The sequence below is a fragment of the Enhydra lutris genome, unplaced genomic scaffold, assembly GCF_002288905.1.
Source record: "Enhydra lutris kenyoni isolate GAN:26980312 unplaced genomic scaffold, ASM228890v2 scaffoldscaffold29, whole genome shotgun sequence".
Classification (NCBI taxonomy): Eukaryota; Metazoa; Chordata; class Mammalia; order Carnivora; family Mustelidae; genus Enhydra; species Enhydra lutris.
Window position 1 is genome coordinate 18,593,840 of NW_019154113.1, and position 52,341 is coordinate 18,646,180.

The following is a 52,341-nucleotide window of genomic DNA, read 5'->3' on the forward strand; positions in this document are numbered from 1 at the left end:
GTGTGGAGGCTTCTCCCCACAAAGCACAGGGTCATAGCCCCTTGGTGCAGCGTTCCCACAGACCCCGCTGCCCCTGGTGGAAGGGGCTCGAGCAGACACGCATTGCCTGGGTGACCGCCCCTCCTCCGAGGCACAGAGAAAGGCAGACCCTCCTGCTTCTGGTCACTTCTCCCCTCACGGTCCTCACTGCTGCTCACAATGGGCTGTCTGAGTTGGGGGAGTAGGGAGGGCTGGGCACGGCTTGGACACCAGACGACCTGGCTGTGTGGTTAACGCTTCATGCCTAGGGACGCATTGTGTCTCTGCTGGCCCGTGAGAGGGTTTGGCATGGTGGTTTGCTTCCTGCGCCTGGGAAGGAGGGGACCCGATGTGGTTAGCAGTGTCGGTGAGTCCGCGCTGGACTCCCATGAGCCCGCAAATGCCCTTGAATTTGGGGAGGCAGACCATCACCGTGGAACTCAAAGTCCTGGCTTTTGCAGGGGTGGGTCTGTTTATGGTTTGGCAGTCCCGCTGGCTGGTCTCAGCCATGTATCCACGCGAGCATGTGGCGTCCAGAGAGGGTCCAAGAACAGACTTTCTTTCCTGACACCCCAATGAATGAGAGCCTACCCTTGGATCTGGACCCCGGGCATTGGCTGGCTTATTCGTTGTTTATTATGACATATGCTCATACATTCGGGGGCATTTCTTCTGAGCCTAAACATTTGGAGAGGCCCCTGAACTGTGTCTCCTTGAGGGTTGACTGGCTTTCCCTCTTTGGCATGGATGGAAGCCCTGCTGTGCTGGGGTCTTCATCTCCGAGGCTGGGCCTGTCCGAATGTGTGCCACCCCCATGCACGAGCTTTCCTGGAGATAAACGGTAGAGGGTAAAGCAAGGCCCTCTGACAAGGATGGGAAGGGGACACCAGGGCTGGTGGTTCAGCATGCTTAGGAGCCTGGCCCATGGTCAGAAGCCTGCCTATTGGAATGGGTCTGGATCAGGATTCCATCCAGCCCCTCGGTTCCATCCCTGCCACCCGCCTGGCCAGGACATCTGGCTCCCTTGAAGAAAGACTTGCTCAGGTACTGGAGCCATGGCCACGGGATGATGGATGGATATGGTAAGATAGAAGTTGCTTTGGACAACACCAGTCTGAACTGGGCGATACCAGATATCTTGGCGGGGTGTGGGGGGAAGACCACTCTGAAAAGTTCTTTGCCTCTCCTAGGAGCACCTTCTGCTCCATCATTGCTCAGCTAACAGAGGAGACCCAGCCGCTATTCGAGACCACGCTCAAGTCCCGGGCTGTGTCCCAGGACAGTGACGCCAAGTTCACCTGCATCGTCACAGGTAATGAAGCCCTCTGTATGGTCCACACCAGGGTCACTGCACACAGAAGGGTCCCGGGGGGCTGTGGGTCCAGGCACAGAAGGGGTTGGCTCTTTGCACAAAACTGGACAAGTTCATATTCATTTCCTTAGCTTTCTCTCCAGCTGAATCTCCCTGGGTGGGCTGGGGTCCCTTTCTCCTCCCATTCTGGAGCCACATACACGCCCCGCTCTTCTTCAAAACCTATCTTCAGTAAAGGTTCTTAACCCTCGGGCAAACATAGACAACTAATGAATCTTAGTTGCAAGGGAAGAAGCTCTCCAGCTGAAAAAGGTTTTTGAGGTCATTTTCCCAAATATCCCCATTTTAGAGTTGAGGGTGTTGAGGCTTGGGAGGGTCAAGCCTGGGAGACAGTGAGGTCTCGTGCTTCCGGCTGCAGACCACCCGGCTGGAAGGCGGATCCGCCCCCTTCCCAGTTATGTGATACAGAAGAGGTTGCAGAACCTTGCACGACCTTGCAGTGCCTCGTCTGTAAAGTGGGGATGATAATAGTAGGAACCTTATATGATTATCGTGAGACCGATTGCTTCAAACCTGCAAAGCATTTGGAATAGTGCCTGGTGTACATTGAGTAATGGTAAGTGCTAGAGATGAAGACTACTACTACTCGCTTTTCCCTGAGCTCCACGGCCGGATTTGGCAGTACCGGAGGCAGAGTGATGGTCCTTGGGAAGGGAGGAGGGTGGGGTGGGTGTACCGGAAAGCTGGCCTTGAGAATGGCCTCCCCTCCAGACCTCCCGTCACACCAGCCTGACCTCTCTGTGGGCCTGCAGGTCTGCCCCCCCCAGCCGTGCGGCCATCAGACCAAGGGGCCCAGGTTAAGCTTCCCTCTGAGAGCCCCCCCCTTCCCCAGTAAATCAAAGGCATTGGTGGTTTCCACGTGTGACATGCCCTGATTCTGGGGGACCTGTCTGCCCCAGCCATCTAAACAGCTTCTCTGGGACTGGGTGCCCCCAGGCAGTTCTCACCCTGACCCAGAAGCCTCTGAGCTCCAAGCTGAGAACCCTGTCTGTTCCAGGGGACTCAGACTTCTGCCAACATCCCTTACATTTGCGCGGCATGACCCATTTTGCAACATTCATCTGTTTCCATTGTCACTGGATTCTTACAAAACCTGGTGAAGTAAGTGCTATTATTAGTCCAGTTTTACGGAGAACCCAAAATAGGTTAGGTGACTTGCCAAAGTCCGCGAAGTTGGTGAGGAGGAAATGCTAGTTCTGCTCTCTGTAGCATTTGAGGCTGCTTGCTTATGCCCGCTTTGTGACTGTGGCGCTAACGGTTTTCTGGACAAACCTGGCTCTTTCACAAATTTATGCTTTTACATCTGCTATTTTCCCTATATCGAAGGTCCTTAATCCTTCTTTTTAAAGGAAATTAATTTTTATGTAATCAAATGCATACATGCACATAATGTGCATCTTCAAATTATACTAGCAGGCGTGTATCAAAGTACAGCGTTCACTCCTCCCACCGGTTTGTCTTCCCGGAAGCAACCGTCTTCCCCTTTTAGCTACTAGTGTATACATTTAGTTCTAAGTGTATACATTTCCACAATGCTGAGTAATAATGTGACTGTTGCTAACTTTCGAGACTTCGGGTTTTCATGCTAGCCGATCTTCCTGTTACAGTGGATAGGGAATTAGCTCTGTCTTCATTTTCTCTGTTTCTCTTCACTTATCTCCTCAATATAGTTATGTCATAATTTTTGCTTAAATCAGTATTTCCTGTTTACCTTATTTCTAGGCACTATTATTCATAACTGAAGATTGTACTATACTACGATTACATTTCTTTCTTCTGTCTTTACTTGTTAGTATTTCTTTAACTTTTCATTTAATTGCTTTGTTTTGTTGCTATCTATTGCTAGATTTTTTTTAATTTTTTTTAATTTTTTTTTTAAAGATTTTATTTTTATTTATTTGTCAGAGAGAGAGAGGGAGAGAGAGCAAGCACAGGCAGACAGAGTGGCAGGCAGAGGCAGAGGGAGAAGCAGGCTCCCCGACGAGCAAGGAGTCCGATGTGGGACTCGATCCCAGGACGCTGGGATCATGACCTGAGCCGAAGGCAGCGGCTTAACCAACTGAGCCACCCAGGCATCCCTATTGCTAGATTTTCTTATCCCATTCAGTAGCCTCTTCCTACAGTTTCCTACAAGGTCACGGTCATCAGTCCTCTCGTCAGCTGCTTCCCTTGGAGACCTCTCTCTTGGAGATCTCTGTTCTTCTGTTTCAACTGGTAGCCTTTTAGACCAGACACACAGCTGTTTTTGTTTTTTTGTTGTTTTTACTTATTTTTTTTACTTATTTTTTTTTTACTTATTTATTTGACACACAGACAGAGATCACAAGTAGGCAGAGAAGCAGGCAGAGAGAGAGGAGGAAGCAGGCTCCCCGCTGAGCAGAGAGCCCGATGCGGGGCTCGATCCCAGGACCCCACCTGAGCCAAAGGCAGAGGCTAAACCGACGGAGCCACCCAGGCACACCCAGACACACAGCTGTTATCCTACGTTTTCTCTTTGTCTTTCTCCTGGGTTTGATTGAGTTTCCTGGATCTCATATGGTCCTTTTTCCTGGCTTCTCCTCTGGCTTTACTGAACTACAACCTTCAACAGTGTCATCACATAAGAAGACATCCTACCAGAGATGGTGCGACGACGGGAGGCATGGCGTGACACACTCGCCACCTCTCTCTCCTTCCAGCCTTTCCGCTCCAGTGTGACTCAGTTGCTTTCTGCACTTGATGCACGCCTGGCATCCTGGGATCTCCCTTTACCATCGTCCTATATGTCCCCTTTACCTCTCTCCTGTGACAAATTGCCCAGTTTTTATAGTACACATTTTTCTTTTTCTTGATTTACATTCTTGTTTTGGTCGCTTCTTAGAGTATGTGGGAAGTAAATGTTAGACAACTCCTGACTGAAAAAAAATTTTTTTTAATTTTTTATTTTACTCTTGATGGAGAGTTTGGCTAGGTATGGAATTATAGAATTCTAAGTTGCAAATAATTGTCCTTGAGCATTTTGAAGACGTTGTTGCATTGTCTTCTTTCTCCCAACATTAGTGTTCAGAGCAGGAAGATGGTTTAACTCCTCATTCTCGACAGGAGACTGGTTTTGTTTGTTTGTTTGTTGTTTCCTCTCTGGAAGCTTGTAAGAATGTTCTGATGTTTCATAAGGATGTAACTTGATATGGGTGTCTTTTCAACCTGGGGCGTGCTTGGACTCTTTCAATCTAGTAACCGATGGCCTCTAGGTCTGGGAAATTTGAGATCATTTTGATGTTGGCTTGTCCCACCTGTTTTCTCTGCTCCTTCCTTCTGGAACTCTTGTTACATGGATATCTGCTCCCCTGGACTCATTCTCTCCTTTTCTTTTCCTTTCTTCCCCTTTTATCTATATGTCTTTTTGCTGTCTTTCTGGGAGATTTCCTCAGTGTTCTCTTTCCACTCTTCCGCTGGGCTTTTAATTTCGAAGACCTTAATTTTTTTCCCCCTGTGGCATCCTGTTCTTCATGAATGTACCATCTTCTCTTAGCTCTCTGACGCTAGTAATGGTAGTTTTCTAAAAGTTTCCTTCTCCCTGCATAGCTTGAGTTCCTTCCAATTTGCTTTTTTTTTTTTTTTTTTAAATTTGTTTTCATCCTTAGTCTTCTATGTATAGGCTGTCTTCAGACACCTAGCGATCCTTAGCTGTCAGATAATGGTTAAGAGTGGAGACCAAAAATCTGGTTGTTGGTTCTGAGGAAGCAGGAGGGTCCTGAAAACCTGGGGCTTCCTTGTAGGGAGATCTGGCAGCCACTGTGGGAACTGAGAAAGCAAGTTTCTTTAATCCCTTCATCTTGGGCTAGCTAGCATTCCTAGTGAATACTCTTTCCATGTCTTGCCTGGGGGACGGGTAGAGATTTTCCAGGAGCTATGCAGATTGTAGGGTTGGGTGGGCTCTCATCAGAGAGCATTTATTTTATGCATACAATTACTACATTTTCGTTTCCCACAGAGTAGCCAAGCTCTCAGCTGTGCTGGCTTACCCTCGGGATAAACTTCTACCTTTCCAGATAATCATCCTCACCTTTGGCCATGGGGGCGGGAAGAAGTAGTTACCTAGCGGTATGGAGCGGGTGAGGGGATCCAGAGATCTGATGGTTTTTCATGCACCTTATAACCTCTCCTCCTTTCCCTTTCCCCCAAGTGATTGCTTGCAGTTATGCCTTTCGGGGGCTTTTCCAGTGCTCAAAGGGTAGCTCTCCGTTCCCCCATTGCTATGTTAGGGTTCAGCTGTCCAGGCTCCGTAGAGCCTGTGTCCACTGTCCATCTGCTTTCTGACTTCCAGACTGTTGTTCCTCCTGTTGCTTGGCTCATCTGTTCTCCTCTTCCCTGTGGTTTTATGTCTTTTAATTTAAAAATCTCGTTAGAGTACTCATAGTGGAGAGAGTGAAAACAGGTGATATGCTCATTCTGTCTTTTTACCTCGAAGCCTACTCCTTTGCTGGAAAATTCCTTCTCATCTTTCAAAGCCCAGACCACATGGCTTATCCTCTAGGACATCATCCATCTCTAGCACTGCCACGGAAATCTCTTGCTGTATCTGTTTCTCTGCTCCTCCAGGAAAACTGTGAGATCTGTGAGGATAGAGTGCAAACCAGGCACACGCTGCCTTTCTGGAAAAAGCACAAAGAAGGCGCTCAGTACCTGTTGGCCGAATGCCTGTTCCTCTTGGTCGCAGCTGCTGCTGGGGACTTGGGCCGCCTGAGAGGGGCAGGCATCGGGGACTGGTCTCCCTTCTCTCTCTCTTCCTTTCTACCCTTCGTAGCCATGGACTCTGAGAGGGATGTTGGAGAAGCCAGACAGGAGTCTGATTTCCAGAATCTTGGGGCATTTTATCAATACACCCCATTGTCATTATGAAGCTTGGCCCTGTTTTAAGCCCAACCCAAAGAAGCAAACCTTTATCCCCTCCGTTGAGATAACATCCATGTCTCATGATGACCAACCAAGGCCATGGTCTTCTTTCTGCTCAGGAGCACCTGCCATACCCAGGTCTCTAGCACTCCCATTTGGGGCTGTAAGATTTCCAGAGCTCTAGGTATTGCTAATATCCATACCTTAGTCCCCTGTTGTCCCTAACTTCCTTCTCCCCACTCCTTGCCCCCCACACATAAAAAAAAATCTGAGGTCATTTGAGTTTTATGCAGTAGATTAAGGAGGAGGTCTCCGTGATCGCCATAGTCCACCGTCAATAAGCCTTTTCCAGTTAGCAAGGAAGGAAGGGGGAGGGGGAAGCAGGACCAGAAAAAGCAGAGAACAAAGGAGACAGGAGCTGAGTCTCCTGATCCGGAGGAGTAGATGGTAGATCAGTCTCTGGCTGAGACCGGCCTCCATGGGAGACTCACGTGGTGATCCCAGCTTGTGTCCGTGGAGATAAAATGACCACCTGTGTCCGTCCTCCTCCCACCCTGCTGGTAGCATTCCCTCCTTAAACTAGACTGTGATGAGTCAGGCCCATCAGGGCCCCCTGCCAGCAGCAGGTGATGCTTTCTTGGGGGGGTCAAAACCTAGACCGAATGAGGGAGAGGAGTCTGTGCCCCTTCTCCTGCTGGCTGAGCTCGGGAAGAAGTCCTTGTGGTCTTGGAGAAGGATTATACAACCCAGAGTCTCTCCCCTCTTGGAGGGGGGGATGGTAGACTTTGACCCTGTTTTCTGACTGTCTCCCCCAGGGGCTCCCTTGGTCAGAAAGCTACTTTGATGTTGCTCATCTTTGTCCAGCATGGTGGCCCTTTCTCCCACTCTCCTCAACTCTGTGGATTCTGTGTTGGTGCATGTGCATGTATGTGTGCATAGATGTTGAGGCAGGAGGCAGAAGCAGCCAAAGACTCTGGACAGTGACTGAGCCTTTAGACAGAACCAAGTTCCAGAGAAACACCTTTCTTAGAGAAATGAGTCTAATACAATGAATGCTGGGAATACAAACCTACATATTGGTCCCAGAATCCTCACCAGAAAGAGCATCAGTAAAGGGAAAAGGAAGCCAGGTACCTTGTGACTCTGGCTGTCACTTTACTTCCCAGAGCCCTGTCTCTCTTTTGTGTGAAACACAGATTAAAACCCCTGACTTTCCTGTTTTGTAGAAAAGAGGGATTTGAATTTGGTTCTTCTGCATATCATCAGCTAGATGATTTTGGGCAGAAGTCTTCATTTCATGGGCCTTAAATTCCTCTTCTTTTTTATTTTTAAGATCTTATTTGTTTGACAGAGAGAGAGAGAGAGAGAGAGAGAGAGAGCTCAAGCAGGGGGAGCATCAGAGGAAGGGGGAGAAGCAGGCTGAGCAGGGAGCCCAACACGGAGCTCGATCTCAGGACCCTGGGATCATGGCCTGAGCCAAAGGCAGATGCTTAACTGACTGAGCCACCCAGGTGCCCTGAATTCCTCTTCTTAAATTGGGGATTAATAACAGTATATTCCTTGTAGGATTTTTGTGATGATTACATAATACAAGAAAAACGTTCAGCTTGGTACCTGGCCCGTAGTGAGTCCCTTAGTAAGTGTGAAGAATCCTCACAGGATTGTGAGGAGGGCCAGACCGTTTGAAAGCTCTTTGAGAACTCCAACATGGGTTTCATCATTAATGATCTCTACCACCTGAGCTTCTCAAACTGATTGGTTGGGACAAGGCTGCAAGTCTTCAGGTTGGGTTCGAGACTTAGGCCTGTCGCCTGTGAATCAGAGGTCTCGGGGGGGAAGGGGGAGGGGGAATGGGGAAAGCCCCAGGCTGTGGGACCGTTGTGGGCTCTCCTAGCCAGAGCCGAATGTGTGTGTGTGCCCACTTGTGGACACACATGCATGGGCAGGAGTGTGTATGCAGCTGGGAGGGAAGGAACGTTCCTGGTTTTTTGTGTGTTTTAGAATATAGTTCATATCATCCAGGGCACAAGGAAATGTTTTCTGTCCAAATAGAAGTGTTTCTAAAAACCCACTACTGCCACAGAGCCCTGAGCTGCCAGGTTGGCCACCATTTTGTGAAGAGGCATCAGAGGACATCATGGGGGCTGAGAAGTCAGCCTTGGGCTGGTGGGGTCCGTTCCGTTATCTCCTTCCCTGTCCCAGCTTGATGGACTCAGATGCCCTGGAGGTTAAGGCCCTACTGGGCAGATCATGAGGCTGGAAGGCTCTGAGCCGGGCCCTTGGAGGGATGAGGTCATCACACAGGATGGAGGGGACACCTGTGCTGGCCTTGGCCCCACGCGGTGATGTAACCAGGGGCTTTAGCTCACAGTGGAAACATGGGGCTCGCTTTACAGTCAGGGCTGCCCAGAGTTTGTTCCTGGCCGACTCCAGCACAGCTTCCCCTCCTGTGCTCCCTGCTCCTGGACGCAGTCCCCCGGCATGCCCTTTGCCTCCCACCCCCACACGCTATTGCTACGGTTCCTGCGTCAGGCGTGCCGGCCCCATCTGTCTCCTGCTTGTTTGCTCTCTCACTCCCTTCCTCACTCCTTTACTCCCTCATCCATCAGGGTTTTGTAAGTGACCACTCTGGGCCAGGCCCTGACTTAGGTGCCGGAGACACAACAGCAGGGAAGACAGAATTCCTGCGCAAGTGGGACGTGGGTCTAGAAGAGATAGACAGGGACACAGGTCACCACAGGGGCATGACTCCTGCCGTGAAGGGGAGGGGCAGACACTGAACTTTACATTTTCTGAAATTCCGCCCACCCTTCACGGCCAGTTCCAGTGCCACTCACACCATAAAGCCCTTGCCGATATCCCAGCCACAGGTGTTTGGTCCCCTCTCGGCACCCAGAGCACTTAGTGTATTTGTCTATAAATATTTAATGAGCGTTGGTTCCAGACCAGGCACTATTCTAGGAACCGGGGACACAGCGGTGACTAACACAGATAAGTCACGAACCGATGTTCCCCTGGGGGTTGGCGAGGTGTCCGCCACCTAACAAAGTCCTCTGTGTGTAACGTGTCAAATGGCAGTGGGTTCTACACACTAAACACAGTGAGAGGGGCAGAGGCGTGGGGGGAGAGGCTTCTGTTTTACGCAGGGAGGGAGAGAAGGCCCCTCTGAGAAGGTAATGTGAGGACAGAAAGTGAGGGAATAGGGACCCCTGGGTGGCTCATCTGTTAAGTGGCTGCCTTCAGCTCAGGTCATGATCCCAGGGTCCTGGGATTGAGCCCCACATCGGGCTCCCTGCTCAATGGGGAGTCTGCTTCTCCCTCTGCCTGCTGCTCTGCCTACTTGTACTCTCTGTCAAATAAATAAATAAAATCTTTAAAAAATTTTTAAAAATAAAAAAAAAGTGAGGGAATAGAGGTGGGTGGCTTGCACCATGTGTTAGAGGCGAGTCAGTCGGACCCTGTAGCTGGGGTGGGGGGTGGGTAGCATCGAGCAAGGCCCAGAGTGGAAGAGTGGTGGGAGACGAGGCAGTGGGTGGGGGGCACCGATCAGGAGAACCTGTGCGGATTGGGAGCTCCTGGGTGTTTAGAGCAGAGCAGTGCCACGACCTGACTTGACTTGCAAAGGCTCACTCTGGCTGCTGTGTAGACGGGGGCTGAACAGAAGCAAGAGCGGGAGCAGTGAGGTCAGCGGGGGGTAATTACAGAGACTGACATGTGAGATGGGGCTGGGGACTGCTTGGTGGTGGGGAGTGGCGAGAAGAGACCAGGTTGTGGATATATTCTGAAGGGAGGGCCCGTAGGATTGTCTGATGGCGCGGATGGGAGAAAAAGGAAGGAATAAAGGAATACCTCCAGATTTGGGGCCCAAATCAACTTAGAAGGATAAAGTCACCGGGTACCAAGCTATGCCACAACTGTCCTGGAGGGGCATGGGAGGAGCTGGGCCCGGGGAATGGTAAGTCCCAGACCTATCAGACCTCGCAGGGGTGGTGTCAGACATCAGGAACCTGGTCAGAATCAGGAACCAGGAGTTCAGGGGGGAGGTCTGGGCTGGACGTACAAACGTGGAAGTCACGAGCACACAGATCTTTAAAGCCCACTGGTCAGCCTCAGACCTCAGGTTATACGGAGAGAGAGCAGGAAGCGGTTCTGGGGCCCAAGCCCTGGGGCACCTCCCACTCACAGGCTCTGGTGGTGAGGGGGATGGATGAAGGAAATTAGAAAGAGTGGCCCATGATGCAGGAAGAATGCTCCAAGGAGTGAGAAGGTCCCAGGGAGTGGGCATCGACACCAACAGATTGAACAGATGAGGGATGAGAATTGCCAGGAGACTTGGCGACATGCGAGTCAGGAGTGACCTCCACGGACACGATTCTGGTGCTGTGTGCGCACACAAGCCTGATGGGAGGGGAGGGAGGAAGACAGAGTGCAGAGAACGTTCTTGTAAAATTCATGCAGCAGGCTTGCGTGCCAGTGGTGATGTCACAGAGGGGAACGGTTTGCTGATGCAGGCAAGAGCAGGAAAAATTGTTGGAGAGATGTCCTTGGTGAGGCAAGAGGAGATGGGGTCCAGTGAGGACAGCTCTGGAGAGGCGTGTGCGCCGCGGACCCATCCACGCGGGAAGGCGGAGCGGATGTGCCCTGACTTAGATTTCCCACTGGACCGTGGGTTCCCCAAGAGCAGACCCCCTGCCGGCCAGGCTTCTGTAGGTGTAATAGCCCTTTCATGGCTCAGCACATGCCTAATATGTATGTTGGAGGGAAGGCGAGCTAAGGGTCTTTGAATTCGGATCGACAGTGTAAATCATTTGGGAGTCGGCTTAAGGAATGAAGCAGAGTTCACTGGTAAGGCTGGGGGCTTCTTGTGGGACTGATAGGCAGGAGGTCCTCGGCGCCCAGGCAGGGAATGGAGCCAGTCTATGGAAGGATGTTGGGAGCATCTGTCTGTCTCCTATCTCGTATTCTGCCCTCAATATCCCCTTCATTCTTGCTTTTCACTGTAGGCCAGTCCTCATGGAGGACTCGGCCACACCCCTCTGAAGTTCTAGCTCCAGGCCCAAGGCTAGATTGCCTTCAGGTCCTGATTGCCGAAACCTAGGTCAAATAACTAGACTCTGTGAGCTGATTGGGTGTCCATTCCTGGACACACCAGCCATGTGGGGATGGAGGCAGGACAGGTGACTCTAACAGTTGGAAGTGCTCCTTGTAGCCAGGGCTGGAAGTCCCCAGAGAGAAGGGGCCACAGCAGTGAATGAGTGGGTAGGGAAATGTGGATGGATGATGGATGGATGGATGTTCTAGGTGTGTCAGCAAATGAGGCCAGCATTCCAGCAACCTAGGACAAAAGAAGGAGGGCTCTCGGTGTTGGGGTACTGGGGGAGACCTTTGAGGATACAGCTGTTACCACAGTTGAGAATGTAGGTCAGGACCCTGAAGGAAGGAGGCTTGTTACTACCAGCCGAGGCTCTCTGGAAACGTCTTGCTTCTCTGCTAGGAAATTTCTCCTCCATATTTGCCTTCCAGCTGCTGGAGGGGAACAGTTTTCAGCCTTGACATGGGCTAGCTTCTAAGAATAAGCAGAGCCAAATGATAGCCCTTTTCTTCCTGCGGGTGGGGCAGGTAGTCTCGGGAAGCCATTCTCTCCTGTGGCATCCTGTTCTCTCCTTCCACTGTTTTGGAACTGCAACCCAGTCCCCCGTTTCCTTCTTAGGATACCCAGAGCCAGAGGTGACCTGGTACAAGGATGACATAGAGCTGGACCGCTACTGTGGTTTGCCGAAGTACAAGATCACTCACCAGGGCAACCGCCACACACTTCACATTTACAGGTGGGGGCACGCGACCTGTCCTGCTCTCTCTGCGCTCCTGGGGGCCTGTGGCCCCATTAGAGATGGGCTTGGCTGCACGCTGATGTCCAGGCGGGATCTAGGGGTGCCGGGCAGGTTTCTGCTGCTGAGTTGAACTTGCTGGCGAGCTGCCTGCCTGCCAGGGTCTGGGATCTCCAAAGGCCAGGGTGGGAGGACTTCTGACAGCCCAACCAGAGGAGGTCCCAACCCACAGAAACATTTTCCATGAGGTCAGCTACCAAAAAAAGCTCCCGTGTTGTCCTTACTTCACAAGGGCTGTGTGGGTCACCTGATTCTGAAGGGAGCGCTCCTGGGCCCCATGTCTAATCCCTTCTGGAACAGCATGACCTGGGCCAGCTCCCTCCCTGTGGCCAGCTCCCTCCCTGTGGCCAGCCTCAGTTTCCCCAACTGCAATGGGGAGCGCTGGACGGGGTGGCGTGGGGTGCTCAGGGCAGGACTTTGGGGGGCGGGGCAGCATGCTCAGCTCTGGGAGACACGGGCGGCTGGGGGCGGGGTGGGGCCTCCCACCTGGCAGGAGGGGAGAATGGGCATCTCGCGCCCCTCCCTTTAGGTGTCAAGAGGAAGACGCGGCCATCTACCAGGCCTCTGCCCGGAATACCAAGGGCATCGTGTCCTGCTCGGGGGTCTTGGAGGTCGGCACCATGACGGAGTACAAGATCCACCAGCACTGGTTCGCCAAGCTGAAGATCAAGGCCGCCGCAAAGATGCGGGAGATCGAGCAGAGCTGGAAGCCCCAGAAGGAGGTGGTGGGAGACGCCGACACTCTGCGCAAGCTCAGTCCCGACCGCTTCCAGCGGAAACGGCGGCTGAGCAGGGACGAGGCGTCCCTCCCCTCGGCCCCCGCCGGGGAGGCTGAGGACAGGACCCCAGCAGCTTGGCAGGAGGAAGAGGCTGAGCCCGCTCAGCACCCAGCTTTGGGCCTCCTCAACAGCTTTGCTCCCGGAGAAGTGACCACCAACGGGGAGGCTGCCCCCGAGAATGGGGAGGACGGGGAGCACCCCCTGTTGACGTACATCTGCGAGGCCATGGAGCTGGGGCCTCAGCGAGCCCCCAAAGCAGAGTCTGGGGCCAAGAAGAAGAAGAAAGACGAGGAACCTAAGCAAGGTCTCCAGAAGCCAGAGTCAGAGAAGGCGGCTCGAAGCCCAAGTTCTCCTGAAGGCCGTGCCCCTAGTTCAGACAAGTCCGGGACGCAGGGGCCTGCAGAGGTGGAGCAGGTCCAGACCCGGCGCGGAGGCAGGGCTGCGCGGGGGCCGGGGTCCTCTGGAGCAGAGAGCACCAGGAAGCCCGCTCCGGCTGTGGGCGCTCAAGAGCAGGCCCGGGAGGCCCCCGTCCCAGGCCCCATCCCAGGCCCCGTCCCAGCCCCAGACCAGCAAGTGTATTTCTCCCTAAAGGACATGTATCTGGAAAGTACCCTCGCGGGCAGGCCGAAGGGGGAAGAGGGTTCCCAGACCCCAGGCGGCAGGGCACCTGGAGAGAGGCCCCCCGGGAAGGTACCCAGTGAGGCTGGAGGTGAAAAGGGGGCTATTGCCCCCGCCCAGCCCACCACCTCGGCCCCCCAGACAACTAGGCCTTTCAACAGGAAGAGATTTGCCCCTCCGAAGCCCAAAGGGGAGCCCACTGCCAACAGCAAGCCCGATCATTCCCCCAGCGGAGCTCCAGAACCAGGGGCCCAGAGCTCAGGGAAGGCCCCACCTCAGGCCTCCGCCCCAGTGCCCACACCCCCTGCCCGTCGGAGACACGGCCCCCGGGAGAGCCCCCTGCAGGGGCGAGCCGGCCACAGGTCTTCGGGAGAGGTAAGTGTGGGTGTTGGGTACCTGGAGGGCCACTCTGGGAAGCTGAGCTCATGGAAACTCTTGCTCCCTCAGCTCAGCAGCCAGTGTGCAGTGTGCTATTTATAGAAGGGGTGAGGTGGTGGTGGAGTGCCAGCTGGGAGCAGAGGACCACAGGCCTGGCCTTTGCCCCAGCCGATCTCCAGACGGAGGTGGAGGGAGACGATGTCCTTTGGGGAGAAAAGAGCCAGTGGAGGGTTTTCCTGGGGTTCACTGAGGCAGCAGTGTTTCATGGGGAGACTGAGGAGCAGGGGTGAGCTGTAGGGTGTGGTGGGTCTCGACCTGGATGCTTAGATTTCTACGAATATCAACTGTCCAGGAAATTCTGGTTTAATTTGGGTTTTTATCTAAGATTTCAGAGTCAGGCGTACCTATTTGCAATTCTGACTATGCTTAACATCTGGTGATCGGGGCAAGTTATAAAATCAGAATAAAAATGCTACCTATGTCGTAGGCTGTTGGGAGAGCCTGCCTGCTCAGCCGAGGGCCTGGTGCGCGTTAAGAACTAGTAAATGGCAGGAGGAGTAAGATGATTTCTACGGTGGGTGACAGGTGGGGGACCCAGGCCCCCTTTTTTATCTGGGAACAGGAGGGCCATCATTTCCTGGGGATCAGGTGGCCAACGGAGGGAAGGTAGGGATGGGGGTATCCACTGTTCAAAGAAGAGGTGAGCGACAGCACTGAGAAGTTCAGGGAGCAGAGAGGGAGAACGGGATTGAGAAGAGTGACAGAGGGAAGTTTGTCCCCTTTGGTCAGTGCTGCATGTCTCAGGCAGAGGGCAGATCGTATTTCATTTTTATTTTTATTTTTAAAAATTTATTAGAGAGTGAGCGGGGCAGGAGCAGAGCCAGAGGGAAAAGCAGATTTCCCCCCTCCCCCATACAAAGCGGGGCTGGATCCCACAACCCTGAGATCACGACCTGAGCCAAAATCAGGAGTCAGCCAGGCCCCCCCAAAGGGGAAGGCAGACGGTGTTTCACAGGAGTTTTGGGGAGACAGTTTCACAGTGGGCAGAAAAAAGGCCATATTTCTTCTGAGTGGCAGAAAGGGAACGTGTTTCAAGAGGGAGGACAGACGGCAGAAGGGACGAGCTACCTGCCCCGGGACCTCATGGGGGACGGAGCTTCACAGGCGAAGGGGGGGATGCCCTTCCCGCAGAGAGAACTTTTGGCGTTTCAAGAGTGGTGCTGAGTTAGTCTGTGGGGACAGTAGGTCCAGAGGGCTTGGGAGGGGGCGGACCTCAAGCCAGACTCTTGGAGGTTGGTGACTCAGCGCTCACGCTTGGTCTCCGGGGATGCTGGCAGCTGGTGGGCTGAGTTCCTAGTGGCCCTGATGGCGCTGCTCCGCGTGCCTGACCCAGCCCACAGGCAGGGGCCCCCAGGGAGCGCATTCGGGAAGTGACCAGGCCAGCAGCCAAGTCTGACGAAGGCGGCCTCCCTGCCCACAGTGGAGGGGACACCAGGGCCAGGCCGCCTGCCCACTCCCAGCGGGGCCCTCCTTGCCTTTCAGAGGAGCGGCAGGCGCAGGAGAGGTGGCCCGCCCTGGTTCCATGGTCCCTGCGAGACGCATGTGCGACTTCTATTTTCTGTACTTAGAAAATTGTGACATAGATCACACAGGTGAAAAATGCATTTAACGTCTAGGCATACGCCAAACCTGCTGCTCTTTCGTGGCTGAATCCGATTGGTTTCTCATCTTCTCATCCTAGCAAGTCTTTAAAAAATCTCTTGAAAGACACCCATGCTCGTGGTGACAAATATGGGGGGAACCCTTAAAAATTCAATGGGCTAAATAACAGCTCACCTAGAATTCTACCATCGAGAAGCATCGTGATGTATCTACCAATCTTTCTGTATATGCAGTTTTCTTAGTTTTAAAATTCAGTGTGTGTCTTGCTCTTCTGATTCAGTCATATATCCTGCTTTCTTCCCCTCTCATTCTTTCTTTCTTTTTTTTTTTCTTTAAGATTTTATTTATTTATTTGACAGACAGAGATCACAAGTAGGCAGGGAGGCAGGCAGAGAGAGACGGGGAAGCAGGCTCCCTGCTGAGCAGAGAGCCTGATGTGGGGCTCGATCCCAGAACCCTGAGATCATGACCTGACCGGAAGGCAGAGGCTTTAACCCACTGAGCCACCCAGGTGCCCCTCCTTCTCATTATTTCATGAGCATTTTCTCACAGTCCCTAAAAGTTTTCTGGAAAACGTTAATGGTTGTATGGGCTGCCATTTACCATTGAACCACCTCCTATGGTTTAAGCGTTCCTTCCGTATTCTGAGGTTAGTTGAGTATGAATCTACATTTTAAAAATAATTTTTGTTGTTTGAATTTCTCCACTTGACTTTTAAATTAACTTGATGTTGATCTGAGTATGTAGATTCCTTAGATTCCAGCTCGATCTTCGGTTAATTGAATAGGTAATTCCCCCCAATATCATTTGTGGAATATTTAACTCTAAGATATTAATTTGTGATTCTTTCTGTATATACTAATTTTTATACACACTAAAGCCTATTTTAGTTCCTGTGTATACCTATCACAACCCATTAATCTGGTTATCGATCCTCACAGCAGAATGATCTTGTTTTAATGATTGCGGCTTTAATTTTTGGCGGAACAACCGTCTTAGATGCCTTTTAAAATTTTTCTTAGCTCTTTTTTCTGTTTTATTCCTCTAGGGAAACTTTAGAATCATTGTTTCAAGTTCTTTAAACTTCCAGATGCCACTGCGATTTTTTTTCATTTGTTTGGTTTTGTTGTTGTTGTTTTTAACCTTGTACCTGTATATTTACCACTTTAAAAAAATCACATTAAAAAAAGCGGTAAGCTGTTTTTAATAAGCTCACAAGCTTGTTAAATCTTCTCATGGAAAACTCAAGTCCACTTTGCATTTGGAATGATCTTTTGGTAAAACCTGCCAGTTATGTATTTTAAACAGCTTTATTGAGGTATATATACCATAACATTCACTTATTCCAAATGTGCAACATAATGTACACAGTTTAGAGTTATGAAGACACGACCAAAATCTAGTTTTCAGACATTTCCATCACCCTAAAAAGGTCCCTGTTCCTTTTTTGCAGTTCATCCTTGTCCCCACCCCGCAGACGCAGGCAACCACAAATGTGCTTTCTGTTTCTGTGTCATTGGGGTTCTGATTGGGATTATAGTAAGTATAGGAATTAATTTGGAAAAACCCGTATCTTTAGCTTTCTCGTCTGACAGCATGGTATTTATTTCCATTATTCAAGCCTTTTTTCATATCTCTTTTTAAGTTCTCTTATTTTCTTCATATGGGCCAGCATGTCACTTGTCAGGGTCAGGTACTGGAAGGATCCCTGCTTCTGGGATAAGATGCCACTGCTCCCCTACTCTGTCTCGATTTCCTTTCCCGGATATAGGGGATATCTCCAGCAGTTCAAATTAGGCTTCCATATTGGATATGGATGGGAGCAGATGTTGGGACTGAGACCTCTTGGATTGTGAAGTATGTCCAGACACTTCCCCTCTCCCCGCCTAGAACCCAGTGATGCTGTGCAGAGGGCTCTTTATCCGGGCGGAAGCAATCTTCCCTGAAGGTACTTAGTGAATGGGAACTGGCCTTCAGGGACCTCAAAAGCTGCTTTTTAGTGTCCTAGTCTGAGACCTTCTCTGAGACTGGCTTAGATATCTGGAGCTGAGGTATGGGGACATGGTGGAGTGTGCCATCTGCCCAGATCCTTGGAGGGGACAGTGTACGCATGGCAAAGCTCTGCTGAATGCTTTAAGACCTCAGAGTGTGTCTTCTTGGGAAACCCTGGAAGTCTTTTTTTTTTTTTTTTTAAGATTTTATTTATTTGATAGAGAACACAAGCGAGGAGAGTGGCAGAGTGAGAGAGAGAAGCAGACTCCCTGCTGAGCAGGGAGCCCTATGTGGGGTTCAATCCCAGGACCCCGAGATCATGACCTGAGCCAAAAGGAGATGCTTAACCAAATGAGCCACCCAGGTGCCCCCCCTTTTTTGTTGTTTGGGTTTTTTTTTTTTTTTTTTTTTTTGGTGAGCAGCAAAGCAAAGTTTATTGAGTGATAGTACAGAGCACCCCAAGAGGGAGGGGACCTGAGAGGCTGTCCAGGAAACCCTGAGTCTTGAGGATAATTATCCCAAGATTTGGAAACCCTACTCCCATAATAAAGGATCTTTGGTTTTCAGAGAATACATGAATACAAGTATTTTTGGAGAGCTGTTGAAGGGGGGGGGGGTTGAGGAGAGACATGGTCCTTAAGGAATTACCTAGTGAATCTAGGGGATTAGACTTAAACCAAACCATAAGTACAAAGAGGGTGTGGTGAATGGTTATTGTAGTAGATTTCTAGGGAAGGAGAGTGGGGTGGTCTGCAGTTGCTAGGGAAGGCATTTGGGAAGTGGCCAGACTGGCTGGCAACATGTATAGGACTCATTACTGAGAATACCATAGTAGAAAAACATCAAAGAGAAAATTGTTGTCGTTTTTTAAATATAGAAGGGTGCCCATAATATCCCCAGGTTGAAAGAGCTTAGATAGGTGGAAGAGAGAAAGGAAGGCATTCTGGGAAGGACACGGATCATGAAGCAAAGGTCAGGTGGTGGGCTAGTGAGGAATGCAAACCTGCCTGTCCTAGTCTTGATGCCCAGAAGCTTTTGAAGCTGCTCAGTACTTTTTCTTCTCTTCTGTGTCTTGTGTGCTGCTTTGATTTGTTTAGCCTGAAGTGTAACATCATTCAGGCTTGGGGGTGAGGCAGAAATGGGGGAGAACTAACATTTATTGAATATCAGCTTCTAGTAATGCTAGGTTAGATAGTTCAGACCAACTCCCTATTGAGGACAACTAGTAAAAGGCAAAATGAAGAGTTATCAGCCCAGGATATGGACGGAGATGGAAGTCCAGAGTGGTGAGTCCAGTGTTTGGCCTATCTTTTATCTTGTGGCTGTTTGCTACTCCAGAAGAGCAGAATGAGAGACTCAGCAGTGTTTTAGACAGCCTCCTGGGACTGGGGAGACAAAGATTAGAGCCTGTGGTCTCAAGAGTAGTAGCCCTGGTAAACCCCCCTGGTCTTTGAGTTGGGACCCCAAAGGAGTAGTGAGCCAGAGGTAAATTACCCACACAAGGGATTGAGGCTTATCTCTGAGTTGCCCAAGTGACAAGAAATATCTCAGTCCCTGAAAGTAGGTTAATGTGATTCAACATAGCTGGTGCCCCGAGCACCCGGAAGAAGCAAAAATCATCTGGAGGGTGATAGCATCACTTTAAGCCTTAAATTGTTTTTAAAAAGTGTTTCAAATATAATATTTAGCATCCAAGTGAAGATAAGCAGCACTCCAAGAGAAGAAAACATGAAAAAAAAAAGTAGCAAAAACAGCAGACAGTGTAAATGTGTCCACAGGGTGTTCCAACTTTTGGAATTATTAGACATGAACTATAAAACTAAAACTCTATTTCCTATACTCAAAAAGGTAAAAAAGACAAGATTGAAAATTTCAGAGAACTAGAAGCTATAAAAAGTGAGATAAACTTAAAAATCAACCAACTGGAAATCCAGAACTGAAAAATATAATAATCAGTATGAAGCTAGTTGTTATAACATTTCCAGTTCTGGGTGAGATGGGGCAAACACTCACCCTATATTTCCCATTGAATGCAGCTAAAAAACTTGGGCAAAATGCTTGGTGCAACTATTTAATGACTTTGGTAAACAACAGTAGGCAGATTGGGGAAGACTGGACTTCAAAGTACCCTAGAACTAGCAGTGTTTACCTGTTTGGTTTTTTGCCTTTTAAATCTAGTATTCTCTGTCCTGGTCTTAATTCAATCAGAAACTCAGAAGTAAGGATTAGCTTTACTTTAGGAGAAGCTCTCTACTGTACATCAAGCTTGGGGAATAGGAAAGGAATCTCCTGGTAGTGACAGTAATGGCAGAAGAGGCCACAGGTGTCAAACTTTGAGGGAGGGAATCTTTCTCTCTGTTCAGAGAAGCTGTGGTCTCCAAGACAGTAGGATGAATCCCTGTTGCTTTTTTTCCTCTCTCTCTCTTTTGGGTCTCTTTCTTGGCCTAGGACACAGGTTCATGTGTGAAAGTATATGATGAATAAATGAAGCCCCAGCTATCTGTCCAGAGGCTGAAAAAAGGGAGCCCTATGGACCCAGAAAGTACAGGAGAGATCTTGGAGAAGGAACATTTGAGAAAGTGTTTATAAAGCTGTTTATAAATTCCTGGGCTTGTCCCCAAGCTATTTATGCATGCATGGATCTGGTTCTGCACACTGTATCAAAAACTTTGAGAATGGAACTAAAAAGACCGTCATCCAGGTCCCGGACTGGTCCCCAGTGGCATACACACTGGTTGATCTGAATAGCACTGAGAAGGCATTGAAAAATGGAACTCACACTGAAACTACAATCTCAACAGGCTGATTGAAACTTGCAGCCTGAACACAACCAAGTAGATTGTCTGCTAAGACACAAACATTAACATTATCCATAGAATTTATATAAGAACCAGGGTCTCATGATATTCAAAATGTCTAGGATACAATAAAAGTAACTTGGCATATGGAAAATCAGGAAGTCTCAACTTTCATGGGAAAAGACAAAGAATACCAGTGTCAAGATGGCAGAGATATTGGAATTATCTCAGTTAGTGTCCTCAACTATAAGAACATGACAAAATGTAAGGGTAAACATTCTGGAAATAATTGGAAACATAGAACATCTCTGCAAAGAAATACAAGATATAAAGAACCAAATTTTAATTTTAGAACTGAAAAATACAATAATTGAAATAAAGACGCTTTCTCACTGGGCACAATAGCAGAATGAAGGTGCAGGAAAATGTCAGTGAACTTGAAGATAGGTCGATAGATATTATTCAACTTGAATAACAGAGAAGGAAAATAAAAAGATAAGAAAGAGAAATAAACAGACCTTCAGGGACCTGTGGTACCATATCAAAACATCTAATGTTTGTGCTATTGGAGACCCAGGAGAGAAAGGTGTGGTACAGAAAAAATACCTGAATAAATAATGGCTGAACACTAGCCAAATTTGGCAAAAGACACAAACCTACACACAAGAAGTTCAGCAAATCCCAAATAAGATATGCCTACAGAATTCCATGCCAAGAAGCAATAAGCAAATTGCTGAGAACTAAAGACAAGACAAAAGTCTTGAAAGTAGTCAGTGAAAAACAACACATTATAGGGGAAAAATGATTCAAATGACTGCAGATTTCTCATCGAAAACAATGGAGGTCAAAAGGAGGTGGAATAATATACCCGCTAAAAGGAAGTGTCTTTCTATCTGTAAATCTACGTTCAGCAAAAAATATCTTTCAGTATTGAAGGTGAAATAAAGGCATTACCTGATAAAACTAAGATAATAAATCACTGGCAGACCTGTTCTGAAAGATTGGTAAAGTACGTTTTACCTATAGAAGGGAAATGATACTGGAATGGAACCTGTATCACCAGGAATGAAGGAAGAACTACAGAAATGGTAAATATTGGGGTAAACATGCAGCATAAAAGGGAGAGAACAAAGGGATCTATATGATGATAAAATGACTACATTTCACTTGAAGAGTTAAATATTGATTCCAAATAGACTGTGGGAAGTTAAGCATATATATTGTAACCCTTAGAGCAAAAATTAAAATACTATACAAAGAAATATAGTAAAAATCACAACATATAAATTGAAGGGGAATACTAAAAATGTTCAAATAATCTAAAAGAAGACATGATGGGGAAACGGAGGACAGAAAAAACAGAGGAAAGAAATGGAAAACAAATAATAAAATAATTGACCTAAATGCAAACATATAATTATATTAAATGTAAGTGGTCTAAACAAACAAATAAGAGAGATTATGAGAACAGATCAAATAACATTCTCAAAGCTGTGCTTTTTACAAGAAATTGACCTCAACTATAATATTATAGGTAGGCAAAAAATAAAATGATAGAAAATATACACTATGCAAACACTAATCTGTTGAGAACTGGAGTGACCCTGTTAATTTCAGACAACGTAGACTCCAGGGCAGAATTGTGAATTATATAATGAGAAAAGGGTCTGCTCAAGAAAACATAATAAAAAAATGTGTTTGCCTCTAACAACAGAGCTTCAAAATATATGAAGAACAGGAAGGAAAAAGAGAAAGATCAGCCATTATAATTGGAGACTTTAACGTTCTCTCATTAATGTCTTGAGCTAATAAACTGAAAATCAGTATGAATAAGAATAGAAAAGAGCAGCATTATCAACTGACTAGGTCTAACACATGCATAGGATACTCCATGTAACAACAGAATACTTGTTCTTCTCAGGTGTGTGTAAAACAGTCACCAAAATAGATCATATCCTGGGTCATAAACAAACCTTAACAAATATAAAATAATTGCAATAATACAAAGTATGTTTTCTGTGCAAAATGGACTTAAGCAACAGATCAATGACAGAAAAAGATAACAGGAAACTCTCAAAATGCTTTAAACATTTATGACGCACTCTCATGAGTCAAAGAGGAAGGTCTTAAGGGCAAATGGAAAATATTTTTAACTGAATGAAAATGAAGATACAACACACAAAAAGTTTGGATAAATCAGTATTTTGAGGAAAATTTATAACATTAAAATATTTATATTAGAAAAGAAGAAAGGTCTAAGTAATCTAAGCTCCTGTGTTGAGAAAGTGGAAAAGGAAGAGCTAAATAAACCCAAAACAAAGAGAAGGAAGGAAATAGTAAAAGAGTACTGGGCGTTATATGCAACTAATGAATCATTGAACACTACATCAAAAAATTATGATGTTCTGTATGTTGGTTAACTGAACGTAATAAAAAAAAGAGCAGAAAACAATGACATTGGAAACAGAAAACTATGGAGAAAACAAACTGAAACCTGGTTATTTGGAAAAAATCAGTAATATTGATAAACCTCTAGCAAGACTCACAAAGGAAAAAAAAATGAGAGAAGACACAAATGACCAGCATTAAGGTAAAAGAAGGGCCTGATCATAGTGATCATTTCACATGATAGGCATCTCAAAACATCAGGTTGTACACCCGATGTTAAATTATACAGTCTTTGTCAATTATACCTCAATAAATTTTTAGGGGCACCAGGGTGACTCAGGCAGTTGGATGTCTGATTCTTGGTCTTGGCTTAGGTTGTGATCTCATGGGTCGTGGGATTGAGCCCTTCGTCTGGCTCCGCACTCAGTGGGGAGTCTGATTGAAGAGTCCCTCCCTCTGCCCCTCCCCACCACTCATGCTCTCTCTCTCCCTCTCTCTCTTTCAATCCCTCTAAAATAAATAAATCTTTAGAAAAAAGATTTTTTTGAAAAGGAATGAAGGGTAATTTCTCTAGCGATCTTGCAAGTACTAAAAGGATAATCAAGGGGCGCCTGGGTGGCTCAGTCGTTAAGTGTCTGCCTTCGGCTCAGGTCATGATCCCAGGATTCTGGGATCGAGCCCCGCATCGGGCTCCCGGCTTGGTGGGAAGCCTGCTTCTCCCTCTCTCACTCCCCCTGCTTGTGTTCCCTCTCTCGCTGTGTCTCTCTGTCAAATAAATAAAAAAAAAATTTAAAAAAAAAAAAAAAAAAAAAGGATAATCAAGGCCCATCATGAAAAACTGTGCATGTAGTTCAACAACTTAGGTGAAATAGACCAACTCTTTAAAAACTACAAGCTATGAAACTCTTGCAAAAATGAGATAACTTGAGTAATCCTATAATTGTTACAGAAATAAAATTTGTAGCTAAAAATCATCCAAATAGGAAGTCTTTTGGACTAGATAGTTTTTCTGGCAAATCTACTGAGGATTTAAAGATGTTAAAGCCTCAGTATCAGCCCTGGGTCTAGGTTTCAGAGGAAGGAGATTCCAGGTCCTAGACATTGCCCTCACCATTCCTGTTAAGCTCCTGGTTTTGTGCCTGCTTCTTCAAACCAGCACTCTGGGACCATGTCCCACTTTGAGGGTTAGAAGCCATTGTATTGTCAATTAGTAGTTGATTCCAAAATCTCCTGTGTGCTTGAGCCCATGCTGGGTGCAGAGGTGAAGCAGACTGCATCCCTAATCTCTGAGAATTTATGAGGAAGACAGTAGGTCCGGATGGATAATTAAACCTAGTAGTGACAAAGCTCATACAGAACTAGCTGGGTTCACCCCTGCTCACACCATGGTTATTTTAAAGAATACATGGCAGTCCTTCTCATCTCTCCACACGGTTCCAGATGTGGACACACACACACACACACACACACCACAGTGTTTAAAGAGGTCATCCTTTGCAGAAGTGTACAGAAATTACTCAACTGAACCTTTACCATAGAGTTACCCAGCATCCCCTCTAATCCAGGGTCTGTGCTGGGTCCATCTCTTTGGAAGGGAAGAGTTTACACATTAACAGGTTCCACCTGGATGAAACACTACCACACAGAATGAGGGAATCCCGATACAATTAGGTACATTTGCTGTGGGTACATAGCGTAGGGAGCCTCTAATGATTTTGGGGGGGGGTGCGCGGAGGAGGAGGCTCAGAAGTCTTCCAAGAAGAGGGTCTTCAAGGATGAGGAGTCTTTCAGGTGGGCAAGGAGAAGGCTGAGACTGTCCAGAAGAGAAAAAACACACCAAGTAGTAATAAAATAGCACAGTGGTCACTACCGTAATTTAGTGGTGTTGGGCAGAGGGACCCAAGAGATGAACCTGGAAGAGAGATCTGGGACGCTTGCGGAAGGATGGGCTTCGTTAATCACATGAGGTTTAATTGATTTATTTTCACTTTAAATTGAACATTATTGGATATGTGTCCATGTGCACATGGTATAAAATTTAAAAAGTAGAACAGGTATATGGAGAATATTGTCGTCCTCCGCTGAACCACCCCCCCCACCCAGTTTCTCTTCCTGAAGTGAGTCGCCAGAACGGGTTTCCTGAGCATACCTCCAGAACTGTTTTCCCTGCATTTAAAAATATACATCTGTACATTTGCCACACAAAGGTTGCATATTGTACTTTCTGTCCACACCTTGCTTTTCTACTTGGATATTTATTTTAGTTATTTGGAATATGGATGTACTGTAATTCACTGGGCTGGTGCTGTTGACAGAATTTAGGTCATTGCTAGTTTTGCTGTTATAAACTGTGCTGCAGTGAACATCTTTGTCCATAAGTCCATTTACGCTTGGAAATACATCTATAGGACAAATTCTTCATAACGGAACTGTTGGGTCCAAGAGCATAAGCGTTTTTAGTTTTATTCAATGATGCTAAGTGGCCATCCATGGAGGCGGTGCTGACAGCCTCTTTCCCCAGACCCTGGCCAGCAGTGTTCTTAAACTTTTTGCTCCTTTAAGCTCGGGCTTTTAGGCTTTATCCTGTGAGTGATGATGAGCCCTGGAGAGGTTTTTAAGCAGGACAGTGTCACAATCCGATCTGTATTTTGGCAAGATCACTTGGGTTGCAGTGAGGGTAAGTGTTGCGCAGAGGCAAAACACTAGAGTTGTGATTGCCAGCTGGGAGACTTGAAAGGGGTCCAGGCGAGACAGAATTGTTGGCAGCGTGGTTTTGGCGGTTGGCAGGGGAGACAGAGAAGGGAATGGGTATTGAGACCCTGAGGAAGTAGGTTTGATAGGACTCAGGGACTGATCAGGCTTGGGGATGGGGGAGAGAAGAGAGCTTTAATCAAAGGCTGTAGGGGCACCTGGTTGACTCAGTTAGTAGAGTGTGCGACTCTTGATCTCAGAGTTGTGAGTTGGAGCCCTATGTTGGGCATAGAGATGACTTAAAAATAAAATCTTGAAAAAAAAATCAAAGAAACTCTGTTCCCTTGAGATTTATGCAAAGTCAGCATTTTCTTTGTAAATTTATGGATTTTATGCCTGTGTTAATGCTTCCTAATCCTAGAATACCAGGAGTTAACAGAAGGTTCTAATGTATTACTAACCGCTGTCTGTTGGCTCCAAGGGGTTTTTGTCTATTAGTCTCTTACTGGTCGTTAGAGAAGTTAGAGGAGCATTTTTACGAACATTCTTTGGCCACTCAGATTTATTTGATGGCTTCTGAAAATCACCACACTCTTATTTTTCCCATATTTGAATGAATGGTATCATTCATTCAAAATCCCATATTCAGTAACTTTAAATTCTCTACTTAATTCAAATGTAGTTTAATTATATATATTTTAAAGTCTTTCTTTATGTGATCTGTTTCCTTTGGTTTTGTGTGTGGTTCTTCTGATAACTAGAGATATTTGTATGTGGTAATATATAATATATTTTTTATATGTTACCATTAAGTATTTCCTCTGTTCAGGGTCTTAATTTTTCATGACAGCTATGATCATGTCATTTTTTCCCTGTCATTTTCCATCTCATACTAGCCCCACATCTTCTATCTAGGCGATTATCTCTGTATAGTTAGATATCCTGTATTTATGTTACCTGGTTTTTCCAGCTTTGGCTAAGTCTTTGGTTCCTGGCTTGTATAGGTGATAGACTCCACTTGTCACCTTCTTACTCCTTCCACTTTTTGTACAAGTTGTATCATTTCTGCCTGCTCAGGGCGTAGAACGCTGACATTTTCCTCTGCCACTCTAAACCCCTTTGAGTGTGGTCTTGATTATATAATTAATACATATTTAATGCTCAGCAAGAATTTTGCTGTGGTTCCCCTAATCATCTTTTGGCTGACCGGAGTATGTTCTCTGGTAGGGTGCTCAAGCGGGCTCATGGGAATGATATTCCCTAAGTCCTCGTATGTTCAAAGACAACCTTCCTACGCTTAGAGATTTTCAGGAAGTTCCTTCAGAAGTGTGTTTTTTTTGTGGGCGTTTTCTGAGATGGGCTGCCGCTGGGCCGTTCCACTCTCCTCTGCCTGTGTCCGCTGGACGTCAGCCTTGGGCGTCTTCTGGGTGATTCCCACCCAGTTCTCCGCGGCCCCACAGCTCTCGTTGGAAGGGGGCTCTGGGCGCTCATCACACCGGGAGGAGTCCTGTGCCCACAGTAACTGCGCTTGGCGGCCACTCTCTGAGCCCCGCAGAACTCTTCACTCTCCACCTGCCCGAGTGCTCTCATGGTTTCTTCTCTCCCCGCGGCTTTCGTTCCGAGCGGCCTCCAGCCACTCAGCTACCTCCCTGCGGCAGCCCCTGCTCGGTTTTTCTTTTCTTTTACTTTTTTTTTTTTTTTTTTTTTTTTTGAGACTGTAAGTTTTGTATGCCTCCAGTTTCACTCATGATGAAGTTTAATATTTTTTTCTTGTTTCTATTGTTGCTTTTGATTATATTGGGGAGGAAAAGAGGCAACTTGTCTCTTGTGCCGCTATGTTTAGACCAGAAGTCCTTTAATTATGTTGGACGGGACGGCATTCTCCCGTATTCTCTCCAGCTTGAAATGAGACAAAGCCGGCTTCTGGGCTGACTTCTACCACTTCCTATCTGACGGTGGGCAATCACCTTTCTCTTTTGGCCATGGGTGTGTTCCTACCTATTAGGTTTACTTTTTTTAAAGAAATGTTTTTAAAGATTTTTATTTTTCCATAATCTCTACACCCAGTGTGGGGTCTGAACTCACGACCCCGAGTTCAAGAGTTGCACGCTCTACCGTCTGAGTGACAACGGAGAGAGCTCTCACAACTATTTCACACCCTGAGGAGTAAGTGAGGTCGTACATGTGTAACAAATAGGGGCCTAGGATAGTGATTTGCAATTAAATAGGGCATTCGAAAGGGTAGTAGCATATACTTCATTGATTTCTCTGGCACAGGTGGTGTCCCGAGTGACTGTAACCTCTGTGTTCGGATGACATCACACTGGTACCACTCGCTCTATGGTAATGGCAGATGCTGCCATGGAGCCCCTTGTCAGGAGACCCTTCGGCTCTCTCCCTTGTCACCTGGAATTCTATCTGGTGGCAGTTAATGCCAAAAAAGAGGGACAGATCAATTTGCTCAGAAGCCTTGAAGAGGGGACCCTCTCCTCCAAATGGCAGGGATGAGGGGTCTTTCAGGGAAGGCAGGTTTTTCTTCAGGGAGAGGTGGGAAGGGCCAAAGCTAGACCTGGATTCTGGATATTCCTTGGTCTAGACTCTGGGATCAGGGATCGGGATGGGGGGCTTAGGACTTTGCCACATGTCCTTTGCCTCCAACCCCTAGCAGGCCTGGAAAACCAGGTGGCAGGAATACGCTCGGGCTCATCTGGGTGAGGTCAGAGGAGGCTGGGACGCCAGGCTGAGGGAGATCCTAAGGCTCACTTGGTCAAGCTCTTCCTCTCCTCCACGTGTTCTCAGGTCCCGGAATCCCAGGCAAGCCCGGCTCCTACCGCGCTGGCCGCCAACACCGCCGACATGGTCTCTGTGGGTTGCAGTGACCCCAGAAGCCGGGGCATCGTTGAGCCCATGGACACAGACACCCAGGAAGCTGGGAGGACATCTGCTGACCAGAAACGTGGAGGCAAGAAGAATACAGAGGCTGATGGGAAGATGCAGGTGGATGGGAGGACCCAGGGAGACAGGACACAGGCCACCCAGACGACACAGGCAGATAGGAAGAGCCGAGTGGACATTGGGCCACGAGAAAGTGAGAGGCCAGCATCCACCAGGAGGTCCCAGGAGGATGTGGTGGCCCAGGGAAGGGCAGGGACGCAGGTGGAAAGGACACAGAGGAAGGAGGACACAGGCAGGAGGATGCAGGAAGACAGAGGGACACGGTCTGAGGAGAGCACACCCACAGCCATGAAAGGTCAGTCCGAGAAGGGCTCTGTGAGCAGCCCTGGCCCACAGTCCAGTGAGTGTTTCGACCAGACCCCCGAAGGGCCCTCTGTCCCAGAAGAACCTGGTTTTGTGCTCAGATCTGAAGAAGCAGCACTCACAGCCCCCGGGAGCTACGAGCCAGCACTTCTGGCTGCCCCAGGAGGCGGTCGCATGCTCCCAGTCCAGCGGCCTCCCCAGGGTGGTCTGGAGCAGCGGGGAGGGCCTGAGTGGCCGGGGCTGGTTAAGGACAAGTCAGAGGATGGCCTGATCCCAGGCCCCAAGGAGGAGCAGCTGAAGGAGGTGCTGTCCGTGGATCTGGGTGGCTGTCCTCCAGCTGGCCGGAGCCTGGAGGTGCCCACTGTGCCCTCTCCTCCCAGGCGGGGCCTGACCACGAGCTCTCGGGAGGCTCCGCCCAGCACTCCGGCCCCTGAGCACACGCGTGCTGCTGCCTTCCTGCCCTCTGGGGACCAGGCCTTGCTGAGGCCAGCCCCCCCACTGTCCCTAGGGCCAGAGACCCCCACCCAGAGTCACCCACCAGCAGCCATGTCTGCCACCAGCGAGGGGGCCTGTGCCCCAGGGCCGGATGCGGAGGGGAGGCCCCCGGGTCCCCAGAGCTGCGACCCTGGCCTCATAGACTCCCTGAAGAACTACCTGCTTCTGCTGCTGAAGCTCTCCAGCGCAGAGCCGGGGGGTGGGGGTGTTGAGGCGCAGGGGGCAGCCGCCGCTGGGGCTCCGGTGTCCTCGGCCGCTCTGGTCCCCGACGTGGAGGTGGCCGGTCTGAGTCCCCGGACGTCCAGGCGCATCCTGGAGCGCGTGGAGAACAACCATCTAGTGCAGAGCGCCCAGAGCCTGGCGCTGAGCCCCTGCACCTCCCGCCGCCTCACTGGCCTCCTGGATCGCGAGGTGCAGGCTGGCCGTCGGGCCCTCGCAGCAGCCCGGGGCCCTGGCCCCAGCAGCCTCACCGTCCCTGCCATCGTGGTCGGTGAGGAGGGGGGCCCTGGGCTGGCCTCCGAAGGATCCAGTGAGGGCGAGGTTGAGGGGCCTCCCGAGGGGCCTGGGCTCCCAGGGGCCTCCCCGGAGAGCGGTGTACGCGGGTGGCTGGGGGAGACGGGTGGGCAGACGGCCTCGGGTCCAGGAGCACTCCCAGCAGACAGAAGGGCCCAGGAGCCCTTCCAGGAGGAGGAGGCCCCAGGGGAGGCCCTGACAGGCCTCCCCGCAGCGACACCGGAGGAGCTAGCTTTGGGGGCCCGGAGGAAGAGGTTTCTCCCCAAGGTCAGAGCAGGAGGAGACGGGGAAGCAGCCAAGGCTGAAGAAAGGGGGAGCCCCACGGTTTCTCCTCGGGGGCCCAGGAAGGGCCTGGCACCCGGGTCCCCAGGGACCCCCGGGCGGGAGAAACGTTCCCCAACCCAGGGCAGAAAGGCCGGCCTGCTGGAGGTGCCGCGGGCAGAGGACGAGCTGGCAGCAGGAGACCTGGGCTCCAGCCCCAAGGCCAGCAGTGCGGACGCAGAGCAAGTCCTGGATGAAGGCGAGCAGGACGCTTCGGCCAAGTCCAAGAAAGCCAAAGACCTGCTGAAAGGTGAGCAATGGGGCAGGTCGGGGAGGGCTTCAGGGGAGAGGGTTGCACACCGCAGTGGGGGGAGGGGCACAACCAAGAGGGGTTTACAGCGCCCTTCCTAAAACAGTCTCCTGGAGCTAGACCCCCTTCCGAGGGCTAGTTCTCATCCTGGCTCTGCCACGCAGGACGGGGCACAGTACAAACTGTGTGCCACCGAGGGTGAAGCGGGATGGAAGAAATCAGGTCCTGAGCGCGGGGCTGCCTTCCCCAGGTGGTCCTAGGTCTGGCGCCTTTGTCCCCGCTGTCCCCTCTGCACAGGCTTGTCCCGGGAGGACAGAGCAGGAGGGTCGGGATCCCGATGCAGGTTCCTCGAGTTAGGGCCTAGAACCCAAACTGGAGTCTTCTCTCTCTCGCTCTCCTGCCACAAGAGCCTTGCATTTTATTTGAGGAGAAGATTTATGTTTCATTGTTGTGTTTTCTTTGTTCTTTTTAGTAAGGCCGCTTGCGTTATCTGTTTACTCTTGGCTGGGTTTTCGAGCCAGTACCATCCCGCGAGTTCTCTCTTTTCATCTATAAAACCAATGTCAGGGCTCATATTTGCCACAGCGTCCTCTGTGATCCATTTCATCCCTGAAGGTTCTGACACAACCTTGGGCATTTCTGATTCTGGTCATTTATGTTGCTGTTTCTTCTTCCCACTTAGGCATTTGATTTCTCATGGATTTTTGTTGTTGTTGTTGTTGTTTTTTAAATTTGAGTATAGTTGTAATACCATGTATAAGAATGTAATATGTGTATCTGTAATATAATGTGTGTGTATAGAAATAACATGGTATCATTGAACACAATGTTACGTTCGTGTCACAGTGATTCAACAATTATCTATGTCACACCGTGCTCCCCACAAGTGCAGCTGCCCTCTGTCCTCTCTTCTCTGCCATCTGGGTCCTGGGCTCCGAGGCTGTCCCAGGCCTGGGGTGGGGGCCCAGGAGTGGGGCCTTTCCAGCTAGGATGTGTGCTTTGTGGTCAGAGCCAACGGCTCAGAGATACACACGGGACGAGGCTGGGGGCCAGGAAGGGTGGGTTGGTGTGGGGGCTTGACTCCTGTTTCCTCTCGGCCCGTCCCACTAAGCACATGCAGGGAAGCAGGGGTGGGGCCAAGGTGGCGGGAAAGTGGTTTGTCCCTCTCAACTGGGCCCCTGCTCTCAGCCCCACAGGTGATCCGGAAGATTCGGGTGGAGCAGTTTCCTGATGCCTCGGGCAGCCTGAAGCTCTGGTGTCAGTTTTTCAACATTCTCAGTGACTCAGTCTTGACGTGGGCCAAGGATCAGCGCCCAGTGGGCGAGGTGGGCAGGAGGTAAGCCGGCCGGATACCACGCCCACCTGGCCTGACTCCCCAAGTGCAGCGACAGTAACACGGGGCATGTTTCCCCCACTGTGGCTTTCCCACTTTCCATCATGCAAGGCTCAAGGTAACCCTACGAGGGAGACGCTAGTATTTCCTTGGTAGGGAGGAGAAAGTTGAGGCTCGGTGGCATCAAATCACTTGCCAAGTCACACAGCTAGGGGGCATCAGGATAGCCACCCAGACCTGTGTGACCCAGGGCTACCCCTTGACCACAGTACCTCTCGCCCCCCTGCCTGAGCTCTCAGAGCCTGGGTCCACGGCAGCCTCGGAGGGCAGGGCGTGACCTTCCTCAGGACCACAGTCCGGCCCCGGGCTGTGCACAGCGATGGACCTCACGGGGAGGGTCTCCCTTCTCTGCAGTGCCGGGGACGAGGGGCCGGCAGCCTTGGCCATCGTGCAGGCGTCCTCCGTTGACTGTGGCGTGTACCGATGCACCATCAACAATGAGCACGGTTCCGCCTCTACCGACTTCTGCCTCAGCCCCGAGGGTGAGCAGGCCCCCTCCCACGCTCTCTGTCCTGCCTGGCTCCGGGGCCGGGGTGGGGGGGCGGGCAGCGGTCATCTGTGCAGAGAGGGTGCTCTCTCCACGCAGGCCAGCCTGAGGGCAGTTGCTTCCTCTTCTTTTTCTCCACACAGTGTTGTCGGGATTCATCTCCAGAGAAGAAGGTGAAGGTATGATGCCCATATGGGGGAGGGGCGGGTGGCCCTCATCCCTACTCCTACCATCCTCGGGGAGGACCTACTCTATCCATTCCAAGTGCTGTGTTTACCTCCACACACAGCTATGCTGGGCCTCCTCGTTTAGGATAGGGCTCGGGATGGAGGATGGGGAGGAGTGCTATTTCCGAAGATTGTGGGAGAAGGAGTGGCCAAGAGGCCCTTCCACAAGAGGTTAATTCAGCCTTGTGCCCTTGGCTCATGTTGGAGCCCTTGACCAAGGGCAGGCCTGGCCGCTAGAGCCTGCCTGACCCTGCCAGCTCCTTTCCCAGAGTTTCTCACCGTGCTCTGTGGGTCCCTGCCTCCAGTCCACACGGTGAGCTTGCTAGAAATGCAGTTTCCAGGGCCCTGCTGTTGATACCCTTAATCACAACATCTGGGGAAAGAGACCCAGAAAAGCAGCATCTTCAGCAGGTCTCTGGTGACTGTGGTACCCCTAAATTATAAGGCGTGTCCCCGAACATTAGAGCAAAAGTCTGGGCTGCTTCCGTAGGAAACACACTGAGAATCAGGGCTGTGAAGGCAGCTGGGGATAAAATTTTAGAGCTTCGTTGCCAACTAATGCATTCATTCATTCATTTGCTCATTCAGTCATTTCATCCCTCAGTCATTCAACTAGCGTCTTTGATCAGTTGTCAAGTGCACGCAAAATCAAATGGAAGTTCACACCTACACACTTAGCAATAGCGCGTTAACGTGCTCAAACTCTCAGTCCCACGTCCCCCGCTGTCTTGTCACAGCTGGCTTACCTGGGTTAGGAATCACTCATTGCTTCGGGCAGTCTCAAGTCTCTAACACATACCTGTTCTTGCTCGTTGTTTTCCCTCTTTAGTTGTTGAAGTCGCTTGATGGGTAGTATTTCTTGCAATCTGGATTTTGATGGTTTAATCCCATTTAACATGTTCCTCTTCTCATGTGCTTCTCCTAAACTGGTAATTCGATGGAGAGGCTTGGTCAGATTCAAGTGCAGTTCTTCGTGCGGGTGGGCAAGAACCCATCACAGGGTGCTCTGTCTGCCCCTTAGCATCCCATCCGGAGGCACATGATGTCTGATTGGTTTACTCGAGTAACGTTAAGATTGATCCCTGCGTTCATTCCGCGGTCTCCTGCCCTCTCTATCCTTTGAAAAAGTTCAAGAACTGTATCTGATACTTGTTACCTGGGGGTTCTAGCAGCTACCAGTTATTGCCCAAATCCACGACTTAGTTTGGGTTTCCAACCAGAGTATTTTAATTCTGTCATTTCTACATCCATCCGTTGAGTTTTTTCTGTAAAGGAGAAATGGTCCTTTTGTTGCGAGTTGGTCCCTAGCGTCCTCCAAAGGTCACCAATGAGGTTTGGGGTTTTGTGTGTGTGGTGGGGGGAGGAGTGAGTTTTTTTCAACTACAATGATGACTGTGATTTTTGAAATATATTTGATATGTTCACCACATTGTAGAAATCATTCCTTTTGGTTGGTAAGATTGATCTGCCCCCAAGGAAGGCCCTTCCACGCCTCCTGTGTCCTTCTGACGAGCCTCCGGGGTCTTCGTGGCTTCTTCGCCTTCGGGTCAGACAGGATGTCCCAGATGCTTTGAGTCCATTTCCTGCCCGAGACCTGGACTCAGCCGTTTCTTGAGGGAGCTCAGGGTCCTTTTGCAGGGAGATGGCTTGTAGGGACCACAGTCTGAGCACTGAGGCAGCCCGTGCTTCTGGAAGGGTCCTGAAGCCGTTTGCAGTCAGACATGTTGGTTGAGATGGAGACATTTGTTTATTTGATCCAAACACCTAATTCCCAAACAAAATCCACACCCGGGTGGCCGCTTCCCCAGAAAAGCTGTGACTTACACAGACATGGAGCACATCCTTGCCACATGGGGGGCACGCTGAGTGCCATCAAACGGCAGGGCCTGCATCAGACAGATCCACGGCTGAGAGCTCACAGGCTGGGTTGGGCCCCGCGTTGTGCGGGCCCCTGGAGAGCAGTCGTGGGAGACAGTGAGCGTCCTAGAGTGGGAGGAGGGGGTACTGTTCTGGCTCTCCCTGCCCCACACACCCCCCACCTCGGTGGGGCAACAATGTCTAGTTTTCTGCACCTTCCCCATTCCCTTGCAGTTGGAGAGGAGATTGAGATGACCCCCATGGTCTTTGCAAAGGGTCTGGCTGACTCTGGCTGCTGGGGGGACAAGCTCTTTGGACGCCTGGTGAGCGAAGAGCTACGAGGGGGTGGACATGGGTGTGGCCTGCGGAAGTCCTCCCAGGCCAAGGTCATCTACGGCCTGGAGCCCATCTTCGAGTCAGGCTGCACGTGCGTCATCAAGGTGTCCAGCCTGCTCGTGTTTGGACCCAGCAGCGAGACCTCTCTCCTGGGCAGAAACTACGACGTCACCATTCAGGTTCCATGTCCCATCCCAGGTCCCTCCTTCCCCTGTCACCTCCTCCCCTTCCCCAGCTTGGGTCCCATTGGAGGCAGAGGCTGACTGTGTGAATCCTCACGAGGCTTCTGGGATGGGTCTGCAGACGAGCTTGGCTCTGTCTTTGGGGCCATAGTTTTCAAACCGTATTTTTGTAGCAGAAACCTTTCTCGTTGCCTTCATGCATATCTTCCTGGAGCCTCTGCGTGAGATCTAGAGAGTGACTGGGTGCAGGGGGGACAGTCTCGGTGTCTCACTCCCCACAGGGTGGGCCCTGGGGCACTGCCACTGGGGCTCCAGGGAACACAGTTTGGAAACCACTTTTGAAAACAAGCCCACAGCCTCTTGTTTTGCAAATGAGAAAACTCAGGTGCAGAGCAGGGAGCAGGGAAGGAGTGACCCCCACCTTTCCCAGGACTGGAATCCGAACCCCACCCCACCCCCGGCAGTCCTGCTGCAGCGGACCCTCCCGCTGCGAGCCCAACGTGAGGGAGAGCAGCGGAGCGCCCTTGCTGACCCGACCTGGTTCTCTTTGATCCCCAGGGCTGCAAGATCCAGAACATGAGCCGGGAGTATTGCAAGATCTTTGCGGCCGAAGCCCAGGCGGCCGCTGGCTTTGGGGAGGTGCCGGAGTGAGTGCTCACAAGGGGGGGGGGGGGGGGGGGCTGTGCGGACCTACAGACTTGAGCTTTGGCCCAGAGCAGTGATTTCAGGGTCCATCAGCGGCATCCTGAGTTACAGCCCATGCTTGGCTCCATGGTCCCCCAAAATCTAGAAGCGAAGCCCTCAAGGTTAACCGCCCACTTTAGAAAAGCCTCTGCCCTGCTCTTGGTCTCCTCCTGCTCACCCCAGGTCCCCCCTCCTTCGCTTGTGGATGGCAAGATGCTGGGACTCTCCAAAAGGGACAGGGGAGGGGGGGAGCTAGGCCCCTAGGCCAGTGGCTCAGGACTTCTCAGGCGGGCAGCCAGTGTCCGCGAAGGTTTTTGCAGGAGTCAGCTATCAAGGGTCATTGTTTCCACGCTGAGACTGAGCTCTGACTCTCGAACCCTGGGGTCTGGTTGGCATGGAGCAGAGTGTGGCAGCCTCCTCTCTAGAGCGGTTCCTTCCAGGTCTGGGTCCCTCGCCCAAGCTCAGGTCCTCCCGGGGCCACAGCATCGTTCGGTTCTCATCCCACTGGGCTCAGGGCACGGACAGGACTCTGAAGCCGATGGCCTCATTTCCTTCCCCGAGCTCAGGGTGGAGCTGGCCTCCCTCTCCGTCCTTTGGTCTCGGAGCCGAGAATACTCTTTTTGGAAGGACCCTCCTTTTCAACCCAAGAGTGTAGACTTGGGCGGGGGGCTCCTGGGGCCGCACTTCCCGCTCACAGCGGAGTGCAACTGTATTTAGGATCCTCCCACTGTATCTCATCTACCGGCCGGCCAACAACATCCCCTATGCGACCCTGGAGGAGGACCTGGGCCAGCCCCTGCAGCCCTACTGCTCCCGGGAGTGGGGCAGTGCCGCGCCCGAGACGGCTGGCAGCTCTGAGGTCAGGCAGAAATGCCAGACCTTCCAGCATTGGCTCTATCTGTGGACAAATGGCAGCTTCCTTGTCACGGATTTGGCAGGTAGGAGTCTGGGCGGGTGTGGGTGCGTGTGTGCCCGAGAACGAGAGTGTGCAGAGGGGCAGAGCCGGGTCCCCTGTGCTCCCACATTTCCTCTCCTTTGCTTTCCCCGGGAACCTGGTCAAGGACATCGGCCTCACCGGCCTCGTCCAGAACTGCCGTGGCATCCCCGGGAGCACATTCCAGGCTCCAGTTACAATTAAGAAGGAATTTAGTTCAAAGAACACGACATGGGAGCTAATGAAACACCCGCACCCAAAATCTTCTCAAAATCTCCCTTCTTGCCCTCCTGGCCGATCTGCTCTGGACGGTCCCCCTCTGCAGACTCCCCAGACTCTCCCATCCTAGCTCGCTGGCTTTCCTGCCCCTTCTCCTTCCTCTCCTTCCTCCTCATCTCCTCCTCCTCCCCCTGCCTTCCCCCTTTTCCTCTCCTCCCCCTCGGTCTGCCCCTTCGCCCTCTCTCCCCTCCTCTGTCTCCCTTCTTCCCCTCCTCCTCCTCTGCTTTCCTCTCCTCCCTCTCTTTCTCTTCCTCTACACCCTCCTCCTCCACTTTTGTTACCTTTTATTACAGGAGTCATCTTAGTCTTGTGACTCCCTCTTATTTCTATCTCCCCCATTCCTCAGATCCCTCCCCCACCATCAAAAGCCAATAAGCACAAATCTTCCTTTCTCTGACCAGTCCCTCCCAGGCCCGTTCTCTAGCCTGAACCAGGGAGGAGAGAGGAAAGGAGAGTTTCTCTAGAGTGGGAAGAGAGGGACGCTGAGAATATCACCCACGACCTTATCTGGTCCCCCATGTGAATTAGTGGGAAAACCAAGGGCCAGAGACAGAAAACGGGCTTAAATGTGGTTCTGGCTGGGGTCAAGCTGCACCATAAACATGGTGCCCCCTGAGGGAACTCTGTATGTTGAGGGGAGGCTGGTGGTCCGTTAAGCCGTTGCCATTCCTTCTGTTTCTTGCCTCCATCAATCCAACATTGAGCCACTACTGGGAAGGGGAAAGGGGAACCGGGAACACTCACTGTCTTCCAGAAGCTGTGATAAGTGTCCCGGGTTCTAGAAGGAGAGGATAACGTGATGCAGGAGGAAAACCTGGGACTCAAAGTATTCAGCTTTACTCCACATCTCCTGGCTTTCCAGCAGGTCTCTGTAGACCCAGGAGAAAGCCAAAGCTCAGACGGGGCGACCCCCCCAGTCTCCCCGAGCTTCACCACACTCTCCCTCCCAGGGAGTGGCGGTCCCTTCCCACCTCCCACACGGGCTGGGAGGACTGAGCGAGGCCATGGCTGTGAGCGATTTTGCAAACCAGAATTCTGTGCACGTGTCAGGGGCCATGGTTACTGGGGTGCAGAGTGGAAGGTGGCAACCCCAGCAGAGAAATGACAGGGACTAACGTCTACTATGTGGCTGCCGTGCCCCAGACACTAAGCTAGACACCCCCTGATGCTCTTAATCCCCTGCGAGGCCGGTGGCATCCGCTCCTCTGAGAGCTGTGGACTAGGGATGGTTCTTGAAGCTCGCAGAGCTCAGAAATCAGCGCCCGTATGCCCCGACTCTCATTCGTCACACCCAGCCCCAGGCCCTGGCAGTGAAAGGCAGGTTCCCAGAAGGATATGACAGCACAGTTTGAAAGTGGGGAGAGGCTCCCCCTTTAATGCATGGATGCTGGGATGCTGGGGTGGACCAGCCGGGCTGGACAGGCCACTCCCCTGAGCCCGTTCTGCCTGGCTGTGTTCTCCCAGCACCGTCCCCTCATCTCGGCTTCTTAGGGTGCATGCTTGCTGCCCATGTGAGTAGGTGGAAGCCAGTCTTCCCCACGCTTACTTTTCTGCCGGCCTAGCCCGCGTTACGTTCCCATTCCCACCTGCCCTCCCTTGCCCAGAGAGGCTAATCCCGGGCAGAAGAAGGGGCAGATGCTGGCTCAGAGTGAGAGGCCAGCCCTGCTTGTGGCCTACTGTCATGCGCTAGAGGCAGGATTGCACAGCCGGAAGGGCTTGGGGTCTAGGAGTAAGAACTGAGCTCGCACTCTGACTCGCAGCGGCTGCTGCACACGGTCAGTGCACAGTTAGCAAACGGAAGAATGGCTGTGACCTTGCTCTAGCCCCTGACCTCTGAGCCCACCTCCTCACCTGTGGGAAGGGGGCATCATTGCTACTAACAACACCTAGACGCCCACACCGCCTGTGAGCCCGGCTAGAAGTGAGGGCACGCCCTGAGCCCTGGGATGCCCCCGTCCAGTGATAGACCTGTTTGGGGGTGGGGGGGGGGGCCTGGAACCGGCCCAGGCTGCCCCAGCTTCCAGCTCTGTCTCTTTCCAGGGGTTGATTGGAAGATGACAGATGTGCAGATTGCAACCAAACTGCGAGGGTGAGTGACTGTCCGTGCCAGGAGGCCCTCTGAGAATCTTCTTGGGCTATGAAATTGTCCAAGGTCTTCTGGGTCTCCCTCCCTGAGGGGCTGGCCTATGGCCAGATGATCCCAGTTGTAAGGGTGGCCATGTAGCCACATCCCAGACCCTCCATGCCCCTGACTTCAGGTCTGGAGCAACAGTATTGGGGCCCCCCTCCCCCACCTGCAACCCTGGTCTCCTCTTCCTTCCAGCTAGAGAAAGTTCATCATGGTGCAGATGAGCCAGGGCCCTGGGAGGAAAGGGGGGATGTGGAGTCTGCTCTGATTGGTACGAACAAGCAGATCATCCCCACACCAGGCAGTGTGGATGTGCCCCTGCTGGACTCCCCAGCACCCCCAAAAGGGTGGGGCGTGACACCCTGGCCACGGCATAGTGGGGCCTCCGTGTGGGATGGAGGTTTGGGGTGCTGCCCCCCGCTGGACTCCCCAGCACCCCCAAAAGGGTGGGGCGGGACACCCTGGCCACGGCCACGCCGCCGCAGGCCCCCGGGGGTTCTCCTGCGGCTGGGGCTCCCGCCCAGCTCTTGCTGTTTGGCTGCAGACACCAAGGCCTCAAGGAGAGCTGCTTTCCTGCCCTGCTGGACCAGTTTGCCTCTTCCCACCAGTGCAACCCCTTCTGCGAGATGCTGGGGCTCCAGCCCCTCAGAGGCCCCGAGGCTGCCCACCCTCCAGGCAAGGCCAAAGGCTCCAAGAGCCCATCCACGGGCAGGAAGGGCGGCCAACTGAGTCCTCAGCCCCAGAAGAAAGGTCCCCCCAGTCCCCAGGGCACCCGGAAGAGTACGCCAAGCACCAAGGCCACCCCTCCAGCATCAGGGGCACTCGCCACCCAGTTGCTGGGACAGCCTCCCACCCAAGAGGGCAGCTCCAAGGCCCAGGGCCTGCGGTAGCCCCCACAGGAGGCTGGGGGCCTCCACCCGGCAACAGACCAACAAGGAAGCAGCTCGAGGCGATGGAGACTTTCAGGAACTACGGAACTAACCAAAGAAGGTGTGCTGAGGAGGCGCCACGGGGGGCTCTCAGAGCAGCTCTTCTCAGTCCTCTCCTCAGTCCGTCCCTCATCGGACGGCTTTTGTGTACGGTGGCACCCGGGGGCCCCTCCTGGTGCCACCGCCAGCCGGGGCTCCCAGGCCCCACTCCCAAGTGCCTGGCGGTCTAGCCCCTCCTTGAAGTTTACACGGGCCACTGCTGGAGGCTCCCGAGCCCTCTGCATGAGCTCTGTACCCAGCACCCCACCCCAGACCCTGCCGTGAATGCCGTACTCTGGGGGCGCGCCGACCAGCAGTTACCCTCTACCTTTGCTTGGCCCCGATCTCTCCCCGTCCTCGGGGCTCCAGACTTCCTGCGCTGAGTCTGGCCTGGTGACTCTCAGGGAGCTTTCTCCTTCCAGCTGCTTGGCCTCTTGCCTCCCAGCGTGTCCTGTGACTAACCTGTCACTGAGCCCACATGGGGCTCAGGGCCCTTCCAGAGCCTGTCTTGTTCTTGTGCAGTGGTCTTTGGTGATGCGTGTTCTTGGCCTCCCTCGCCCAGCACTCAGGCACTCACGCACTTGCTGTGCTCCCTCGCCCCCAGCTTCCAGCCCCCTGCAGCCTGCTGCCTCTCCTCTGCTGCCTCTCTGCCTGCCCCCTTGCCCAGGTGCTTCCCCAGCCCGACTCCGCACCCTGCACTCTGTCCGCTCCTCCGCTACCTCTCCCAGGCCCTCTGCCCATGTGGGAGAGGTGGCGGGGAGGTTGGGTCAACACCTGTGGCCAGAGGGCCATGTTGACTGGGAGGGATCTTGTGCTCCGTCCTGGAGGGAGGCGCAGTCATAGCGCAGTTCACATCCCCTCTAGAGCGGGGATGGAGGGCCAGGGCTTTGTCCATAGGGGAGTGTGCAGGGGAGTTCGAGGAAGGATGCGGTCCACCTACGTGCTGGGCTGAGGGCATCTCTGTGCCCGGGAATGAGGACGCCTGCCCCAGCCATTAGCTCCTGATCGCGGGGCTCCGGCTCTGGGGCTTCCCCTATGGGTCCCCAAGGAATTGCTGTGCTCAGCCCATCCCCCCGGGGTCCTTCCTGAGACCCCCTTCTAGAAGCCTGGGACCGGGTGGGCCTGGTGCTAGTCTGCTCCCCTTGGAATGCAATAAAGGCAGCCTTGTGCACCCTGCTCGCCCGCATCTGGTGTGGTTGTAGGTATATGAGGTCAGGGTCCCCCCTCACCAGGCGGATGCTCTGAGGGCGCCCTGCAGCCCCGGGGCCCACCGCAGCAATGAACCCAGGCTTGGGCTCCTGGATGGACACACAGTCTCAGCCTGTGGCCACAGCCGCACAGTCTGTGCTGCTTGTCCAGCTGGGCTGATGGGGATCTGGGGACTTAGGTCTTTGGAATTGTTCCCCCATTGGAAGAGGAACACAGAGGAAGGACCCCAGGAGGGAAGAGCAGGGCTGGAAGCATGGGGTCCTGCCCCCCCCCGCTACAAGGCCACCCCGGGGACCAGCAGCATCTGCCTCTCAGCTGCTCACCGGCCCTTGCCTGCTCCCCAAGCTGCGGAGGCTTCTTCGTCCCCAGCAGCCCCATGCCGCCAGCCGGGCCTTCCTTGCCTGACAGGTAGGCCTCTCGGTTTTGGCACTTCTGACTTCTCTACCTCCTCTTGTGCTCAGGGGATTCTCCCCACTTTTTCCTCTTACCCCTGTGTGCTCCCGACTCCCAGTCTGCAGACCCGGATTGCCTCGGTGAACTGAGCTGGCATGGGATCCAGTCATGCGTCCGTCCGCTCGGCAGACATACACTGAGCACCTCCGTGCCAGGCCCCCCGCTGACAGCTGTGGGAGGCACAGATACGTGAGGCGGTCTCAAAAGAGAAAGGGGTTCATGGGAAGGGTGTTGGGGCAGCTCCCAGAGCCAAAGGAGTAGCTGAATGATTGGGCTTGAGACGGTGGGAGCCAGCAGAGCTGCAGAGCTCGCCTTCTGGGAGCTGTTGCTGTGGGCGGATCGACACCAACCAGCCCGACTCCCTTCACTCGAGATTCGAATTCCTGTCCTAGAGCTCAGGGCACTATGGAGAGGGACAGAGGCAGTCTTCCAAAGGACCAGAATTCTTACCAGGAGAATGGTGGAGAGGAGGAGGGTAGAAAGGACTTGGTGGCAACAGCAAAGATAACCCCCTCCCAACACACACACTGTTCTTTCCCCCGACCTATTACGACTCTCCCACATAAAACCAAGAGCAAATTCTGCCCTGCCTGGGTGAGACCATTCAAGGTCACGTCCTGTGACTAAGTCCAGGAGCTACCATTCTCCAAATCCAGTATCAGAAGTGACACTCTTCCCTCTGCTATCACAATCCCATTTTGAAATTCTGCAACCTGGGGATAAAAATGAACCATAGTCAACCCAAATTCTTGAACCCAGCAAGAGAGGCAGCACGGGTAAGGCCTGAGACCATTTCCAGATCTGGACATGAGAACGAATGCTTCTGACTAGGGAATTTTCCACCTGTTGGAGCGACCCCAAGCTTCCGTCTTGAAGTCCAGCTCCTTGGTGGTCCTGCCCTTGCGGCAGGTGTTTTTTTAGCATGGCATATGGAGGCCCAGGAAGCACTCTTGGACGCCCCTCCCCCACTGCCTCCATCTATACTCCTGCCCCCCTTCTAAGCAGCAGCAATCAAATTTTCCCTTGAAAGGGTTAATCACCCTACTACTCCCATGACCTCCTGCTGTGTGTCAAGCTCTAAGGAGCCTGTACCAGCCGGGTGTGCCTCAGTTTCCAATGCATGTATTGCTATGACAGTTTGAGGATGTGTCTCCTTGGAGACCAAAACCTCTGTGCCAGACTTGTCCCCAACCTCAGGCGTGGGCAAGGCATCAAGACGGAGCGAAGTCTCTCCCCTCTCCACCTGCTTCCCAGCCTGTGAGGGCCAATGAGCACCAGGAGGAGATGCTCGCCAGTTCCGAGAGCTTGTGCTGCCTCCAGCGGGTCGGTCCCAACCACTCACCTGGCGCCCTGGCTGAGTTTCCAGCACACCGTCTCATTGTCTGAGCAAGCTGACTGCTCCCAGACCGCAGGGATCCTGATCCCACGAGTGAATGCCATAGGCCCCCACCCATTGCTTTACGTCTGCCAGAGAGTGTTGGATGCCCTGTGTGGGGCATCACAGTGATGTCTCCAGCATCTGATAATTCCATGGATATTGACGGTGGGAGAGGCATGACGGAGGGAAAGCAAATCCACATGCAGATAAAGGGCCCATAGTGGTCGAGACCGACTCCTGTTCTCTTGAAATGACAGGCGTAGACTCGGGAGGTTCAGCGTAGAGCAGGAGGAGGGAGCATGGAAGGACGTGGGCAGAATTCACGCACGTGGCCTACCTGTGGCGTCAGAGCCCTGTCCTGGAGCATCTCCTTGATGCTCTGAGTGCTTCTGGCTATGGCTCACTGTGGCTGGGTGGGTCAGATAGCCCCAGCTCATGAGGGGCAGCATGGCCCCCCGCTATGCTGTAACCAAACATTTAAGCTCCCCCAGAGCCCAGTGGCAAGCCAGAGCGCCGTGTCTCAAAAGGGTAATGGTTCCTTGTTGGCCAGAGAATCACTTGGTTCTGAACCCTGGGTTTCCTTGCCATTCTCTTCTTATTAGGACTTGCCACAAGCTTCATTAGCCCTCCATTATGCCACAGGCCCCACACGGCTCCCCAATACACCACAGAGGGACACGTCAAGCCCCCTGGGATCTGTCAGGTCATGGGGCTGGCAGGAGAACCATTCTCCCAGCTGGAGAACCTTCACTTGCTCTCGGCCCAGCCCAAAGCTGGTGGCCCTCTATGTCACTCAGTACATAGGTCAGAACAAGAGGCCCTAAAGTGACATTTTTTCTGGAACTGGGTCTTCGTGTTAAGGGATGCAAAATGCGGTCATCTGTTCTATGTTGTGGAGGAAATATCCTGACCTCTTCAGACCCCTCAACCCCCAGAAGCTTTACAAGACCTTTAGACCTTTTTTTTTTTTTTCCATTTTCACATGATTTATCTCCCGCCTCTGACTCACATACGTCTTATCAAGGCATCTAGGGAAACTGCTGACTCCAGGCTCTATCAGCACGATGCGGCCAGTGTGAGGCAATACTGTGCCGGCAAGGGCAGTGTCCCTGGGGGCCAGGTGGTGGCCCAGAGCGGGTCAGCTAAGATACACTGCCCTCCTGCAGCCCAGCTGAAGATAAACGCTTTCTGAAGTTCTTTGTTCATCAAAATAGAAGAAAAAAATGAATTCACTAGATCAAAGGATTCGTACCGCACGTGAGGAGCTGGGATGAATTTGCTTGGCGAGAAGGCCATCTCTGGAAGGGCATCTGCCTTGGGAGACGTCGCTTTTTAAAGCTTACAGCAATCCAGAGACTTCCCGGTGTTTTGCGCTGACCAAGCTGAACCATGGTGGGAATCGCTAGGACGTCACTCTCGAGTCGTTGGTAGTTACACCGATTTCTACAACCCCCCTGGAAATACAGTTCTACCTTTGATTTACCATTTTGGTAGGGAGGGGAATTCCAATGGCCTGTGCTTGTCCTATCCTACTCTGGTCGCTCTTACCCCACTCATCAGAGCGCCATTGTGGGAGGGATGCCTCTTTCAAAGTCTATCCGTTTCAACCAGTCAGTCAAAACAATCATTGGCCGGCTTTGAGATTCCTCCGTGTCTGCCGTGGTGCAAATTCGGTGCAACCATCCCCATGGGTTGGCAGACCGCATGCTTTTCTGTGCTGCCCAGAAACTGGACAGCTTGGAGCCAGTATCCTACGGAACTCCTCTCCCCAGGTTTGGGTATTTCTCTCCTCCTTCTATAGTTCCCAGATAAATGGATGCAGATCACTTTGGGGAAGGCCAAGGAAGGTGGGCAATATGCATGAAGTGTTAAAGTAAGGTTTCCCTTCAATGATATTTGGCTTTCTCTCCATCAAAGATCTGGAAATTAGTGGAAGATTTTGATTCCATCTTGGCAGCTTGAGACAGACCTGTTTGCCCAACCGGAAGTCTTACATTATTGGTATAACTAGATGATATCTAAGGGACTGTCTGGTCTTCTCTCCTGGGACCCCAGGGTTGATTAGCTGCAGCTGGAGGTCTGGTTTCCATGTCCATGACCATTGTGACGACTCCTCTACTTTGTTCCTCATATCTGTCTGAGACCAGGGTGCCCATTTTCATAGCAGCTCTTCCAACCAGCATTCCAGGCCTGGAGAGGAAAGCCAGCGGGGCCTCACCCACGTCTTTCTCGTGGCAAGGAGCAAGACCATCTTCTGGGGCCCGTCTGAGGATGGGGAGAGGGTGCACGGGCTGGATGCAGGCAAGGGACCCAATAAAGCGTTCTTTTCTCCTGAAATCTGTGAGCTCCTGTTTTCTTGGATAGTTGGTCTCTTTCATATAATTTAGCATGGGTCAACATTTGGTCCAGATTTGTGTTATTCACCCCCCTCCCCCATGCTGCAATGGTTACAAACTGTATCCTGCTGTTTGAGATTCTGCATTAAATGTAGATTTCACTGAGCAGACATATCAATAAATACAACCTGAAACAAAATTATATTCCACCTGTCTCGGTCAAACAGCCTTTAAAAAGTTTCCATAAATTTTCCCTATAGTTTTTGACCGTGTGTATTAGCTATTTAATATAGTTTCTTCCAGGTGTAACTCTTCTTTTTCCTGCTCTGATTCTGCCTCTCATCCCCTGAGCTATGTTGAGTGTGGATTCTGGTTATTGGCCGATCAACAGTATAGTGGGGGACAGGGTTGGGTCTCAATTTTATGACTCAATGGTGCCAGTACCCCAGCGCTGATAAAACTCAGGGAGGCTGCCTCATTCATTAAGCTTATGAGAAAATGGGATTTGTGCACAAAAATCCATCTCATTGATTTTTAATGAGAAGTTTAACCAACCAGGAGACCAGACACTTGTGTTGACCTGAGAAGCAAATTCTTCCCTTCTTTTTCCAAATGGAAAAGTTGTTAGGCAAGCTTAGAATGAGGGAGACAAACTCGAGTTCAGACCCAGCTTTCTTGGCCAGAGGAGTTGGAACCTGTTGCTTAAATTCCTTGAATTCTGCTGCCTCATTGTTGTTTAAATCCCTTTACTAGGACTTTTACAGACTGCCTATCATATGTGACAATTATACATTCTGGATACATTACAGTGAACAAAACAGACATAAGACTCCTCCCTCAGGGAGCTTACAGTCTAGTGGGGGAGACAAACATGGAACAAACACACCAATAAACGTGTAATGGTGAATTGTGTGTTAAGTACGACACAGCAGAAGAATGGAAGAGAGCACCAGCAGAGTGTGGGACCTGAATTAGACTGGGGCTCTCAGGAGCCAACCTGAAGGCATTGATACATGAGCTGAGATCAGAAGGCTGTTGGTCAGAGGAAGGGGAAGAGCATCCCAGGCAGGGGAAACAATCCGTGCAAGGTTCTGCGTCCAGTTGTAGCAGAGGGATGGAATGAAAACTTGTGTGGATAGTGCGCGGTCAGTAAGAACACAGTGGTATCGAAATACAAGGCTCAGAGAGCAGCGAGGCTAGACATGGAAGGACATTTGCACTGAACCCGACGAGCCGTGGTGCCTCGGTAGGATCAGTGGTTACTGGAAATGGTAGAGAAGCCCTCCCATGGCAGTAGTGTTAAGCAAGACAGTTATCTCCTCCGCAGGAAGAGGTCCGTAGGCATTAGGAGATCTGGGCACGGCCCACGTAGGGCTGGCCTGGTAGCTCTAGGATGTTGTCCAAGCCAAGGCTCCTCCGGGTCTCTTCTCTTTCTTGCCAACCCAAGCAGTAGCAACTGACCCCAAGTGCAACGTCATGAATAGAAGAACAAAAATGGTAATACAACTGTCAAACAAGATGAGCTGAATTCTCGTAGTATATAGTCGAGTCAACAGAGAATGCCTGAAGTTGACAATAAAAAATAGTGTCTATGTATTTTTATCTATCAATCATCTATCCATCCATTTATTTGTCATTTGCCTATTTTATTTCTAGAGTTGGCTGTCAGAAGTGAATAGACAAGGACAGTCTTTCTGTAGGTCGGGTTGGGGGTGGGGCTGGTCTCTGGTTTTCCTGATTCCTGTCTCCCTGAGATTGTCCAGGGGTGCGCTTCCTTTAAGTATCCTTTTTTGGTCATTTATGTGACTCTTACTTGAAACAAAAGTACCCACCTTGGGACCCCCAACTCCTTCTGCTTTAGGGACCACCTATCTGGGTCGTATCCCACTCAACCACGCAAACTGGAGCCCCGTTGTTGAATTGCAGTGGCAAGGACGAGGTTGATGGGACTCAGGCTCTAGGAGTCTCTGGGTTCAAGAGGCTGTGGTTGTATGGCTGGAGCCAGCTCAGGGCAGGGGGTCCTGGAACCCATGAGGCACTGTCCTCTGGCCTCAGAACTCATATGGTTCACAAATGGCTCTTATCTATTGTTTCCAAAGGGTAATGAGGAGTAGCAGCTGCTGTGCCCTCAGCCTCAGAGGACATGGTGCATGTGCAGACGGAGGGATGCTCTTGACACTTGCCATACATCCCCGGGTGGCAGCGTTACGACAGCAGATGAGTCTGGGGATTCCCGGCCTGATGGAATGGTCTAGCCAACTGCTCTGGCCATTGGCTTTTTAATGACTTGTCTAGTACTTCCAAGTCCAGTATGGGATATGGCCCTCATGGTTCAACCGGCTGTTGTCATTTCCAACCAAACTAGATGCCCTGGTTTCACACTAAACCACTTTGGTTCCACTAAACCCCCATGAGATTGGAACAAGGCTACACACAAAGCCAGGGTCATGTACAAGACCCCCTGAGGCAGGCAGAAGACTGATGGAAAAGACTCTGGGCATGGGCCCAGGCCTGGGGTAATCCTGCAGCCTGCGCCCTGCTTCCAGCAGCCTGGGAATGAGGGTGCCCTGCCCAGGCCCCTTTACTGGTGACCCATCCCCCAGGTGCTGTGAGTTAGTTATCTCACAACCACCCCTTTTCCGAAGAATTGCCCTGAGTCAAATGGAGGCCTCCTAATCCCTCCCCAGTCCTTGGCCCATGACCGAATTGTCTGGCCTGGCCTCAAGGTGTGACTAACCTATGGGCAAGTTCGTGTTCCAGAGTTTTCCTGTGGAAAAGCCAGATTCTAGTCAAAACCACACTTTTATTTTTACCCTTGCTTTATTTGGTATCCCTTCCTTCCCTTCTGCCAAGAGCACCCCATCCCATGCAAATCACTTGAACAGGAATCCCCACCTCAGGCTAAAGAATGTACCTGAGACCATCAGGTGTCCTGCTGTGTGGACTCTGCCATTGGAAGAGAAATTTCACTGGGGCTCTTCTTTTCTTTCAGGACAAAATGTATGTGTTTGTAACAGTTGGAGTCAAATTACTCAGGTTCAGTGTGTGATTGTCCAGCATATCAGCCCCTGCAGAATTCTTGCTGGGTCTTAGGAAGTTGCTCAGAGACACAGTATCCCAGATTTCACAGGGTCTGACCAGAGAACACAATTTAGAGCCGTCAGCTTTAAGTGTGAGCCCAGAATCCAGGTGCCAAGCAGCTGGCGAGGTGGAAACATGGGGTGGACAGTTTGGGTGCCCGATCCAGAACTCCCAGATACAAACATGTAGTACGATGCCCCATGGTTCTACTTGGGACTGTTCACCTTCTCTATGATGGCTCCATTTATGGCGGTGGTCCCCTCATCACACACCTGCATGGAGGACAGGTGGGGAGAAACAGTGGCCAGGACCGACCTTCTTGGATTATTATAATGGTTCATCAAGACCACGCAGGTAGAGGCCATAGCCCAGCCTGGAATATGCCAAGCTTCTCCCATCTCTTGGAACTATAGAATCCATCCCAGGGCCACTCACATGCTGCTCTTCTCCAAGGTGTGAGACCCTGGTGTCTCTCCTTTCCCTCAAGGTGGAGTGGTTGACACAGATCTCTACCCTTGCCTCTGAAAACCATCTTGTCAACACTCATCCTGTGGGAGACACTCAGCACGGCCTCCTGACCCACAAGGTGGCCAATGTTTAGCTCCTGGGATGGGCTCAGGCTCTCCACAAACCCCCATGGCCATGAAGTGAAGGGAATTGGATCCAGCCTTTGGAATATGAAACTTGCTTCTACAGGAAGAGTGAAATGGAAAGGAAGTGTTTCAGAATGAGTCATGGTGTGTGACTGGCAGGTGCTCACAGGAGGAACAGTTGGTACTAGTCAGAGGAGAGGCAGAGGCGAGGCTATGTCTTTTATTCCATGGCTCGATGTTATCGGTGGAACTCCACCTGGGTGGAGGGAAGCAAGCTACACCTGGAAAGTTCCAATGTCTAGATGTGACACTCAGAGGTGTTCATTTTTGTTCTAACAATTGTATGTAATTTGTGAAGCCCTACTGGTCAGTACCTTTCCTATAGACACTACTGGTCTGTGGTAGATTCATTTTATTGGCTGCTCCCAGGAGGCATAAGGTCCTCCTTGTGGAAACTTCTATAAAAATATCAGCCTTGGGGCTCCTGGGTGGCTCAAATCTGACTCCGACTTTTGATTTTGGCTCAGGTCATGGTCTCAGGGTCCTGGGATGGTCAGTCTCTATGCTCAGAGGGGTGTCTGCTACTCCTTTCATCTCCCTCTGCCTCTGCCCCTCCCCTCAGTCTCTCAAAAATAAATAAATGCAAAATCTTAAAAAAAAAAAAAACAGGCTTTGCTCTAAATCTCAGTGGGGTTCCCATGAGACCACTTCTCTGACAGAGGAGAGGAGGGAACAACGAAGGACTTGTTTTTGCCTATGTAATGAACCAGCTTCTCAACTGTGACTCAGTGGCAGCTCTGGGCCAGCAAGGCCATGGAGATCCTAATTAGTAGCGCCCATGTCCCCTGTGGATGACACGTGGAAAATGGTGCACCTCAGAGGGGGGTTATAGCCTTTGGTATAAAATCTGTCAAAGTTAGAGATGTCATCTTTGAAGCCAACAGGATGACGTGAATTACGACCTATCTTGGTTTGTAGAACATCTTAACTTGACCCAACTGAAAAGAAAATGTCTCAGTCTCTCCTTACGTAAGAAGCTGACAGGAGGTGGAAGGGCAGAGGGATAGAACAACAAGGGAAATGTTCAATGAAATGAACCACGAGGGAAATAGACTTCACTAAATAGCAACCAGTTCAATATTTAGAGATAGTGATCTCTTAAATGTTCAGGGAAACTTCCCCCTGCGTGGGTGTGGGACCAGGTGTCCTTATTTGCCCAGCTGATATAGATGAGCCCCAGAGTCATCCTCTCATTCTCTTTCGGGTAATGGCCATTTGTGCCCATCTGTTCCCAATGAATGAGCAGGGGCGAGGGGTGGACTATATATCAGGGGACCCTTGGAGAGTCATGCCAAGCCAGCTAGGGTGGTGGTGGCCTGGGGCAGGGGGTGGGGGGAAGGCTTTGGACTGCTTCCTTCCCTTGTGAACACCTAGACATGTGGTAGAGTTGCTAGGAAGAATGCCATGCTCTAAGTCTTGGGAGAGTCCATTCCCCAAATTTATAAAATTTATATGAGTTACATTTTTTATACTAGACGTTATAAAAGCCTAAACTGTTTCTTCCGCTTTTGTAGTTTGCCCTGTGTATCCAGAATTTGTATGTGCCTTCGAGTTTAGAATATTTCTGCATGACTATAGGAAGCCCATCTCTCAGTGCCCCGAGGACAGGAAACGTCGTATGGGATCACCGGCTGTCCTTTCTGTCAACCGGCTGAGGAGTAAGAGACAGAAGCAGGTTTAGGAGAGAAGGATGACAAGCTCCTGTTTATGGAATCTGACAGCGAGAGCCTCTCTTGTTGTGTACGGCCTGGACGTGGGAAACGGTGCCACGGAAGGGCCTCGTCTGGGAAGAGCCGAGGAGGAGTGTGAGCACAGTCATGAGCCAAGAGTGACAAGACCGGGGAACATGCCTTCTGGTAACGTCTGCCTCTGACAGCTCCGAACGGCTCACTCACCGGCCCTACGAACGTTCTCTTTCTTCTCTCAGAGCCTGGCAAGGAGAAGGGATGCTCTCCCGCTCTGGCCAAGAATTCCCCTGACACAGGAAGTGGCCCCAGGGAAAGAACACCAGAAACAGGTGTGTGGCTGCCTCTGACAGAGTGGGACGGGAGTGGGAGAGGCAGAGCAGGCTCTTCCGTGCAAATCCTTTCAAGTGCTGTTTTGTTTTGATTGGAAGGGAAAACACACACACACACACACACACACACACANACACACACACACACACACACACACACACAGATACAGGAAAGTAGGTAGATAGAGACATAGAGAGACGTGGTCCTTGCCTCTGCTCTGGACCCAGCGTCCCCAGCTCAGTCCCGGGCTTCCCTCCCCCATTCCCGACCCCATGATGGGACAGACCTCAGAGACCACCTCCTCAAGAAGCAGACATGCAGAGGGTCAGCTGAGGTCACTCAGCCAGAGGGTGGGGACAGCCAGGATCCCCAAGGTCCTCCAGCTCTGGGTTTTTCCCTGGGGATGTGGGAGCTGCTCACCCCATCCTATCCAGCCTCCCAACCCCCAGCCTGGGGCTCTCGGCCAAATTCCACCTTCAAAAGCATTTGACTTCTGGGATCCAGGATAACTTGAGGGGATCTGGGGTCACTCCTCCAGACTCTCTCAGCTTGGAGAAGGAGAGCAGTGTCAAGGCATCCCCGAGATGGACCCCGTGACATTGATGACAGCCACCAGCCTGACGGCACCAGGCTCTCTGCCAAACTCCTCCCCTGCTTTAGCTCCTTGAAGCCCCATCAGTATTTATTTCCCAGGTAGGTACTGTAACCCCCCTTGTTAACTTGAAAGAAGCAAGTTAACTTTCAGAGTCTGCAGGGTCTAGCTCAGGGTTCAAACCATGACACCCTGCCTGTGAAATCCGTGTTTTAGATCAGGGCACACAAAAATGTCAAGCGTTTTAGGTGCAGCGCAGGGAACGTTTGGCATCAAGCTTGGCTGCTGGCTGAGCTGTACCCGTGGCTTTCCTCTGGTGCCAAGAGAAACCAAGAGAGGAGGGGAGAGGCGAAGAGGGAGGTAGGGGGAGTTGGAGGGGAGGGGAGGGCAGGGGGAAGAGGCTAGAAGCAGGCAGAAACAGAGAAGCAGGTGCGGCCTCACCGGGGCTTGACCAGGCCCTCTGCTGGGACAGCTCCAAGCCCATCCCTGGGGGGCCGCCCACGGAGACAGGCGTCCTTTAGGATAAGCCAGGTGATGCCTTGGACACTGAGTTTACAATCGAGGCAACACAGGAGTCCCCAACAGAGTGGGGCAGGGTGTGGATCTCTGCCCCAGATGGCAAGAAAGCTGGGGTAGTCTCAGCCCCCTCTGAAAAAGCAGTAACATAAAGGAAAAGTCTGGAGAACAATCTCACAGATTCCAGGTCGCCTTCAGGGAGCTCAGCTTCGAGGGGTCTTTAACTGGCTGTTGTCTGTTTATCTCTACACAGTGTTCCATGAAGCACATGTAATGCTTTGGTAATCACAACGACGGACAAAAAATGTTTTTAAAGACAAAGGGCACCCCCCCC

At 51.3% G+C, this 52,341-nt stretch overlaps 1 protein-coding gene across 1 annotated transcript; it reads left to right on the forward strand.

Annotated features, from left to right (window-relative positions):
• The first annotated feature begins 942 nt into the window (after nt 1-942).
• LOC111152706 (alpha kinase 3) lies at nt 943-39,935 on the forward strand. The gene is made up of 13 exons (XM_022511278.1): nt 943-1,100; nt 1,209-1,330; nt 11,976-12,093; nt 12,683-13,925; nt 28,259-30,296; nt 31,485-31,632; nt 32,044-32,171; nt 32,320-32,355; nt 34,495-34,775; nt 35,337-35,425; nt 36,180-36,400; nt 38,716-38,764; nt 39,348-39,935. The coding sequence occupies exons 1-13, from the start codon at nt 943-945 to the stop codon at nt 39,691-39,693; spliced, it is 4,977 nt and encodes a 1,658-aa protein (XP_022366986.1). The 3' UTR covers nt 39,694-39,935.
• The last annotated feature ends 12,406 nt before the right edge of the window (nt 39,936-52,341 follow it).

What these genes read in the sequence shown, in the direction of transcription:
- LOC111152706 (XM_022511278.1), top strand. Translation starts at nt 943, where the DNA reads ATGGTCAGAAGCCTGCCTATTGGAATGGGTCTGGATCAGGATTCCATC. An exon ending in AGCCAAAGACCTGCTGAAAG is followed by an intron (nt 30,297 to 31,484) that starts GTGAGCAATGGG and finishes CCCTGCTCTCAG; the next exon opens with CCCCACAGGTGATCCGGAAG. An exon ending in GGCTTTGGGGAGGTGCCGGA is followed by an intron (nt 35,426 to 36,179) that starts GTGAGTGCTCAC and finishes AACTGTATTTAG; the next exon opens with GATCCTCCCACTGTATCTCA.